The sequence below is a fragment of the Muscardinus avellanarius genome, assembly GCF_963383645.1.
Source record: "Muscardinus avellanarius genome assembly, chromosome: 10".
Taxonomy (NCBI): domain Eukaryota; kingdom Metazoa; phylum Chordata; class Mammalia; order Rodentia; family Gliridae; genus Muscardinus; species Muscardinus avellanarius.
The window spans coordinates 52148114-52220202 of record NC_137796.1 but is presented as its reverse complement, the minus strand read 5'-3'; the positions used below and the strand labels follow the sequence as shown (position 1 = coordinate 52220202).

General features: G+C 46.5%; 1 pseudogene across 1 annotated transcript; it reads left to right on the top strand.

The window, feature by feature from the left end:
- Nucleotides 1–48818: 48818 nt before the first annotated feature.
- On the top strand, nucleotides 48819–65124 carry LOC308268461 (DNA-directed RNA polymerase II subunit GRINL1A-like; annotated as a pseudogene). Its single transcript has 5 exons — nucleotides 48819–48916; nucleotides 50592–50697; nucleotides 51151–51252; nucleotides 55924–56213; nucleotides 64155–65124. The product of its transcript is annotated as a DNA-directed RNA polymerase II subunit GRINL1A-like (transcript).
- Nucleotides 65125–72089: the final 6965 nt, after the last annotated feature.

Here is a 72089-nt window from a genome sequence, read left to right as displayed (position 1 = left end):
TGAATTCTATAAAACCTTTACAGAAGAACTAATCCCAATACTACTCAAACTATTTCGGGAAATAGAAAAAAGCGGGACTCTCCCAAATACATTCTAAAAAGCCAACATCACACTAATACCCAAACCGAATAAAGACAGTTCAAGGAAGGAAAACTACAGGCCTATATCTCTGATGAACTTGGATGCAAAACTATTAAACAAAATACTAGCAACACGCATTCAAAACCACATCAAGAAAATCATTCACCATGACCAGGTAGGGTTCATCCCAGGGATGCAAGGCTGGTTCAATATACGAAAATCAATCCATGTAATTCATCATATAAACAGAATCAAAGACAAAAACCACATGATCATCTCAATAGATGCTGAAAAAGCATTTGATAAAATTCAACATCCATTTATGATAAAAACACTGCAGAGAATTGGAATAGAAGGAACATATCTCAACATTATTAAGGCTATCTACAATAAGCCCACTGCCAACATCATATTAAATGGGGAAAAACTTCAAGAATTCCCCCTAAAAACTGGAACGAGACAAGGATGTCCACTATCACCACTTCTCTTCAATATAGTACTAGAGACTCTAGCCAGAGGAATAAGGCAAGAAAAGGAAATCAAAGGAGTACAAATAGGAAAAGAAGAACTTAAGCTTTCACTATTTGCAGATGACATGATACTATATTTAGAAAACCCAAGAAACTCAACCAAAAGGCTTATAGAACTGATCAACAAATTCAGCAAAGTATCTGGATACAAAATCAATCTTAAAAAATCAGAAGCTTTCCTGTACACCAACCATAAATCCACTGAAAAAGAAATTCAGAAAACACTTCCTCTCAGGATCTCCCACAAAAAAATAAAATACCTAGGAATAAATTTGACCAAGGAGGTAAAAGATCTCTACAAAGAAATTTATAAAACACTGAAAAAAGAAATCGAAGAAGATCTTAGAAGATGGAAAGATCGTCCATGTTCATGGATTGGCAGAATAAATATCATTAAAATGGCCATCCTCCCAAAAGTGATCTACAGATTTAATGCAATGCCCATTAAACTACCAAGATCATTCCTCACAGACATAGAAAAATCAGTCCTTAAATTTATCTGGAATAACAAAAAGCCCAGAATAGCCAAGGTAGTTCTCAGTAACAAAAACCACGCAGGAGGAATCACAATACCTGACTTTAAACTATACTACAAAGCCATTGTAATAAAAACAGCATGGTACTGGCAAAAGAACAGATATATAGACCAATGGAGCAGAATAGAAGACCCAGAAACAAGTCCACACACTTTCAGCCAATTGATTTTTAACAAAGGGGCCAAAAACATACACTGGAAAAAAGATAGCCTCTTCAACAAATGCTGTTGGCAAAACTGGTTAACCATATGCAGAAAATTGGAAATTAATCCCACTTTCTCACCCTGTACAAAAGTCAACTCACGATGGATCAAAGACTTTGAAATTAAACCAGAGACCTTGAAGCTCCTTGAAGAAGGCATAGGTCCAACACTACAACACATAGGCACAGACAAACATTTCCTCAACAAGACCCCAAAGGCACAACAAATTAAAAGGAGAATCAATACATGGGATTGCATGAAACTGAAGAGCTTCTGTTCAGCAAAGGAAACTATCAAGAACCTCAATCGAGAGCCAACAGAATGGGAGAAGATTTTTGTCACCTACACCACTGATAGAGGACTAATATCTAGAATATACAGAGAACTCAAGAAACTCAACACTAAGAAAACAATGCATCCAATAACAAAATGGGCAAATGAACTAAATAGACACTTCACAACAGAAGAAATTCAAATGGCCAATAAATGCATGAAAAAATCCTCAACATCACTGGCAATCAGAGAGATGCAAATCAAAACTACCCTGAGATTTCACCTAACTCCAACTAGAATGGCAATCATTCAAAACACAAACAACAACAGATGCTGGCGAGGATGTGGAGAAGCGGGAACTCTAAGACATTGTTGGTGGGTTGCAAATTAGTGCAACCACTTTGGAAAACAGTATGGAGAATCCTCAGAAGAATGGGAACAAACCTACCATTTGATCCAGCAATACCACTGTTGGGTATCTACCCAAAAGAAAAGAAACCAAACTACCAAACTAATGCATGTGTATCTATGTTCATAGCTGCACAATTCACCATAGCCAAACTATGGAACCAGCCAAGATGTCCATCAACAGATGAATGGATTACAAAACTGTGGGATATGTACACAATGGAATTTTACTCAGCCATCAAAAAAAACTCAATTATGTCATTTCCAGGGAAATGGATGGAACTGGAGGACATTATGCTAAGTGAGATTAGTCAGTCACAAAAAATAAGAAATCAGATGCTTTCCCTAATATGTGAGAGTTAGGGAGAAAAGAGGAGCAAACATGACAACCTAAAGGAGGAGAAAGGAGGGGGGAAGAGAAAAATCTCTAAAGCACACAATGTACTTAAACATATCAAAGTCAATTACTAAGCCAAGCAAGGAAGGGAGGGACGGGGAGGGAAATGGGGTGGGATTTGGGTAGGGGTTAAATCAGCGATGAGTACGTTTGTACACACAAGTTTTTTTACCCCAATTAATTGTATGAATATAATGCACCAATAAAAAATTAAAAAAAAACAAAATAAAGAATAAAAATATAGCTCAGAGGTAGAATGACCATGAGTTCCATCCCCAGTACAGCAAAAAAAAAAAAAAAAAAAAGTTCAAAACTCTATCTAAAATCTTGGAGGGCATAGAAAAAAGTCTCAGGAATAAAAGGGGTGGAGAGGGCGTAGCTAAGTGGTACAGCATGCTTAGCATGCAGAAGGCCCTGGGTTCCATCTCTAGCACAAATAAAATAAAATAAAATAAAATAAAATAAAATAAAATAAAATAAAATAAATATAAGTAGTATTAACCCAAGCATATGGACTTTAATGCTTATATTTCAAAATATACTAATTGCATCCTATCGTGAAATGTGAGAACATGGTGCACTTTACTTGACTAGATCCCCAAGTCCACGAGCCCTCAGAGAAGCCAGATTAGGTGCAGCACCACAGCACTGTGGTAAATTTTTCTAAAGATAAGTCTTGTGATTTTTCTGGCCACTTTGAACAGTTCCAGGATCCAGGACCTGGTGCTGAGCCAGGGATAACCTCAGTGCCTGGCCATCTGAGACTCACCTTGGTCTCTCTGAAGACTGGCTAGGGCTGCGGGGAGCAGGTATGCAGGGCACAGCTGGCTTGGGATCGATGTCAGCTGCCAGCCAGCCACGAAGGATGATATTTTTCTGCACAAACAAAACACAGGTCACTGGCATGGGGGTGGGAATCACCTGGTCCTGTCACCTTCACGATCACCACGTGGGAGGGAAACCTGCACTTGCCACCAGGGATCCAGCCCACCAGGAGCCCCACTATGCCTTCCCATTCCCAAGCCCCATATGCCAGACAGTGCATCCACCAGGGGGTGCCACTACACCTGTCCACTATGGGGCCATGTGGACCTTCCCAGAGCAGCTGCCCTGGCCATGTCAATCACCTGTCTAACTTCTAGACAGTGCAACCATAGGCTGTCAATCAGTTGTGTATATCTGCACACAGTGGAAAATGTTCTGAATGTTAATGCTTTGGATAAAAACTCAATAACATGCTGATTTGAATTAGTAAAATTATCATTGCCAGATGGGGTGGCGGACGCTTGCAATCACCGCGCTTGGGAGGCTGAGACAGGAGGATTGCACAAGTTCGAAGCCAGCCTCAACTACTTAGTGAGGCTCTCAGCAACTTAGTGAGACCCTGTTTCCAAATAAAATATAAAATAGGTCTGGGAGGATAGCCTGGAGGTAGAAAAGCCCCTGGGGTCCACCTCCTGTACAAAACACACACAAAAAGAAATAAAATAATAATACGCAAGCCTGATCATGCCAATGTCTTTAGAACCCAGTGCCTTCAACTGACCGCCCCTCCCCCACCAGCTCCACTCAGGCCTCCCCTTTTCTGTTCCCTCTGCCTGCCTTGTTTCCCTGCAAATTTTCCCATGACCACTTGTCGCTGTGTGCTCATACTCCCCGTCTCATCCTTTGAACACCCCTGCTGCCTTTCTTGCTTCCTCAAAGATCCTGGTCCCTAATCCTCTGATACCTCCCTACTGCTCTCCTACAACTTGATTCTACCAACTTTGTCTGGGGTATAGTGGTGCGGATCCCACCCAGGGCATGGCACATGTTAGGCATGACTGATGCCATGCAGAGAATGGACCTTGTGTGAGAGCAGGGGTGAAGGCAGAGAAGCTAGCGAGGAGCTGTTTAGGGATCAGGCCAGGTAGCCAGATGCTGGAGGTCGGGTGGGCACCGCCTATAGGTACATATGGTGGGTGGAATCGGTGCACTTGCTGATGGGTGGACGGGGTGGGTGGAAAAGGGAAAAGTCAAGATGATTCCCTATGGGGGATCCAGCAGTGGAGCTGGTCTGCGCCCGGCAGGAGCACACTTCCCAACACAGAGCAAAAGCTGCTAACAGAGTGATTCCTGTCTATCTGCAGCCAACCCAGGAGAGAGATTCTTTACAACAGGAAAACTCAGGTCTTCTCAAACTGAAAACCACGCCCTCTCGTGCCCCGCCTCGTCTCAGTCTCAGCCTCAGGACTATCCCCTAACCCACCCCAACTTCTTACCCTTAACTCCAGGCACCACCCGGTGAGAGCAAGACCGGTGGGATCTACTTATCAACAGGCTCCGGCGGCCTTTCTGAAGCCTCTGGAGCATCCTTGCTCCTGGAGGTGGCCTGGTCTCAGGCAGGGACCAAAGCCTATCACCCAATCGCACTCTTGCGCTTTCTCTAGCTTAAATCCAGATGCCTTTTCTCTCAGAAGACTTTCCAACAACAACAACTGCCACTGGCTCTGTTTTGGCCTCGACCAATTAGAGTCAAAGTTGCTTTCACAAACGTTGCTCTTGGCAACTAGCAGGTGTTTTTGAATCTCCACCAATAGGAAAGCAACTGCATTGTCTAGCTCTTATTGGAGAGTTCCAGTGTCAATCTCTGACACAGCAGCCAATCCAGAGCCAAGGAAGGTGGAATGTGGGCAGGATGAAAAACTGGACCTGCATAGCTGGTAGGAATCAGGAAGGAATGTGCTTCCCTGATCCTTAGGCTCGGGTGGAGGGGGCTCCCTGCTGGCTTATCTCAGGTCCTGAACTGGACAGAGGAGCCATGGCACTGAACAATCTGGGATATCAGAGGCTAGACAAGTTCTGAAAATGAGGAACACAGCTGCCAGGGCCATAATCCCCAGGTTTTTAGACTTTAGCACACAATTCCATCTTTGAAAGACCATTAAGCAGACAGGCTCCTGCTAGAGTCCCTGGCTTTCCAGTGGACCTTGGGGCTGTGTGCAGGAAGGCTGGCTTAAGAGGTAAATTGCATTTCCCTCACTAGGTCGAGACCACCTATGGAAAGGCATCCTCCTGACTGTGTGGGTCCAGTACACGTACCTTTTGGGCACATTGTGGCCAATGAGAAATGGCATGGGTAGCAGCTGGCACAGGAAATGCAAGGTCAGTGGCCTGCCTTCTGTCATATGCCCTTTCCTTTCTGTGGTTTAAAAATAAATTTAAGCCTGGCATGGTGGCACACACTTGTTCTCCCATCATTCAGGAGGCTGAGACCAGAGGGTCATGGTTCTCAGACAGCCTCAGCTACTTAGTGAGTCCCTTTGCAACTTAGTGAGATCCTGTTTCAAATTAAAGAATAAAAATAGGACAGGGTGTGCCGCTGTCCCTTCTCAGCATATATGAACATGAGAAACACTTGTATTAATCAGCAAGGCCTCACAGAGGCAAGCCCCGAGGAAGAAACGTCATCTCTGGCAAAAATACTCCCTGCTCTTAGATTTCTATACTAATAAGCTCCAATGATGTAAAACAGGATCCCAAGAATTAGGACTGTGGAAGAAGTTGAGTCCATGCAAGATAAATTTTCTAGTAAAATGTCTGAGCCTTCAGACTTTCTCTGTATTGTTCCAGCAGTAATAAAGGGCAGTCAGAATTCAGGGGCTGCATAATTTCTTTCGGCCTTCCTGCAGGCAGGTCCTTTGATCTAAAGATTAGCTCCCAGCACCTCTCTGCCAGCAGGGGAAGCTGCAAACCTACCTTTTGCCCCATTTCCCAAAGAGATGTAAAACTGTCTCTGGAATCTGGGCCATTTGTTTCCTCATTAAGAGATGCTAATAAGCTTTTTTCTAGCAAAGGCATACCATTTGTGACTCAGCAGCAGGACAGTAAAAAACCCAAAAGTCTGCTTCAATATTATGCATTAAAGAACAATTATAGAAATCCAATCACCTGTGTTATAATGTTTTTGCCCTGTCTACTAACTGTAATATAAGTATTGCCTTATAGGGGATGGCGGGACAGAAAGGACCGGACAAATCCTCACCGCAGCCCTATGGATCTTGATAGAGGAGGGCCTGGACTAAGCCCTGGGGACAAAAGACTCTGGAAGAACCAAAGGAGATCCTAGAAGACTAAATTTCTCCAAAACGGACTTTTGGTGTGACCCCCGCCTGTCTGGATTCCGGACCTTGTCCCCTAGGGTTTACCTGTGAGGCAAAGAAAACTGTGACAAAAGCCAAGGGGGCTGACTTTAACCGCCCAGTCCCAGACGAATCTTAAACTGTGATGCCATGGATCTCCTTTTATCCTGTTTATCTTGTTTATACTTAACGCCTCACTATTGTCCTTTGGTGCTTACACTGGGTATAAATACTGGTGATGAAAACTAAAACTTTGTCAATTGCACAAGAGGCAGTTGTCCATGTCAGTCATTTCAGATTTTTCCTGGAGAGGAATCTCCACTTTTAGCGCCGTGAACAGGAACTTTAAGGAGTTTATTACATAAAAAGGGAAAAATTCGCTGCAGATAAGTGGCTGCAGAACTACAACCGAAACCTTTGCCCACCTTTCTGAGACTCTCGTTCCCAAGCGGACTCAGTGCTGGATTTATTGTGCCCAGTACTGAGCTAGTCGTCACAAGGGGGTGTAGCTCGGAGACTGAATGCCCCTGGGTCCCATCCCCAGACTCACACACACACAAAATAAATATCATAAAAATAAATTTTAAAATCTACCTATTGCCTAAGTTAACAGTGCTCATTTCCTCCATTTTAAGGGAAAATTAAACTCATTTTTGAGGATGTCCTGACACTGGTAGATTTTTACCTGTCCAGCAGATCCTGCATTCTTTATATCACTGCAGCTGACTTGGTAGCAGCAAATGGCTACAGAAAGAGACTTGTTCGAATTAGGAATGTAAGTACTAATTCAGGCATGGTGGAATATACCTGTAATTCCAGTACTTGGAAAGCTGAGAGAGAAGAGGAGGATTATAAGCTCAAGACCATCCTCCGCCTTGGACCCAGCCAAGGAGTGAGTCAAGAGCCAAGGCCAGCACGGCCGGGATTGGAGCCTGCCGTAAGGCAAGGCGGGTGCTGGGGCCTCAGAGGCCAGGATTGGAGCCTGCCGAGGGGTGAGGCTGGTGCTGGGGCCAATGAGCCCGGGATCAGTGTATGCCATGAGGCAAGGCTGAGGCTGCGGCCTCCGAGGCCGGGATCGAAGTCTGCCGAGGGATGAGACTGGTGCTGGGACAAGCGAGGCTGGGATTGGAGCCTGTCATGAGGCAAAGCTGGTGCTGGGGCCTTTGAGGCCGGGATCAGAGCCTGCCAAGGGGTTAGGCCTGTGCCGGGTCCATTGAGGCCGGGATCAGAGCCTGCCGTGAGGCAAGGCCGGTGCTGGGGCCTCCAAGGCTGGGATTGGAGCCTGCTGAGGGGTTAGGCCAGAACTGAGGCCAGCGAGGCTGGGATTGGTGCCTGTCATGAGGCAAGGCTGGTGCTGGGGCCTTTGAGGCCGGGATCAGAGCCTGCCAAGGGGTTAGGCCTGTGCCAGGGCCAGTGAGGCTGGGATCACAGCCTGCTGAGGGGTTAGGCCTGAACTGGGGCCAACGAGGCTGGCATTGGGGCCTGCTGCGAGGCAAGGCTGGTACTTGAGCCAGCGAGGCCAGGATCAGAGTCTTCCAGGGGGCCAGGCTGGCACCAGGGCCTTCAGGAGCAGGATCTGAACTTGCAATGTGGCATACTTAGAGAATCATCACAGAAAATAGAAAATCAGATGCTTTCCCTAATATGCAAAAACTAGGAAGAAATGAGTAAGGGAGGAGATCTAGTTGAAGAAAGGGCCCCATGGGAGAGCAATTAATGTGACCAATCAGAGGGGATGGGATGTGGGAAGATGGAATCTCCTTAAAATGCATGATATATGTAAACAAATGAATCAAAGTTAATCACCAAATCGAGCATGGGATCGAGGGAGGGGCAGAGAATGGGACAGGGAGGGGATACGGGTTAATTGGATGATGTTGCTGGTATACCCTCACAAGTCTTGTACTCCATTGTGATGTTTGACTACAATGCACCAATAAAAAGATATACATAAAAAACAAAAAATAAACAAAAAAGTTTAAAAGAACTGGGGTGTAGCTCAGAGGTAGAATATCTCTGGTTTCAATCTCCAGTACTACACAAAGAACAAAAGTTACAAATGTTAAGTTCTGAATTAAACTGAAATCAAACAGTGTTTCCTCCATCACTTGTAATAATTTATATATAATGCCATTAGATGCCGCCATTACTTCCTTTTCCTCGGTATCTGTGTGAAGATATTTCCAACACAAGAAATTGGCTAAGCTTAAAGAAGCAGAGCCCCGAGGGGAAGTGTTGTCTCTGGCCAAAGTACTCCCCCACTCTTAGATATTCTTTCATAACTATTATTCTTTTGGTAATGATTCTTTTAATTTTCCACATGAATTGCTCTGGTAATGTAAGATTAGGACTGTGAGAGAAACTGAGTCAGTGGAAAATAAATTTTCAAGTAATTTGTCTAAGCCTCTAAATGCCCTCGGCTTTGCTCAAATAGTAATAAAATCTAGTCAGAATTCAGATGCAGTGGGAGCATTCCAGTCACAGCAATTAAAAACGCAGATTTCCCCTCTATCTCTGACCTTCATTCTAATCATTAACCTACAGTAAAAGCCTTAAGAGTCAGCTGAAACCATTAGCCCTAAAAACCTGTAAGGGAGGCAACTGGTGCCTCTGTTTACCCCCTCTCCTTGTGATCCAGCCTAGATACAGAGAAGATAAAATTTGTGTGTGGACTTCCGGGAAGATGGCGACCGAGAAAAGCGGGGCTTAAGAGCCCCGCTAACAACAAATCTCCATTACCACAAAATCAGTGCCTTTCATAGCCAGAAAACACCATCGCCAGAGAAACCAAAAAATCACCAGGCTGCAGAGAGAAAGCGGACTGAGAACAGAGCCACAGAGGAGATACACCGGCCTTGCGCCTGAGGATGCGGCAGCAGCGCCATACTGCCGGCGGCATCGGCGAATTCACCGGAGGGCTACAGCAAGCTGAGGTGAGCCACTGCGGAACAGCTAGGCGGGATTTCTCGGCGCAGAGAGCATCTAAAGCTCCCAGTGGCCGAGCTCAGCACACGCTGCAGGGATTCAGAGTGGAAATCAAAACCAAGAAGAAAAACGCCAGCCCCACAGCCGAAGGCGTAGCAGCGGCGCCATATTGCCACCGCGGCAGCAGCAGCGAATTCAGCGAGGCCAGTACAGCTACATCTGCGTACTCAAGAACAGTGAGTCAAACTGCGGGCCACAGAGGAGAAATCCCAGTACTGTACTCCCTGGGACTTGACCCAGTGGGGGAGGGGTGGTGGCAGAGATATCACACCTTAGGAGAACGTGCAACCTGGCACCCCCCACAGTCTAAAGCAGCCTCTATCGACTCTCTGGGTTGGAAACTCTGTGATAAAACCCAGTAAAGGAGTAGTGGGGTCTGAGATACTACTGACTCGAGATCCAGAACACCTTAAGTGAAGTCATAGTGACCCAAGGGAAGAACCCAGAGAAGGCACAAACTTCCAAAATCATGGGAAAGAGGAATAATACTGGAGCAATGAATGCCCACAACCCCACAACACCAGAACCCGATAAAACAGAAAATCAGAGATTTCTAGAAGACCAAATCAGGAAAATAACTGTAGAAATAATAGAGGTGCTTCGAAAAGAACTCAGAGAGAGCCAAAAAGAGATAAAGGATGCAATTAATGAAGTAAAGGCCTCAATTCAAAGCATGAACAACCGATTAGACCACATGGAGAACAGAATCTCGCTCTTAGAAGATGATCATTCCAAAAATGAACGCATAGTTTCTAATCTAGAAAAAAATATTCGACAGCAGGAATCTGACATTGAAGAAATATGGGCCCATTTTAAGAGAGCTAACCTAAGAATAATTGGAATAGAGGAGGGAAAAGAAAGTGATACCAAAGGGATCAACAATCTCTTCAAGGAAGTAATAGTAGAAAATTTTCCAAACATAGAGAAAGAGGTTGATACACAGGTCCAGGAAACTTATAGAACTCCCTTTAGACAGGATCAGAGAAGAGGATCCCCACGCCACATAATTGTCAAAATGACCAATGTGGAAGCCAAGCAGAGAATCTTAAAGGCAACAAAAACAAAGGGCCAAGTGACATTCAGAGGGAAGCCAATTAGAATCACTCCAGACTTCCCAAACCAGGTTATGAGAGCCGGAAGGGCTTGGAATAACATATTCCAAACTCTGAAAGAAAACAACTTCCAGCCAAAAATTTCCTACCCAGCAAAACTTTCTATCAAATTAGATGGAGAAAGAAGAAGCTTCCGTGACAAACAGAAACTGAAGGAATTTATATCTTCAAAACCAGCGCTAGAGAAAATACTCAAAGAGATTAACTACAAAGAAGAAATAGGTAACACACACCAGAACCAGAGAAACAAGATTTTCCATCCAACAGACAACTTAGATTGGTTATCTGTGGAGAGTCATTATTTATGTTAGACTTTTACCTATCTCTAAATTGTATTGTTTGCCTTTATTGTTGTTAATTTTTAGGATTTCTAGTTGGAATATTAATATACCTTCAGATATAGCATTTGGAAATATTTTATCCCATTCTATTAGTAACTGTTAACTCTGTTTACATTGTCTTTGGATATACAATTTTTTTTTATTTTTTAGGGAGTTTGTATACTCCTCTGTTGCCTGTGCCATTGAAATCATATCCAAGAAATCACTGCCAATTTCAATGTTGTGAGGTTTTATGACCCAGATTTTCTCCTAAAAGTTTATAGTCTTAAGATTTATATTTAGGTCTTTTATCTAGTTTGAGTTAATATTTGTATATGGGATTAGGTAAGGGTCCAATTTTATTCTTTCCATGTAATTATTATTTTTCAACAATATTTAGTTAAAAGATTATTATTTCCACCACCAAATCTTCGTGGAAACCTTGTCAAAAATAACTTGACAATATAGGGAAGAATTTAGCTCTAGGCTTGTATTTAACTCCAATGGTTTATATATCTGCCTTTAGAACAGTACTACACTGTTTCAATTATTGTAGCTTTATATGGTTTGAAATCAGAAAATATATATCTTCTAGCTTTGTTCTTTTTCAAGATTGTTGTGGGTATCTAGAGTCCATATTCCATATTAGGATAGATTTTTTTTGTCTGAAACATAAATATATAAATATATGATAGTTTCACCTAAAAAATAGAAAAAAATATTCTCTGGTAAGAAAGAAAGTAAAAAGAAATATTGAAATGTTATCTTTAAGTCATCAAAAGCTTGGTATCAGACAAATGAAACTTATGTGAGATTTTCATTTTTAATTTTGGATAAATTGCTATAATACTAGATGTCAACCACTAAGCCAAGCATGGGAGGGAGGGATGGGGAGAGAATGGGGTGGGGATCGGGTGGGGGCTGACTGGGCGATGTGTGTATGTATGTCTACAAAAGTTTATATCCCACTATGATGTATGAATACAGTGCACCAGTAAAAAAATAAATTTAAAAAAAAAGAAAGACTGTGTCCTAATGTTCAACTTAACTCTGCTTTACTGATTTGGGATGGGTCGGTTGGACAAGACTTTTCCACTCTGTTTTGCCCTGATTATTGATCAATATGCCCTCAGGTGTTTGCTAATAAGAAAGTCCTGAGTGTACAGACAGATCTTATCACACTCCTGATTTATTCCTGGTTCATAAGATCTTTTATGCAGGTCAGAGGCTAAATGACTCATTTGTTTCATTTGATTCTCAGATGTCTTTTCTGTGGGGTTGCATGCTTTTTAGAATATACTTATCCTTAAGAAATTGAAGGGTATGCTCAAAAATAATTGGAAAATCATTACAAATTAAGTGTTAAACTTCTTAACACATACTTATTTTCTCCTAAACTCTCAGATTGTACCTCAGAATTGAAATCCTCATTTCCTTACATGAAACACAACTATCACTGCTTATTTGGACTCAATTCATTCATTACATGTTAAATTTACTGAAAATGAATTTGCCAAATTTCTTTATCATAAAGATTTCCTCACAAAAAATGGATTTTTACCTCCCATTGCTTTAGTGAACCCTCTCTACTGCATTTAAGTCCTTTTCCTATGTGATAAATACAGAGCAGAATGAAAAACAAATTTCTAAATCTTTAATAATATTATATATTGTGATAGTGTTTATGTATGAATAGGACTATATAGCTTAGGTCCATTTCCGACTCCATATGTGTGCATTGCTAAAGATTAAACCCAGAGGCATTGCTAACTCTGAGCTACTCTCAGCTTTTTTATTATCTTAGAAGAGCACTTCATTAAGCTGTTGACAGATTCACAAAGTTGCTGAGGATTACAAGCCTGTGCCACCATCCCGACCAGTTCTGATATATTAGAACTTACACTAAAGATGTAGATTAAATTTTTGTTAATATTTACTGACTTCGTATTGAAATAAGTTAGCAAGTTAGTGTTTGTACCCTAACACCTAAAGTCCTGCTTCGGAAGGTCTGAACCTCTTAGTAGACAGTGGTGTTAATTCTAGGACCATATCCTCACGGTTGACACTCAAGTCAATTAGACACCACAAGGCAGAATTAACTTTTGAATCTTGGCATTAATGACTGAGAACATGACACCACTTTTGAGCCTCTGGGATAGGTCACCCTTTAACATGAACCCAACTCGGTTGCTGTCACTGATATATTGTCTGTAATTTCAGATATCAGATCACAAAACTCAAAAAGTTCTTAAATTGTATGTGTGTGTGTGTGTGTGTGTGTGTGTGTGTGTGTGTGTGTGTTTACTGGGAACTGAGCCCAATGGCCCCCTGGCACTGAGGAATACACCTGGCTCTCCTTTTATCTTGTTCTGAAGCCAACTGTCTCACTACGTTGTGGAGGCTGACCTTGAACTTGCAATCCTTCTGCCTCAGTCTCCCAAGTACTGAAATTACAGGTGGGCGCCGCCACCCCCAACTTGTTCTTTCTTACTTTTTCAAGTAAGGAGGTTGTAAACATGGAAACACAAACAGTATTCAGGAAAAACTTTGTCCCAACTTTAGCTAGGACTTCTTATATCCTAAAAATATTTGAAGTTTAATAGCAAGTTAAAATTTTTCATAAATTAAATATTAAATTAGGATGTATTCATTCTAAAAGGCTGCTCTGAAAGGTAATTCTATTTGGTTCTTGCTATATGATTAAGGCAAAAAATGTGAACCAGAAATTTGCATTTAAGATTTTACATACCTGCTGCTGGTACTTTTTGTTCCAATAAGGGCTGTCCGGTGGGCGCACTGGCGTCAACTCTGGAATTAATGCTGCAGACAAACCCATATATTAGTTACAGAAACTACTTAGAACAATTTAAAAAACTGATCATCTTTATGAAATTAAAGAGAAAAACATTAAAAATCTTATTTTTATTTTCATCTGTAAGGATTTTAATTAAGCTAATCTTTACATATTAAGTTACTTCCTCAGGAAATAACTTAATTATCCAAACATTTAACACATTCCTTGGAAGAACACTCCATGTCACAGGTTCAAGGCACAACATCTCATGAGCTCAAAGATTCAACCACAAACTCACCAAGTCCACATCAATAAGAAATCTTCAGAAACAAGCTATAAAAGTACCCTGGAAACATACACTCAAGCTGTACAGGATGCTCTACCTCAGTTGGTAACTTTTTGTGTGTGTGTGTGGTACTGGGGTTCCTGGAAGCCCTTCTACTTCCGGGCTACACTCCCAGACCTATTTTTACATTTTTTTTATTTAGAAACAGGGTCTCCTAAGCCAGCACGCGCGGCTGGCTTCGAACCTGCGAGATCCTCCTGTCTCTGCCTCCCAAGCGCGGGGATTACAAGCGTGCGCCACCACGCCCGGCTCAGTCGGTAACTTTTAAACCATCCACTTCGCCTATGTGCATCATTAATGTTTTCCAAAATTACTGTGACTTTTTACACCTTCAACTGTGAGTGCACCAGGCTCATATATTTGAAATGATTCGCTCCATCATTCTGACAAATTTCTTCTCTTAGACTCAGTCTGCTCTGTCAAGTCTTCTTTGATTATCACTATCTTCCCCTAAACTAGGGCATCTATGCTTGGGGCTACCTTAGTGCTGCATGAATTTTCTGATGTATCTTTACCACTTTACGTTATTTCTAGAAATGCCTTTTACTTGTAGACTGGAACATTCTGTTATGTCATCATGGTACAAATGGTATTTATTTCTTTGAACCAATATTTATTGAATTCCTGCCAAGTGCTGGCTTCTGGGGTTTAAAAAATATACAGAAAAGGTATCAGAGTGGCTTTGCTAAAGGCAATGACAAAGAAGCCTTCAAGTTGAGGTCAGAGCCTGGAGTGTTGGTGCACACTTGTAATCCAGGGACAGGAGGATTGCAGTTTCATGCCTAGCCTCTGCTACTTAGTCAGACCCTCTGCAACTTAGTGAGACCGTTTCAAAAGCAAGAATAAAAATAAGACTGATGGTGTAACTGGGGATACAATGCCCTGGGTTCAATCTCCGGTATCACAAAGAAAAGGAAGACAGAGGGCAGGAAGGCAAGGGCACAAGGGCAGGAAAGGCAGCAGCAGTTAGGAAGACAGGACTAACGCGGGTATGCACTTGTCTAATAAGGACCGGTAAGGACAACAGCACCAGCAGTTTAATAACGCCAGTAAGAGGCAGACAGAAGGATGTGCTAAAGATGGAGCGGCAGGCAGGCTCAGATGACGGGGGCCTCGTCAGTACCCTTAAGATGCCGAGACCTTTCTGTTTTCAAGAGTGGTTCGTGGTCAGATTTGCACCAGAGATGGGTCACTGGATAGGCTGTGTGGAGGAGGAATGTGAAGGGCATACGAGCAAGTGGAGGGAGATGAAAAAGAAGTCAACAGTGCAAAATAAAGATAATGCAGGACAGAGGGAATGTGTTTAGAAATATTTACAGTAGAAAATGTTCAGTGCCCAGTACAGAATAAATCCTGATTACATGAACAAATGGACAAACCAGGGTACCTGGAGAACTATCCTTCACTCCGTCCTTGTTGACAAAAACTATTGAGAGATGTGAGATGAACCCCACAGACTGTTGAAGGTTGCTCGCATTTACTTGATGGTTTTTCTGTTCATCTTTAAAGTTCTTCTGTTTGGATGCTGAGAAAACTCAGGCTTTTGTTTTAAATGTCTTGCTTCTCAGTCTACCAAACTGATTCAGAAATAAGACAGGGCTAAGGTGTTGCTCAGTGGTACAGCATGTACTTAGCATGAGCAAGACCCGAGTTCCATCCCCACCAAAACAAATGAAGTTATTAATTCTTAAAACAGTATCACTGACTCTAGTACCATCTAGTACAGCAAGATGTCATTGCCTTTATATGGGAGATAAAGACCAAAGTAAAACCATATGGATATCATCTCCTAAGTGGAAGAATTGAAAATACACAAAACGAATAATTTTAGTTTCATATGGAAGCAAAAAATAACTGAGAAGAATGGTTGAATATTTCATATTGCTTAGTGGCATAAATCCCTTTCTTAATAACATAGCTATGAAATAATATTCACTTTCTAAAAGTAAGCCATTCCAGTGTAATGACCAAAGGGAGCATCCGTTTCATCATGAGACCAATATGCTTAATGTGGCTGTAGAAGAGCACAGCACGTGCTGATGTCACACCATTCGCTCATTAATGCAGAGATACGTAGGATTTCAGGGATCAACATTAAATAAATGTATACTTATTTCAGATAAAGTGGCTTCAGATCGTAAATTTCCTACAAAATAACTCTGAATTCAAACCTAGTAAAAAAAAAATAAGTATAATCAAAGTTTAATTTTATTTTATCTTTTTTTTTCAGTACTGGAAATGGAATCCAGGGGCATTCTACCTCCGAGCTACACCTATAGCCCTATTTTTTTTATAATTTTATTTTGGAACAAGGTTTCACTGAGTTGCAAAGAGCCACACTAAATAGTGGCTGAGGCTGTTCTCGAACCGTGATCCTCCAGTCTCAGCCTCCCAAATGCAGGGATTACAAGTGTGTGCCACCACGCCCGGACAAGCTTGATTTTTTTTTTAAACTATTCTTTTGTGATCAAAATGTTTACCCTCACTTTTTTACCTAGTATGGCATGACAAAAGTAATGAACAGAAGTCTTACATGGGCCGGCACAAAATCGGCGCTTAGGTCGCTTAGGTCTCAGATCCTGAGCTGAGGTAATTAATTCCATGCACCTATGTATAAAAAAGTGATAAATAAAATTACTTTAATACTGATGTAGGAAAAAATTATCATGTATATTAATATCAGATACGATCAGAGCTACTATCAGAACTATATTCTATACTCTTGGAATTTGGAAGATCTACAAACTTTTATTTTCTTTTTTTGGTACTATGGATAGAACCCAAGGGCACTCTACCACTGAGCTATAGCCTCACTCATTTTGACTTTTTATTTTGAGACAGGGTCTCCCTAAGATGCCCAGACTGACCATGAACTTGGCGATCCTCCTCGTTTAGCCTCCCAGGTAGCTGGAAATACAGGTGTGAGCCACCATGCCTGAACAAACTTTGTATAAAGGTTGTATTTAAGACAGGTTGTTATGAAGATTAAATGAGATAATATAAAACCATGCTGAGAGGAATAGAAAAAGCAATGGAATAATTTGTTCTTTCATGCTGCAATGATATTGAAACCTCAAACAAGAAGGAATGTATGTCTTCTCAGAGGTTCTAATACACCAGTGTTGCCGTGATCAGAAAACTTTAAGTTCAGACTTTGATGATTAACCATTCCTTTTTTTGCATCTAGCAACTCGGAGAAAATCAGCTTTTTGATTTTGTGTAACTCCATTTATTTATAAATATTTACCTCACTCAATAACATAACAGAAGCATCTCTGAGGGCTTGGACAGTGATAGAGATGACAGCTGCTGCTCTGCTCTTCCGTCTCTATCTGCTCAGACTCAGAATCTGCAGAGCTTTGCTAGAACATTGCCTAACTGCCACATTTACCTCCCATGGAGAAGGCAAAACCCTTCTCCATGGGGTTAACTAACATAACACTCTTAACATCAATGAACTTACTTTTTATCTGTGCATTGTAATCACACATCTTGATGAAGCTTAGCACAATAGAGGCTAATCTATACACTGTACCCCAGTGCTTACCCCACTTATTCTCCCTCTTCAGCTTCCTGTGCTCAACACAGGGATTGGCTTTGATAAGTGTGTGTATGGACATCATGTCCACTGACGTGTTCCCTCTAAGTCCCCCATCCAGGTCTGCCTAAGTTAGGTTCCCTCCTTCATTCCACTCAAGTTTTTCCTCCCTTGTCTGGATCTACTTTAAATTCAGAGAAGTCTGCTACAGAGCTTCCTTGGAAGGCCACTTTGAAGATATTCTGAAAACACAGGCAGACACGCAAATAGCTTGGGAGAGTTCCATTTCTCTGAAAATCAGATCACTTGAGGGGCCATTTAAAAGTTGGCACCTGCCCTGGGGACAGATGATAAGGAACCTCCTACAACTTAAGGAAAGATTCTACAGAAATATAAAGGAGGGTTCAGTTCTGGTGGCAAAGATCAAAGGAAAGTTTGACCTCTTCCTGCAACATCATTTGAACCTGTCCAAGAGTTGAGGAGGATCCCGACTGTATTGGCCAGCAGAAAAGACGAAGGGATCCACGGGGAATTCAACATGATGTCTGGGCTCCGTGTGGGCTCCACCTATGGCTGACAGGAGAAGGGTTGCTCACTAGAGTGTGGCTACATCTAGGAAGCTCAGCTGGCAAGGCACAGTGCTCTGCTTTGGAAACTTTGGCAGAGCATAAAAGCCTATACACAAGTGAGGTAAACGAGATGGAGCTCTTCAAGCTAAGTTTGTGTGACCTTGAAGACTCAGGGATCTGGATCAGTAAGGACAACCTGGTAATAGAGCTTAATTCATCTAAACTGGACCATCGGACCAGTTTTAAAAGCAACGACGAGCCAGGCTTGGTGGTGCACGCTTGTATCCCTGCGCTTGGGAGGCTGAGACAGGAGGATCGCACAGGTTCAAAGCCAGCCTCAGCTACTTAGTGAGGCTCTTGGCAACTTAGTGAGACCCTGTTTCCAAATAAAATATAAAATAGGTCTGAGAGTATAGCCTGGAAGTAGAATGCCTCTGGGTTCCACCCCCAGTACCACCAAAAATAAATAAATAAATAAAAGCAACAACGCTGCAGCAACACGTTCAAAAGACTGATTCGAATGGCCTTTTCTTTCCCTCCAGCTTCCTTGTGGAAGAGGACTGTATTCTGTGTGCTTAAAGAAGCCCCAGGTTCAGGGGACATTCAAGGAGGAGGATGTAGAAGACAGCTCCCAGGGGAAAGTAACAAGATTTTCTGCTATGCTGGGCTTTTCCAGATACAAATAGCTAATTAGAAAAAAATCAAAGGTGACTGTATTTGACTCCCATGCCTAGGAGTTGAAATTTCAGTGTCATGGACCATGTGGGAAACTCTCAGGATAGAACCCTAAAGTCCTGGGATATTGGTTTGGGGTATTGCTGGGCAGAACAGTTCCCTAGCATGCACGAGTCCTAGGGTCAAATCTAAGCACTTCCAAAGGGAAAAAGAAGTCCTGACATAAAGACTCCTGCACACACTGTAGCTTCCGAAGGTCACTTTTTGCCTGGGTTCTGGCTGATGAAGTGGACTAACCCACCGGCATCCCAAAATTATGGGCACTAAACTGAACTCTGACCAGATGTATAAGATGCAACAGTTATAATGATTGTGAAACTGCATGTAATGTTAACTAGCATTTCAGCTAAACACTTACATATCACAGCCACTCTCTCTGGCATAACACAATGCCGTCTTTTGGTTAAAGTCTTTGGTAAAAACATCGACACCTTGCAGGATCAAAAACTTGACTCGGTGTCTGGAGCCATATTTTATCGCCAGCATGATGGAAGATCTGAAACAATAGAGAGGTTACTTATAAAGTTATTTAGTAAGGTAATTTAGTTAGGTAATTGAAGGGTTATTTAAATAGGTAATTGGATCTATACTACCAATTTCATATCTATCTGTCCCTGCAGAGCTGAACTTACACGCAAACTAGCAGACATAAGCATCTTATGAGCTCAAAAGCTCATCGTTGAGAACTGTCTGCAAGGCTAAAAGGGAAAAAACAAGCCAGAAGCCTCCTGTCCTGCTGGGGTTGAACATAGTCGAATTGAACAGTTCTCAGATTGACAGTAACTATGCTGATGTCATTTCTCTGAAATAAGTAAATGTAAAATAGGTTTACATGGACAATTCTCTATTTCTTCCCTAGTGTGATATCATATATTATAATTCATAGTCTGCTAAATATCAAATAGACAGACTATTGTCCCAGTTAAAACACTAATATCGGGAATAATGGTAATAATGCTAGTCATAGGAGTTCCATGTGATGATGCTGAAAGCCCATACTAGACAGCAGTTAAATGTTATACAGATCAAATCTTACCACCACCATCAAGTGCATTTTATCTTCCTTGCCATATTTGGGTGACAAGCAATGTTCCTATAACTAGCGTGGCAGAGCTAGAAATTAAAGCCAGTCTTGTGTGAATCTAAAGCTGACCCTTCTCTCTTTGTCATCCACCAGGACTTACCTTGATGAAAGCAAAAGTTTATAACCTTAAAATACCTTTTTCCTCTGTCTATGCTAAGTAAAAATAAGAGTATCAAACTGCATTAGAAATGAAAATGGAAAAAATTCTCAATAGCATCTACTAACAGCAATCAATATTCATTCAGGGATGACCTAACATCAGTATTCTTTGTGGAAAGCCATTAAAAGCAAAGAGTCATTCCATAGACAAAATGAGTCTCAAATTCTATATGTGCTTAATGTATACTTTCAAGGAAAAGCATAAAAGAAATAAAGCTTTAAAAACACTATAAGAGTAGGAAGTTAAATATTGAATCAAAAAGTAAACCAAAATTCTGTACTTAATAAAACAGTGAAATCCTTTTAGCCAATACAGAAGCAAATGACCACCAAAACCAAATTGTAAGTAACAAAGATGAACTAAGGGAATCCTACTATATGCTGTTGTTTCTGTTGCCCAGTCCTAATCATTGCTAGTATGGCATTTCTGATTTGAGGGATTGTTGCCACCCTAGACTACCACCAAGATTAATGACAAAGAGAGGAGAGAGAGAGAGAGAGAGAGAGAGAGAGAGAGAGAGAGAGAGAATTATACCTTCCGATGTCATCGATTGCATGGATGTTAGCTCCTCTATCGAGAAGAAAATCGATCATGGATTGTTTGTTTTCTCGAAAAGCTAGCAATAATGGTGTCAATCCCAGCTGTGAGAAAACATAAAAGAGTAATTGCAAAATACATTTGTCCCAACAGAAATAAAAGTCTCATCTGAGACCCTGTGAAGGCGAACACCTGGTAAACACAGCAGCCCCTTTCTTCCCCCACTGCCCTCACCTGCTGCTCCTTCCCTTTGCGATGCCCAGCCCTGCCTAGAGCCCCACAGGAACTCCAGTCTCCTCCAAAACTGACTTCACACTCACACTGCTTCCAAGGACTTTGGCCCCTATCACATTGATTATGGTGGTTTGGAGTTAAGTGATTGCTCCCCATCCTAGAAACCAAGACCTGCGCGAGGGCAGGTGCTGGATCTTGAACCTCCATAGCCCCAAGCCCTATGACACAGTAGGAGCAGCTCTAGGTATATTTTCTTGAAAACATAAAATAAATCATACTCTCTAGAGTAGGAATTTTTAATGGATATCCCAAACAATATTTACTTTCCTAGACTTGAAAGATTCCATGACCATCTTTTTCAGAAAGAAACAGGACTGGGAGTTATATGGCCTGTGCTGTAGAATCTCTTTCACTTTGCTTAATTTTCCTATTGGACAACACTTTTTTTGTGGCAAACACTAACATGTCAGGAATTTGAGTTTCACAGACACAGTTTTAAGAGCTTTTTGATGAAATGGAATCTTCCTTCAGGGTAGGGACGAAACTACCTTGATTCTCTTCTCTGTGGCGTCAGGATCAAGATACTGACTTCAGGGCACTTCAGCTCCAAGTGGTAACACTAAGGAAGTGGCTCTGTCTATAAAGACAGAGGCTTCAAGTGCACTTTGGTGGCCAACTAAGGACCCATGCGGTTTCTGCTATGGCCTGATGGAATGGTTTCATCTTAGCTGTTACAGATCTCACATAGTGATGATTATGGGAGCCTACTGCACAGCCCACCTAACAGCAGTGTGGGTTCAAAGGAGACTCCTTGTCACTCTTTCAGAGAAGCTTGAAATCCAGGTTATTTTTCTAAACTGGAAATTGAACAGAGGGAGTTGGGCATTCTACTCTGAGCTCGATACACAGTCCTATTGTATTTTTAACTTTCAAACAGGTTCTGACTAAGTTGCTGGGGCTGGCTGCAAAATTCTTATCTTTCGGTCTCAGCCTCCCACTGAGATTATAAAATATCCTGATTAGATAATATAATATCCTGAGATTATAGATGGGAGCCACCACACCTAGGGAAATCCAGACTTCTGCATGAGTCTGCTGAATTTGAACTGTTGACTCAACTTATCGATACAAACTAAATGCTGGTATAGTCTTTATTTTGAATCCAATTAATTCCTTTGCAAGGCCTTACACAGATGCTAGAGGTTGGGAACACGGAAAGTCTGCCCTACACATATCACATGTCAGGTTCTTTGATAATAAAGATGGTGGGTCTCACCTTGTTTCCTGCTTCAATATTGGCATTGTGCGACAGCAGTTCTGTTGCTATCACGGTGTCTTCATTAAGAACGGCATAATGAAGGGCAGTGTTGCCACCGTGGTCTGCGAAATTTGTGTCAGCTCCATTTCTTACTAAAATCTGCACACATTCCGTGTGCTGGCGTTGTGCGGCCTATGATATGGTACAAGAAACAGAAGGTCAATTCAAGGAATTCAAGAGAAACATTCCAAAGATTTCTATGTAAATGGAGTGAGCGCATTTTTCTAAGCCTGCAAGTCCAGTGTACCTTCATCACGGCTGTGCAGTGCTCTGTGTCATACATGTTGACTGCACATTGTCGTTCCAAGAGGAAAGTCACCACGTGGGGATGACCATACGCGCTGGCAAAATGAAGAGCCGTCCTATGGAAGTGAAAGCACTTTTCAGGAAATTGGAGAATACTATCTCAAAACTTTACTTATGGAGATTATTGTCAATATTAAGTATCACATGATTTCTCTGCCTTCAAAGCAATATTTTATTTTCTTGAAGAAAGTACACTCTTTCATCAGGGTGTGGTGACACACACTTGTGATCTCAGTACTTGGGGGCTGAGACAAAAGGATCACAGGTTCACAGCCAGCTTCAGCCCTCCACAACTTTGTGAGACCCTGTTTCAAAATAAAGAATACAAAATGGGCGGGGGTTGTAGCTCAGGGGTAGAATGCCCCTGGGTTCAATCCCCAGTAATGAAGAAAGAAAGAAAGAAAGAAAGAAAGAAAGAAAGAAAGAAAGAAAGAAAGAAAGAAAGAAAGAAAGAAAGAAAGAGAAAGAAAGAGAGAAAGAGTCATTTCTTAGTTATTATTACTCACCAGATTAATAAAAGTGTAGCCTATTTCATGGACTGGGGTGGGGCTGTGCTGGGGAGGAAACCCAGGGCCTGGCACATGCTAGGCACACAATGTCCCTGGAGGGACATCCCAGCCCAAAATGCCAATATGAATGGAAAGAGCACGGCACTTGGAGTTAGCTGATTTACTCGCTATTGCTTAGCATTTCTATGTCTCTATTTCCTCGTCCATAAAATGAGCATTACATATGATATTTATCTCACGGGACACCCCAATGGTGATTAAAAGAATCTATGCAAGGTACTTAGATGTCTGCAGCACAAACAGCAGCATGGTAATTGTTAGATAATAGAATTGTTACTAGTACTTAACAAAACAGCTCAATTAAGAGAAATCATACAATAACACCAGTTGTAATGATGTTTTAACTCTTCTGCATTTCACTGCATCTAAGGTGCTCCTCTTTTCACACTGAAAAATCTCTGATTTTGGACACCACTTGTAATTCATAATGGGCAACTCTATATACTGGCATCACTTAAAACTTAAGACACAAAAGGACACAAAGGGTCATCATCCATTTCATGATGCCTCGCATTAAATTAAACTGATATTTTCAACAGGTGTATGCCAGATCTCATCATATGATGGGCATCGAAATCAATTTTAGTTCTTAAAATTACTTTGGACAATAAAAATCTAAATCAAAAAACCTTTGCCAAAGGAAACTCAAGATTTAAATGAAGAAGTATGGCTTGTTTAATTCAATATTTCAAGTTCTAGAATCACATATTTTGGAATTATTTCAATAGTATCATTTCTAGAAAGGAGAAATTTCCCACACTTAATTTCAATATCCAATGCTGCTATAAACTTTCATAAGGGGAGTCAAGTTACAAATTGCCTGGCGTGGTGGCGTAAGCTTGTAATCCCAGCATCTGGGAGGCTGAGATAGAAGGATCGTGGTTTACGGACAGCCTCAACTGTTTAGTGAGGTCCTTTGCAACTCAGTGCGACCCTGTTTCAAAATAAAGAATAAAAAAATAGGGCTGGCAGTGTCACTCAGAGGTAGAATGTCCCTGGTTCTTTACCCAGTACAGCAAAAGAAAAAAAAAAAAGCTATAATTTCCTAACTTCAGAAATGCTTTTTTTGAACGTGTAGAGGAAAGCTCCATTGAAATGAAGTCCTACTTCTTCAACTTCAAACCTGTTAACTTGCTAGACTGAACAGGGGAACAGGATTATTTCGATGAACAGGTCCTGAGAGATATTAGACTGTGTCTGCTGCATAATAAATATTCAGGTCACAGTTGGTGAATAAGTGGGCTAAAACAGTGGATCATTGAAGAGTTAGATATTTTTAAAGAAAACTTTTATAAAGTAAAGCAATACTTCTACAAAAGCTATTTGTACTTTTCTTTTCATAAAGTTGCAACTAAAATAAATGCTTAAGGTATAATTATGTACATAAGTAGCAAATTTACATGTAGTTTAAGTGAGACAGGACACCCATTCAGAGCCTTACAAAGACTGTCAGGAGTTTAGACCTCAGATGGGAGAGAGTAAGAGTTTTTCCACCTCTCCCCCTAGTTTTCTAGGACCAAGGGAGAAGACACTTCCTAAAGATAAGGGAGCTGTTGCTTAGGCAACCCAGAGTCGGGATCCAGGAGCTCTTTCTACTGTAAACAAGAGAGAGACACTTAAAAGACCTGGGAGAGCTGGGGACCATATGTAACTTAAGTGCCTGGCTAGGCACTTACTTTCACACTTATAAGAATCAAGTGAGCCCTTTGTTTGAGGCTCAGTTCTCTGAGTTTGTCAACTAAGTCATTGGCCCATAAATAAACCTGTCTCTAATTTTGGCCTCTGGAAATCCTGTCTTGGAAATCAGGGAAACTGAAGAAGGGGAGACTGAGTCTCCTGCAAAAAAACATACATTTTTAGTAAAATATATACACTATAAAACCTATGAGCACAGATCAAAAGGTTCTTTTTTCAGAGGAGGCCAAATGTTAGCAGAAATTACCTGGGGGCGCAAGCAAACACACACACACACATGGCCAGAGAACATTTTATATATGCAAGATCAATATTTCAGCTCTTTGCAAGGGATATTAACAATCAAACTTTCCTGGAACTTTCCTACATGTTTACAGTAGAAATTGCAGATAAGAAATTAAGAAAGTTAGAAGCACTAGAGAACTCTGACCCAAAAGTATTCCACACTAAGCCAACAAGGCCAGACTCACCCCAAGCCAGAGTCCCTGTGCAGGGAGCGGCCTCCCTCCCTCCCTCCCTGCGCAGCCTGGCAGGTGGCCCATGTCCCAGGGCTCCTGCCTGTGCCCCTCAGCCCTGTCACCTTCTCCTCTGGCCGTCCGCCTCATTCACACAGCATTGCTGGCTGTCCAGGAGGCGCTGCAGTCTGTCCAGCTGGCCCTTGCTGGCAGCCTTCTGGAGCTTGGTTCTTGCTCTGTAGCCCACCTGGTACTTGGGTTTACGCCTCCCAAAGCACGGGAAGCTGAAGCAGCAGCAGCAGCCCTGATCCTGCATGGCAGAGGCTGCCGGCCTCACCCGCCTCTCCACCCTCCAGCCTCCCCCCTGCCCCTTCCTCCAGGCCATTCTCCCTCCTTCCTCCTTTCTCCTTTACCACTCCTCCTCTCTCCTTCTTCTCTCCTCTCCTCTTCTCTCCCTCTCCCCCCTACCCTCACTCTCACTCTCACTCTCACTTTCACTCTCACTCTATCAGATTTTCGATAGGGAACACAGTAGCTGAGACCCAGCAAGAGTCAAGAGCCGCTGCTGCAGTGTCTCCCTGGGAAGCTCCAGGTCCACTCTGTCAGCCTCAGAACTGTGGTCGCCTGGCAACCGCCACGCACCAGGGGGCGTGGCCTCCGCGAGCTCAGGAACCAAACCCCAGGACTGGCAGAGCCTCAAGTTCAAAAGTCAACCCGCGGGCAGCGCGCGGGGTGCAATGCACGCGATGGTCCTCAGAGCATGGGTGCAACGGTCAGAGGAGAGGAGAATACAACGGTCAGCGGGGAGGAGGGTGCAACGGTCAGCGGGGAGGAGGGTGCAACGGTCAGAAGAGAGGAGAATGCAACGGTCAGCGGGTAGGAGGGTGCAACGGTCAGAGGAAAGGAGGGTACACCTTCCTCCCCGCTGACCGTTGCACCCTCCTCTCTGCTGACCATTGCACCCTTCTCTCTGACCGTTGCACCCTCCTCCCTGCTCACCGTTGCACCCTCCTCCCCACTGACCATTGCACCCTCCTCTCCTCTGTTATACCCGCTGACCGTTGCACCCTCCTCTCCTCTGACCCTTGCACCCTCCTCCCTGCTGACCGTAGCACCCTCCTCCCCGCTGACCATTAAACAATCCTCTCCTCTGACCATTGCACCCTCCTCCCCACTGGCCGCTGCACCCTCCTTTCCTCTGACCGTTGCAACCTCCTCTCCTCTGACCCTTGCACCCTCCTCCCTGCTGACCGTAGCACCCTCCTCCCCGCTGACCATTAAACAATCCTCTCCTCTGACCATTGCACCCTCCTCCCCACTGACCATTGCACCCTCCTCTCCACTGATCATTGCACAATCCTCTCCTCTGACCATTGCACCCTCCTCCCCACTGGCCGCTGCACCCTCCTTTCCTCTGACCGTTGCAACCTCCTCTCCTCTGACCCTTGCACCCTCCTCCCTGCTGAACGTAGCACCCTCCTCCCCACTGACCATTGCACCCTCCTCTCCTCTGTTACACCCGCTGACCGTTGCACCCTCCTCTCCTCTGACCCTTGCACCCTCCTCCCTGCTGACCGTAGCACCCTCCTCCCCGCTGACCATTAAACAATCCTCTCCTCTGACCATTGCACCCTCCTCCCCACTGACCATTGCACCCTCCTCTCCACTGATCATTGCACAATCCTCTCCTCTGACCATTGCACCCTCCTCCCCACTGGCCGCTGCACCCTCCTCCCCACTGACCATTGCACCCTTCTCCCCGCTGACCGTTAAACAATCCTCTCCTCTGACCATTGCACCCTCCTCCCCACCGACCATTTCACCCTCCTCCCCACTGGCCGCTGCACCCTCCTCCCCACGGACCGTTACACCCTTCTCCCCGCTGATTTTTGCACCCTCCTCCCCACTGACTGTTGCACCCTCCTCTCCGCTGACCGTTGCACCCTCCTCCCCACTGACTGTTGCACCCTCCTCTCCGCTGACCGTTGCACCCTCCTCCCTGCTGACCATTGCACCCTCCTCTCCTCTGACCATTACACCCACTGACCATTGCACCCTCCTCTCCTCTGACCCATGCACACTCCTCCCCGCTGACCATAGCACCCTCCTCCCCGCTGACTGTTGCACTCTCCTCTCCACTGACCATTGCACTCTCCTCCCTACTGACCGTAGCACCCTCCTCCCCCTGACCATTGCACAATCCACTCCTCTGACCATTGCACCCTCCTCCCCACTGACCGTTGCACCCTCCTCTCTGCTAACTGTCGCACCCTCCACCCAGTGGACCATTGCACACTCCTTTCCACTGACCATTGCACTCTCCTCCCTGCTGACCATTGCACCCTCCTCCCCGCTGACCATTGCACCCTCCTCTCCTCTGACCATTACACCCACTGACCATTGCACCCTCCTCTCCTCTGACCCATGCACCCTCCTCCCCGCTGACCATAGCACCCTCCTCCCCACTGACCCTTGCACCCTCCTCTCTGACCATTGCACCCTCCTCCCCACTGACCGTAGCACCCTCCTCCCCGCTGACCATTGCACAATCTTCTCCTCTGACCATTGCACCCTCCTCTCTGCTGACCATTACACCCTACTTTCTACTGACCGTTGCTCCCTCCTCCCCGCTGATCATTGCTCCCTCCTCCCCACTGACCGTTGCACCCTCCTCTCTGCTGACCATTACACCCTACTTTCTACTGACCGTTGCTCCCTCCTCCCCTCTGACCGTTACACCCTTCTCTCCTCTAACTGTTGAGCCCTCCTTCCCGCTCCTGTCTCAAAAATAATATGCCAGGTACGTTGGCATATGCCTGTAATTCTGGTACTTGGGAGGCTGAGACAGGAGTTCAAAACCAGCCTCAGCAATAGAGTGAGACGCTGTTTCCAAATAAAAATTAAAATAGGCTGAGGCCAGGGAGGCGGAGGCAACTCACCCTGGCCTGACAGTGCTACACCTGCTCTGTTTGCATACAGCGAGGCTCACAGGCCAGCTTGGGGCCAGTATGGAATTCACAAAATGTGGCTGCGTCCCTCTCCAAGGGTAGCACTCCCTCAAACTTTATTTTTCTTTAGGACCCTGGGTTTTCACATCTAACATCTTCTGAAATCATGGGAAAGAGGAATAACAATGGAGCAATGAATGCCCACAACCCCACAACATCAGAACCTGATAATACAGGAATTCAGAGATCTCTAGAAGATCAAATCAGGAATATAACTGTAGAAATAATACAGGACCTTCAAAAAGAATTTAGAAAGAGTTTAAAAGAAATAAAGAATGCAATCATTGAAGTAAAGGCCTCAATTCAAAGTATAAACAATCGACTAGACCACATGGAGAATAGAATATCGCTCCTAGAACATGATCACTCCAAAAACAAACACATAGTCTATAATTTAGAAAAAAAAATCCGACAGCAGGAATCTGATATTGAAGAAATATGGGCCCATTTTAAGAGAGCTAACCTAAGAATAATTGGAATAGAGGAGGCAAAAGAAGGTAAAAAAAAAAAAAAAGGGACCAATAATCTCTTCAAGGAAGTAATAGGAGAAAATTTTCCAAACATAGAGCAAGAGGTCGATACACAGGTCCAGGAAACTTATAGAACTCCTTCAGACAGGATCAGAGAAGAGGATCCCCACGCCACATAATTGTCAAAATGACCAATGTGGAAGCCAAGCAGAGAATCTTAAAGGCAACAAAAACAAAGGGCCAAGTGACATTCAGAGGCAAACCAATTAGAATCACTCCAGACTTCCCAAACCAAGTCATGAGAGCCAGAAGGGCTTGGAGTAACATATTCCAAACTCTGAAAGAAAACAACTTCCAGCCAAAAACTTTCTACCCAGAAAAACTATCTATCAAATTAGATGGGGAAATAAGAAGCTTCCGTGACACACAGAAACTGAAGGAATTTATGTCTTCAAAACCAACTCTAGAGAAAATACTCAAAAGAGGTTAACTACAAAAAAGAAATAGGTAATACATATATATTCACAGGAATTATTTTTTGTGGTACTGGAGATAGAACCCTGGCAGCTACCTTTGGGCTATACCCCAGCCCTCTTTTATTTTTATTTGGAAATGGTCTTGCTAAGTTGCTGAGACCTTCACTAAGTTAATGAGGCTCACTTCAAACCTGTGATCCTCCTGTCTCACCCTCCTAAGTACTGGGATTAGAGGCATGTGCCACCAGGCCTGGCTCAAAAGGAATTATTTACCCATAAATAATAACCATTTCTTTTTAGAAAAAAATGAAATTCTGATATATGCTATAACATAGGTGAAACTTGAGAACATTTTTTGTGTGTGTGTATGGTACTGGGGATGGAACCCAGGGGCCTTCTATCTCGGGGCTACACTCCCAGACTTATTTTATATTTTATTTGGAAACAGGGTCTCTTAAGCCAGCTGAGGCTGGCTTTGAACCTGCGCGATCCTCCTTTCTCAGCCTCCCAAGCGCGGGGATTATAGCGTGCACCACCGTCAATTTTTAACAAAAGAAAAAGCTGCTCTGGTATTAACTGAGATCCCATTAAAGCAATAGACCATTTGGGAAGCACAGACATTAATAGTATTGTGTCTCCTCATCCAGGAACACGTTGTACCCTCTGTTTATTTACATATTCTTTAACTCCTCTCAGTCATGTTACATAGTTCTTAGTGTATAACACATTGTGCACCTGTTTTGTAAAGTATCCCCAACAATTTCATCTTTTATATTCTGTCATAAGTAATATTTGTAACTTCAGCCAGGTGTGGTGGTGCATGCTTGCAATCTCAGAACTTGGGAGGCGGAGACAGGAAGGACCACAGGTTAGTGGCCAGCCTCAGCTACTTAGTGAGGCCCTCTGCAACTTAGTGAGACCCTGTTTCATAATAAAGAATAAATAGTAGGTCTGGGGAGTAGCTCAGAAGTTGAATGTCCCTGGGTTCAATCCCCAAAACTGAAAAAAAAAGTTGAGAAGTAAGCCTGGCAACTTAGTGAGATTGAGGGTTCATGATCAGTCTCAGCTACTTTGTGAGGTCCTCTGCAACTTAGTGAGACCCTGTTTCAAAAATAAGTAAAAAATAGAGTTGAGGGTGTATCTCAGAGGTAGAATGCTCTTAGATCCCATCCCCAGTGCCGCAAAGTAAGTAGATAAATAAATATATGTATTTAGATATATATTTGTAAACAATTTTTTTCTTTCTTCTTTCTTTCTTTTTCTTTTTTTGGGGGGAGGTGTGTGTGGTACTGGGAATTGGACCCAGTAGTATTCTACCTTTGGGCTACACCCCCAGCCCTTTTAATTTTTTTAATTTTTTTTAACTTTGATCTCTCATTTTTTTATTTTTTATTATTATTTATTTATTTATTTTAATCTTTAAAATTGTTTTATTGGTGCATTATATTCAAACATCATATTGGGATAAAAAAAACTTGTGTGTACAAACATGTACACATTTCTGATTTAATCCCTACCCAATTCCCACCCCATTCCCTCCCCGTCCCTCCTTCCCTTGTTTGGCTTAGTGATTGACTTCGATATGTTTAAGTACATTGTGTGTTTTAGAGATTTTCCTCTTCCCCCCTCCTTTCTCCTCCTTTAGGTTCCCTTGTTTGCTCCTCTATAGGATTTCCTTTTTCATCTAGAGTTCCTCCTATGACCCATTTCTCCCTAACTCTCACATATTAGGGACAGCATCTGATTTCTTATTTTTGTGACTGACTAATCTCACTTAGCATAATGTCCTCCAGTTCCATCCATTTCCCTGAAAATGATGTAATTGAGGGGTTTTTTTGATGACTGAGTAAAATTCCATTGTGTACATATCCCACAGTTTTGTAATCCATTCATCTGTTGATGGACATCTTGCCTGGTTCCATAGTTTGGCTATGGTGGATTGTGCGGCTCTGAACATAGATACACATGCATTAGTTTGGTAGTTTGGTTTCTTTTCTTTTGGGTAGATACCCAGAAGTGGTATTGCTGGATCAAATGGTAGATTTGTTCCCATTCTTCTGAGGATTCTCCATACTGTTTTCCAAAGTGGTTGCACTAATTTGCAATCCCACCAACAATGTCTTAGAGTTCCCACTTCTCCACATCCTCGCCAGCATCTGTTGTTGTTTGTGTTTTGAATGATGGCCATTCTAGTTGGAGTTAGGTGAAATCTCAGGGTAGTTTTGATTTGCATCTCTCTGATTGCCAGTGATGTTGAGCATTTTTTCATGCATTTATTGGCCATTTGAATGTATTCTTTTGTGAAGTGTCTATTTAGTTCATTTGCCCATTTTGTTATTGGATGCTTTGTTTTCTTAGTGTTGTGTTTCTTGAGTTCTCTGTTTAATTTTTTTTCAAAATAGAGTACACTGCTAGGAGTCTCACTGTGTTGCTGAGGCTCTCCTTGAACCTGCAATCCTCCTGTTCTGGCCTCTCAAGTACTGGGATTATAGGCTTGTTCACACTCAGTGAACTTCAATTTCTTATTGCTTATTGTTAGTAAATGTACATACAGCTGGTTTGTGTATATGGACCTTGCTAAACTCATTAGTTCTTGTAGCTTTAGGTTTTTCTACATACACAACCATATAATTGGCAAAGGCTTCTATTTCTTTTTAATCTTTTTTTTTTAGGTGGTACTGGTACTGGGGTTCCTGGAAACCCTTCTACCTTGGGGCTACACTCCTAGACCTATTTTATACCTTTTATTTGGAAATAAGGTCTCTTAAGCCAGCCTGGCTGGCTTTGAACCTGCAAGATCCTCCTGTTTCCTCCTCCCAAGCGGGGGATTACAGTACTGCGGATGGAACAAGGGGCATTCTACCTCTGAGGTACACCCCAGCCCTATTTTTTATTCTTTATTTTTGAAACAGGGTCTCACTGAGTTGCAGAGGGCCTCACTAAGTAGCTGAGGCTGGCCGTGAACTACGATGCTATGTCTCAGCTTCCCAAATGCTAGGATTACAAGCATGTACCACCACACCTGGCTTTAGTTTTTCTTTTAAATCTGCATGGTTAATTTTCTTTCTTTCTTTCTTTCTTTCTTTCTTTCTTTCTTTCTTCCTTCCTTCCTTCCTTCCTTCCTTCCTTCCTTCCTTCCTTTCTTTCATGCAGTACTGTGGATGGAACAAGGGACATTCTACCTCTGAGGTACACCCCGGCCCTATTTTTATTCTTTATTTTTGAAACAGGGTCTCACTGAGTTGCAAAGGGCCTCACTAAGTAGCTGAGGCTGTCCTCAAACCACAATCCTCCTGTCTCAGCCTTCCAAATACTGGGTTTATAAGCATGTGCACCACGCCTGGCTTTTATTTTTTATTTTTGAAACAGGGTCTCACTAAGTTGCAAGGAGCCTCACTAAGTAGCTGAGACTATCCGCGAACAGCGATCCTCCAGTCACTGCCTCCTGAATGCTGGGAATACAAGTGTGCACCACCATGCCCAGCCTTGCATAGACAATTTCTAATTCATCATTCTTTGAAAATATTTCTTTCAAATTGGTCATCTACTTGTTAAATATAATTTCAATATAATCTTTGATAATTCTAATATTTGAAAGTCACCATAGGTTTATTTTTATTGTCTTGTTTCTGGGTAGTTATTGCTTATGATGTCTTGTTTTTGTGTGCTTGATTGTCTCAAACCATGTCCTACTTATTTATTTTGGGGGGACCATTCTTTATGGGAATTTTTTTTTGGTACAAGGGATTGAATTCAGGAACATTCTACCTCTAAGCTGCATCTCTGGCTCTTTTTATTTTAAAATAGGGTCTTATAGGCATGTGCCATCATGCATGGCGTGTGTGTGTGTGTGTGTGTGTGTGTGTGTGTGTGTGTGTGTGTTTTACTGGGCATGGTACCCAAGGGTCTTCTACCTCCAGCCTATACCTCCAGCCCTATTTTATATTTTATTTGGAAACATGTCTCGCTAAGTTGCTGAGTCTGACTTTGAACCCGTGATCCTCTTGTCTCCCAAATATTTGGATTCCATGTGTGCACCACCACACCCAGGTCATAGGAATTCTTAAAAGCCTGGGATCAAGATATGTTCTTCCATATAAGTCTTTTGCTTTTATTTGATACATAAGACATTGAGAAGGGACTGCTTGAAATTCAGTTCTCTTGACTTGAGGTTCTGAAGCAGCCAGGGTAGAACATTGGGGCTTCAGATCCAAATGAGATCTGGCTTGTAGTTACAGCATGTCAGGAACTTTGTGTGTGTGTGTGTGTGTGTGTGTGTGTGTGTGTGTGTGTGTGTGTGGTACTTGGGGTTGAACCCAAAGGCATTCTTTCTCTGAGCTACACCCCCACCCTATTTTAGTTTATTTTGAAAAGGGTTTTACTAGGTTGATAACTGTTAGGTAATATAGGGAGAAAAGAAAGAAAACACAGCCTTAGAGACCAGAACAGGCTCTTTTATTGGAGGGAAGCCTGAAAGGGGGAACTGACTGAGAAGAGGTCCGATGAGAGTCAGAAAAAGTCCCCTTCCTTACAGACTAAGTGCTTTTTATGGGGCATTAGGAGGGATCGGAGCTAGGCAGTTGTGGGTTTTCCCTATTGATGGTCTTGACATGGGGCCAGGACAGGTAGATTTATGAGGCTGGGGCAGGGGAGGGGTTAGGGTTACTTTCCTGCCACTGCTGGAGCTCTTTTGTTCTCACCTCCTCTGGCCAGGCCTCACAGCCAGACCTCACAGTGCCACTGCGAGAATCTCACTACTTGCTGAGGCTGTCCTTGAACCTGCAGTCCTCCTGCTTCACCCTCTTAAGAACTAGAATTACAAGTCAGCATCAGGAACTTTCCTCTGCGTTTTGCTTATTTCTGAAACAACTTTCCTTGCATTCCCTGTTGTGTGAAAGAATTGGGTGAACATTATATTTTGTTCTTATCAATATTTTCAAATCCACCATTGCAGTTCTTATCGGGCAATGAGCTAAATTTTTAAGGACTTACACAAATTAGTTCAGTGAAGAATGATTGTGGGTTGGGTTGGTATTGTATAAGACAGGGCATGGTAGGGCCTGAAACTATTAAATGGTGAAATCTGGCCAGAACATGGAATGTGAAGTGGGTCATGGTGGAAGGCAAGCAGTCAGCAGGGTTCAGATCAAAAAGCCCAAGAAGAGCTGGGCATGGAGGCGCACGCCTATAATCCCAGTACTTGGGAGGCTAGGACAGGTGGATCACAGGTTCACGGCCAGCCTTGGCTACTTAGTGAGGCCCTCCACAACTGAATGAAAACCTGTTTCAAAATAAATAATAAAAGTTAAAAAATAGAGCTGGGGGTGTGTCTTGGAGATAGAATGCCCCTGAGTTCAATCCCCAGTACTGCAAAAAAAAAAAAAAAAAAAAAAAAAATTCAAGAAGTATGTTCTCTCATGTAGCACAGGTCCTTGGGAATACTTCCCTAACAGTCTGCAATGATGAAGCTTAGAAGATTGACTGTTACCACTAGTCTCAGAAAGGAAGGAGAAAACAGGTGGTAAATAAGTCTCCATCACTAGAGCAGAGATGGCCGGACGTGGTGGCGCACGCATGTGATCCCAGCATTCAGGAGGCAGAGACCAGAGAATCATGGTTTGCAGAGAGCCACGGCTACTTAGCAAGGCCTTTGCAACTCAGTGAGATCCTGATTCAAATACCAAAAAGACTTAAAATTGGGCTGGTGGTGTAGCTTGGAGGTACAATGCCCTAGGTTCCATCCCCAGTACTGTAAACAAACAAACAAACAAACAACTAGAACAGAGATGTATAGTTCCCAAGAAGACTAGAAAATTCTTCTGGAACCAATCATGGTAGTGCATGCTTGTAATCCCAGTACTTGGGAGGCTGAGACAGGAGGATTGCAGGTTTGCGGCCAGCCTCGGCTACTTACTGAGGCCCTCTGCAACTTTCAGTGAAACCCTGTTTCAAAATAAAGAATAAAAAATAGGGCTGAGGCCCTCCATAACTAAGTAAGACCCTGTTTCAAAATAAAGAATGGCTGGGAGTGTAGCTCAGAGGCAGAATGCCCCTGGGTCCCATCCCCAGTACCTCAAAAAAGAAGAAAAAAGTTCTCCTGGGCCCTACCCACGTCATAATTTCTTCAGCCCACACAAATTAATTCATGGCCCTGAAAAGTGGGTGTTTTCTAGGTCTCATCCAAGGCTTTACAGTGCCCAGAGCAGTAATGCTAGGTTAGTTACAGAAGCCTATAGAAGACAAGGGAAAATAGAAGGCCATCTCCTCAGGGACAAATGGTTCTTTTCCGGGAATGTGGACACACTCTTAGATCTGACATCCTCGGGGAACAACACGTCATTCTTTGGCTGAGCCTCTACAACTTGCAAAAGTTGCTCTGGAAATTCCACAGCACTGTGTCTGTCACGCCACAAAGGTAGCTGTCATCGCCCCCATTGCTGGATGAGAAAGCGGAGGCTTAGACAGGACAGGACGCATGGCTCAGCAAGGTCACCACCAAAACTCCGCCCACAGGGATCTAATTACAGCCCTTTCCTTTTGACGGCTATTAAAACTTTCAGATAATTTGTGATGTTTCTTTAAAATAGCCCTTTAGAAACTGCGAGACACATGAAGAAAGCGACACAGGGCTCAGGAAGGAAAGGCATCTCCAGCCATGCAGACAGCTCAGCTCGCGAGGCTGGAGGCGCCATCAGGGCCTGGAGGAAAGGGAGTGCGGCCCAGAGCACAGCCCACACTACCCCTGGGCTGAGACCAGGGCAGCTCTGACTGCTGCCAGCGATGAGGACAGAGAGTAAGGCTAGCTCTATCTACTGCCTAGGATTCTTCCCCAGAATCAGCATTCCTAAAACAAGATTTCAAATTCAGTGGCACCACTGGGCTTAAATGGAGAGAGACAGAATCTGACATTTAAAACTAACTACATACTAAGTCATCAAAGAGGAACAGGCCTTCAATTGAAAACAATTCTAGGGCCCTCACTGCTAAAGAACCTGTCCAAATTCATTCATTGGGATTTCAAAATCCCCATGTGTGGGGTAGGGGGAGAAAGATTACAGAAGGGTTTACTTCTTGGGTTCCAAACACCCTCTCAGAGTCCCTGAAGTGTCTTCACCCATGCATGACCACTCACTGCCATGTTACTCTATTTTTGTTCTCATCTCTGCCTGAAACCTCAGGCATATCATTTGTTACTTGGCCACTGTCCCGGCCGTGGTAAAGGCTTTGTAAGAGCTGGACACTGGTCTCTCTCTACCCTCCCTCGCTCTCCTGCTCAGGCCCTGTCATAGCTCAGTGCTTCAGGCCCTAAGATGTCTTCACCACTCACTGAAGGAAGAGAGAGGGAAGAAAGAAAGCACTTGCTGAGCATCTGCCACGAGTTCTCATACTTGAATGCACTTCACCTTCCTAGCCTCTGGGCGATTACAGGCTGAACAGCCTCCATCCCACCACCTGAAATCCTGAACGTCCCAAACACTCCAAGATAATAAACAAATTCAGATGCGGGAACATTTTGGATTTTGAATAAGATATGAGATAGGTCTTGCAAGACCCTTGACCGGCGACCCACCAGCGCGTCCTCCTAGGTCCTTTGCCGACCCCAGTACAGAAATTAACCAGAACCAAAAGTTCTGTCTCTGACCTCAGACACACTTCATCCTGACTGATCAGAAGCAGAGGCCCCTCCCCCACCCAGCTGCCAAGGCCAGAAGGCATCAGCAGAGAGAGGACACCTGAAGGAGGGTGCAAGATTTCCTTCCAAGTCCAATCTCAAGGAGCATCCCAAGCCTCTCTTTCTGCAACTGCTGTCCAAGAAGGTTAAAAAAAAAATCAGAAAACCACTCCAGGCCTGGGGTAGAAAGAGCCAGTCAAATGACTGCTAGGTGAGTGGCGGACGCCCTGTAATGCACGACACTCGAGACGATCTTCTTCAAGCTCTTTATTGCCCCAAGCTGTTACATCTTCTTCTCCCCCCAAGCCCTTCGCGCCCCGCTTATAAGCACCCATCAGCCAATCATGACGGCGATCACGCGGACATCGCCTGATTCTCTAACCACCCATTGGCCGGATGCCGATGGCATGACCTGTTCCCGTGCACACCATGCTCTAGTCGTTGGACTGCGCATGACTTGTTTACAACTTTGGTGCCTCTCCGTACTTCCGTTCAGCGCCATCTTAGAAAAGTCCGCCAGCAAACAAGGGTGGGGCTCGCCACAGCTCCCCCTTTTTGTTTTAAAAGCGCAACAGGCAAGAGTAGAGGTCTGATCTCTGATGCTGGAAGCTAGGACATTGTACTGTCTCCCATCCAGGTGTGTTTCCCTTGATGAGAGCCAGACCCGTCCGATACCCTTTTTCTCAGAGGCGGGATTTGGGGTATCTACCCGCGTGCAATCAGACATGCTCTTCTTGAGATCGCTATCTGCAGGCCGCGTATCTCAAGTGCAATGCTTTGCTTGTCATCCTGAGCGCATTATGCCTTTTCCATTACTGCCAGCCAGACGGTGGGCGACTGATCCGCCTCAACGGCCACAAAGGCCTGGGCTAGAAGTATCTGATCTTTGGCTCTTTGTGTAAATAGCCGTCGCAGACAACAGAGACATAGAATGCACAGGAAGACTAAACAAAATCCCAGAGCCCCCAACCCAGTCCATTCCTTAAGATGGAATGCCGCTCTTTGTATCCAGGAGGCCAACGTCTGGGCGACTTCAGGATCGATTCGGGTGGTGTTGACCTTGACGATCTCCGCATGTAGCTGTTCAGTAAGCATATCAAACTCCTTACTCCAATTTTCTGTAAGATGAGAAGACAACTCTCGAGATAGATTAGCAGTAGTAGCATTCCAGCACAAAGAATAAGCGCAAGTAGCATTAGCACACCTAAGTCTACCTTCTTGAATAGAGCCATTGCTTACCAAAAAAAAATAAATAAATAAATAAATAAATAAATGGAGGAATAACACAAACGGGAGTGGCAGCAAAAGACATATTAGCTTTTGAAGAATTTATAAAAACAGATGTTTCAAAGGCCTTGGAGGTATTCCAAACCAAATATCCCCTTCCTACCTTACCTCCCCCTAACATAGACATGGGTGTCAAATCCATACAGCCACCATTAACTCCGCATAGTAGCCATATATCAAAGGGATTACTAAAGATAGATTGAGTTGGATTTTGATAAGTGAAATTATAACCTCTAAAGGTGGAATTAACAAAGGTACCAATGCGGGGAGAAAAGGTAAAATGGGGGGAGGCCCATTGCAAAAGGCGGGCCTGGCAGCCTGTCCAAGGGGGCGCTAAAGACTGCCTCGACAACGTGGAGCCCATCGTGGCTGAGCCCTTGGGGTATCAGAAGAATTTAAGAACTGTACAGGCCACAAACCCTGTATCCAATATGCAGAAGCATTAGCAATACCATCGCTAGAAACATTAGGTGTCATAAACCATCCTGCAGCCTGAGGGGACAAAAATATACACGGCCTGGAATCATCAGGGGATTGAAGCGTAAAACATAAAGCTCCAGGAAGCTGTATATTATAAGATTACTCCATGCTGGTTGTAGGCCGATTGTCATAATGAGGAGGTATATCCATGTCCCTGATGCCATCTTGTGGAATCCGACGTGTCAGCCTTTCCGGTACCCAGAGTGGATCTGTTCCGTCCTGTGGAAACACACAGACAGAGCCTCGGGCCCATGTTAGCACTGGATCAGGGCCCTTCCACTGACCTGTGAGTACATCCTTCCATTTTGCCATCTCCTGAGGAATCGCAGTGGATCCAAAGTGCCGGTCTGCAGCCGATTTACCATTGACATCCAGATTTAAAAAATTTAGAGTAAAAAGTGCCAATGATAATCGCTGTTTTGGTTTGAGATCCGCCCCTATTCCCTCTTTTTGTTTTATTAAACATTCTTTCAATGTGCGATGTGCACGTTCAACAACGCCTTGGCCCTGAGGATTATAAGGGAGACCATGTTTAAGCAGTATTCCCATCTGCTTGCAGAAAGATGTAAATTTTTGTGAGGTGTAAGCCGGGCCGTTATCGGTTTTAATCTCTTTAGGCGCATTCCATGCTGCCCAAGCCTCAAGGCAATGTGCAATAACATCATAGGCCCTTTCTCCTGCATGAGCGGAAGCATATATAATCCCAGAGGCCGTATCAATGGACACATGCACATACTTAACAGTGCCAAACTCAGGTATGTGAGTCACATCCATCTGCCATAAATGTAATGGAAGTAGGCCTCGCGGGCAAACACCAACAACCGGGGAAGGTATAAACGGTGCACAAGCACCGCAAGTCTTAACAATTTCACGGGCTTGGCTACGAGGGATAGCAAATTTAAGCTGCAAAGTTTTAGCATTTACATGGAATTGGTGATGAAACTCCTTTGCCCGTTGTAGCGGTGTAAGAAAGAAGATCATAGGCAACTTAGTGAGTTTGTCCACAATATCATTACCATGGGTAACCGGTCCAGGCAGACCCGTATGTGCCCTAACATGTTGTATATAAAAGGGATTATTTCTTTTCCAAATTAAGTGTTGAATGTCCGAGGCCAGACAATGGATTGGGGTCTGCGTAGATATTTGTCCCGCGCATTCCAAACTTTTAACTAATTCTACAGCATACGGGGAATCTGACAGCAAATTAAAAGAAAATGTATATGTTTTAAATACCTCTAAAATAATATGTAATTCAACTAGCTGAGGTGATCTATGCTCATATTGTATGACTATGGGGTCTTGGCCTTCAATTACAAAGGCTCCTAACCCTGTTTTGGATCCGTCTGTAAATATATTAGGAGCATGGGGTATCGGCTTATCTTTGGTTACGATGGGGAAGATTATAGGATGCTTTTCCACAAAATGCAATATAGGGTCTGAAGGCAAATGATTATCTATCTCCCCTACAAATGTGTAGCGTAATATGGCCCACTCATCTATGGTCGTCTGTAATGTTAATATTTGATGTTTACTATAAGGAATGATAAGCTTATCGGGGTTTTGGCCAAAGTGTTGAATGCATTGCTGGATAGCCATAGTAGCAACCTTAGCTACCATAGAGGGGTAATGTTCTATAATCCTTTGAGGGGAAATTTTAGGATGAATCCACAACAGAGGTCCTTGCTGCCACAAAACTCCAGTAGGTTGTAACTTAGTAGCTAATATACATGCCCAAATGGGATCCTCTGGTGATACACGTTTAAGGGAGGCCTTAGTCAAAGCCTGTTCAATTAATGTTAAGGCACTCCGAGCTTCAGGTGTCAGTGTTCGCGGGGAAGTCAATGAAGAATCCCCCATCAGGATCGTGTATAAGGGCTTCAACATATGATTGGGAATTCTTAAAGCAGGTCGAACCCAATTGATATCCCCTAGTAATTTTTGAAAATCATTCAATGTATGCAATTGGTCTGTGCGTATAATAACCTTTTGGGGCCTAATAAAACGGGGATAAAGAACATTTCCTAAAAATTGAATGACAGTGCCCTTTTGTATCTTTTCAGATGCTATTATCAGATTCCTACTCTCTAGAGTCTTGACAAGCATGCAAAATGCCTCTTCTAGTTGTTTTTCCTCTCCACAGGCTATCAAAATATCATCCATATAATGGCAGCACCGTACGCACGGAAATTCCTCTCTAACAGGTTGCAAAGCAACATCCACATACAATTGACATAGAGTAGGGCTGTTGGCCATACCCTGAGGAAGCACTTTCCACTCATATCTCTGATCAATTTGTTCGTGATTCACAGAGGGCACTGTAAAGGCAAAGCGTGGGGTATCCTGAACATGAAGAGGTATAGAGAAGAAGCAATCTTTTATATCTACTACTATAACAGGCCAAAATTGTGGGATAGCCGAAAGAAGAGGAAGACCATGTTGAACAGGTCCCATACTTTGCATTTGATCATTAATAGCTCGAAGATCATGCAATAATCTCCATTTTCCTGATTTCTTTTTTATTACAAATATGGGCGTGTTCCAGGGGGACGTGGAGGGCTGGATATGGCCTAATGCTAACTGTTCTTTGACTAACTCCTGAGCCGCCTCTACTTTTTGCCGGGGGAGGGGCCACTGGGAAACCCATATTGGATCCCCCGTTTTCCAAGTAATGGGAATTGTCTTCCCAGTGGCTACTTCCCAAAACCCAGGCCCCGGGCATCATTTTGTCCTTCATTAGGAACGGGGCTCTTGCGCCCTTGAAGATGTTTGCCCAGCCCGTATGACGGGTGAAAGCCCTGTTTTATAAGCATTTGTTGTGCTTAGGGGGAGTAGTCATTTTGTAAATGAAAACCCATATCCGAAAGTAAATCTCGTCCCCACAAGGAGACCGGAATTTCCAACTTATATGGTGTAAAAGTGCCAGAGTGCCTTTCCTGATCCTCCCAGTGGAGAGGCCTTGCACTGACATCAGGAGTTTGGACGTATCCCAGCCCTCTAAGCTGTGTGTCAGCCTTTTTTATAGGCCAAGCAGGCGGCCAATCTTTGGAAGCTATCACACTTGTATCTGCTCCTGTATCAAGTAACCCTAGAATAGATTTTCCTTCCACTTTTAAGGTAATTAAGGGTCGCTTCCCCATATCAAACGCAAGTGATATAATGTTAGTACCAGAGGAACCAAACCCCTTTTCCCCCCGTTGATTTTGCTTAGAGGGGAACAGAGAATGTAAACTGGGTAACACTAGTAACTGGGCTATTCTATCACCGGGAGAGATGGCCACAATTCCCCGGGGGGCAGAAATCATAACTTTTATAATCCCCTCATAATCTTGATCAATAACCCCAGGATGGGTGACGAGGCCTTTTAAGGTGGATGATGATCGTCCCAAAACCAGGCCCACGGTTTCTGGGGGTAATGGACCAGACATATCGGTTGGCATGACTTGAATTCCCATTCGAGGGGTTAATACCAACCGGGTGGTGGCACAGAGGTCCAATCCCGCTGAACCGGGAGTGGCTCTCCTGATTCCTTGGGTTGGTGCAGATTGGGCCATGGGGGTGTCTGGTCCGTCTCCATAGCACTGTACATTTGTTGGCCCCCATACTTGTAAGGGCCCTGAGGGGAAGGGCCCCGTTTCCCGTTTTTTGGCGGTTGACGGCCCTGTTCTGGCAAAGCATGAGAAGATAAAACATTGCCATCGATATCCTTCACAGATCGACACTCTGCGGTGGGATGCCTGCCTTTCCTACAGCGTTTACATAAATCTGGCGGAGCTTGCTGTGGCGGGGCAGCACGTTTAGGGCAATCCCTCTTTAGGTGTCCCGCCGCCCCGCAGGAAAAACAATTGCCCAACCGGGTATTATTGTTGTTCTTTTGCCGACCAGAGGCCTGCAAGATCGCAGCGGCTAACCCTGAATTTGATAAAGGCCCACCAAGTTCTCTGCACAGTTTCATCCACACCTCTAAGCCTCTATTTTTATAGGGGTTTATGGCCTGTCTGCATTCTGAATTGCATTGTTCAAAAATAAGTTGTTTAACAAGAGGCATGGCTGCATCGACATCTCCAAATATTCGTCCAGCAGCCTCTATTATTCTGGCCACAAAATCAGCAAAAGGCTCGTTAGGCCCCTGAATTATTTTGGTAAGATTGCCCGATACCTCCCCTTTATTAGGAAGCCCTTTCCAGGCTCTAATGGCTAAATTATTTATTTGTTCGTATATCTGTTGAGGAAAACATGTTTGGTTATTTGCGAACTGTCCCTGCCCCAAGAGCATGTCTACATTCCAGGCAGGCTGCCCAGCGGCTTGATTGGCTGCCGCCTGTTCAGTTGCAAACTCGATCAAGAAAGCCTTCCAATCCAAGTACTGTCCTGGAGTCAGGGCCGCTCGGGCCAAATTTTGCCAATCTCCAGGAGTCATGGCATATCTGTGAATACTTTCCAGGGTAGCCACAGTATACGCAGCATTTGTGCCGTATGTTCGCACTGACTCAGCAATATGTTTTACTAGTTTGTAATCTAAAGGCTCATGGTAACGAGGCCCTCCGCCCTGCGGCTGAAATACGGGAAAAGCTTGTCTAGCCATCAACACCTCCGGCTCCCTCCATACCTTTTCATGAAAGGAACGACCCCCGGTCGGTCTTAAACGCTCGGGGGCCGAAGGATTATAGGGAGGAGGAAGGGACCCCTGGGAGGAATATGTATCCACGGTCATTTTGCTGACTTCCTTTTCTATGGCAACAAGTTCCTCATCCGATTCTCCCTCCCCATCCGAGCCCTGTTCGCTAGTGGGGTGAGAGGAAATAGATCGTTCCTCTTTTAGCTGATCTAGGGCAGCTTGCCCCTCCTGTACTAATGGTTTATAGCATTTTTGTTCTAGGCACGCTCGTATGAGGCGCCACAAAGGGTAGGTTCCTCCTGATACCAGATTGTCCTTCTCTGCCCGTTCTATGTCCTTACCTAGTTTATCCCAGCTCGACAGGGTTAAATTTCCCGAAACTGCAAACCAGGGAGCTGCCTCATCTACTTGGCTTAGAAAGTTTTGAATGGTCTTGTCTCTTAGTTTTAATCCCTTTCCATTTAATAGGGCTTTTAAAGCCTTCTGTATCGGGTGTGAAGGGTTATTCCCCATAGCGACACTCAGGACCAGCCTGAGAATCTAGTACAACCTCCTTTTGGAGCTCCCCTTTGTCCGTACGGAGTTGGGGAAATAATATTTTTACCTTTATAATCCTCTGTTCTCCAGAGCCTCCCAAATCCCGGGAGTACTTACCAGCCGGCTGCCTTGGGAGAGCGGAAGTTCTGATCGTCTGCAAAACGAAAGCTGCTTCGATTCCCCGTACGGGCCACCAAATGGCGGACGCCCTGTAATGCACGACACTCGAGACGATCTTCTTCAAGCTCTTTATTGCCCCAAGCTGTTACATCTTCTTCTCCCCCCAAGCCCTTCGCGCCCCGCTTATAAGCACCCATCAGCCAATCATGACGGCGATCACGCGGACATCGCCTGATTCTCTAACCACCCATTGGCCGGATGCCGATGGCATGACCTGTTCCCGTGCACACCATGCTCTAGTCGTTGGACTGCGCATGACTTGTTTACAACTTTGGTGCCTCTCCGTACTTCCGTTCAGCGCCATCTTAGAAAAGTCCGCCAGCAAACAAGGGTGGGGCTCGCCACAGGTGAGCAGCAGATACAATGGTCCCAGTCACAAAATGTGCACCTGCTGAGTCGGCTAGACCCACCTGCCCTGGGGAGACAGTAAAGAAAGAAGAGAGTCTGTCCCCAGGGCCTGAGCCCCAGGGCTAAAGCCAAACTGCTGCTGATAAGGACAAGAGCACCAGGAAGGTGAGCAAGACAGACAGCATGTGCTCTGGGCAGGACAGATGTAGAAAGCAGAGACACAGACTGCCAGTACCCCACGTCCCCACCCTGCTCAAGATTATCCCAGGCCCTTCCCAGCCACAGGACTGTCCACCTCTCCCGCCCCCAGGGCTCAAGAGCTTCAGCCCCCAAGCCACTTGGCTTACCTTCAACTTGGCTCCAGCAACACTCAACATCCACCTGGCAGAGTCCCGGGCTGTCTAGGTGCTGTGAGCACTGAGCTGGCACGTGCAGGTGGACCCCGGGACCTGTGGCTCCCCAGGTGGGGGCGGCAGGCAGGAACCCCCAGACGGCTGCTCTGGCTCAGGATGGGAAGCCCCAGCCTCAGCCCCTGGCGCTCCAGGGGCTCAGAGTCTGGCCCCTGGCCCCACAGGCAGCAGTCCAGCGGGGTCCAGGGCTTTGCCAGGGAGAACCTGGCCAGAGAGGGTGCCCTGCGGACTGGCGCATGCTCCAGGGCGATGTGAACCAGCGGGAGGACATTGTCCCTGAGGAGGGACTGAGTGGGGCGGGCAGCCATGAGGGCCACCAGTGATGGCCAGGGCACGCAGTGAGGGCCCTGCGGGGAGGAGGCTCTCCAGGCCGGGCAGTGTGCGTCATAGGGGCCAGGGATCAGGGAAAGCTGCAGCTCTGAGAAGCCAAGTTCCCAAAGAGCCCTGCAGGTCCATGCAGCGTGCCAGGGGCAGGAAACACCCAGGGGCAGGAAACAGCAGGCGGCTGCTGAGCTTGCAGGGGGGTCCGGCGCCCTGGACCTAAACAACCTGATGGAAGGCCAGAGCTGAGGTGGGGCAGGGGGCGTGGCCGCCAGACCCCCGCCCCCAGTGGCCACTCTGGAGGCACAGCAGTGTCCCCAGCTCCAGCTCTGCCACTCCTGAGGAGACCTGTGTCACCTGAGCAGCTTCCCCGGGACACAGCGGGCAGGGACGCGCAGGGCGGGGGAGGGGGTTCCCGGGGAGGCGGTGGACACCGGGGGCAGTGACTGGGGAGGGTGGGCTGGGTCAGGGGGCGCTTGGGGAGGCGGCGGACACCAGGGGATAGCGACAGGGGGAGTCGCCCGGGGGGCATCGACCAGGACCTCGGGCATTGTCAGGGGACGCCCCGGGTGGGTGCAGACACCTGAGGCAGCGAAGGTAACAGTGGGCAGGGTCTAGGGGCGCCTGGTGTGGAGGCGGACACCGGGGGCAGCGACCCGGACAGCGACCAGGGTCAGGGGGCCCCCGGGTTGGGGGCGGACACAGTGGGAAGCGGCAGGGACGGCGGGCAGGGTCGGTGGTCACCCAAGGTGGGGACGGACACCGGGGGCAGCGACCGGGATGTTGGGCAGTGTCAGGGGGCGCCCGAGGTGTAGGCAGACACTGGGGGCAGCGGCGGGAGGGGGCGGGCGGGGTCAGGGGGCGCCCGGGGTGGGGGTCGGAGACCCGGGCAGCGGCAGGGGGGGGGTGGGCAGGGTCAGGGGGCGCCGAAGGTGGGGGCGGACACCTGGGCCAGCGGCCAAGCCCAGGGCAGAGGGCGTGGCCGCCGGAATCCCGCCCCTGGTGGCTGCTCAGACCCTCCAGAGCAGGAGACACCGCAGCGCCCCCAGCTCCAGCTCAGCCTCCCCTGGGTAGGCGGGCACTTCACCCCAGCAGCTCCCCACAAGCTTCCCTGGGACAAGGCGGGCAGGGGCTGGCAGGGCGGGGAGTGGCACCCGGGGTGGGGGCGGACAACGGGGGCAGCGGTGGAGGGGCGGGCAGGGTCAGGGGGCGCTGGGGTGGGGGCAGAAACCGGGGGGGGGGCAGCAACCGGGAGGTGGGGGGCGGTGGCTCCCCGGGCCATCCTGGCCTGATCCATAAATTTCTGATCAGGCCAGTTATCAATGGGGCCCGGGAGCGAGAGGGACTTGTCCACTACTGGGCTGTGCTCCCGCTGGCGCCCCCTCCTCCCCTTCCGCCCCCTGCAACCCCCACCCCAGCGAGCATCCCCGGGAGGAGAAGTCAGACCTGCAGCTGGCATCTGGAGACCCATTGGAGGCTGGAAAGGCTGGAGAGGCTGCTGGAGAGGGCTGGAGCGCTGGAGCCGCCTGGATGCCTAGAGCAGGACTGGAGCAGGACTGGAGTGGTGACCGCCCACGCATGACAAAGCAGCCCTGCCCTACGACCCCGCCCACCCGAGTGGGCGGTGCCGGCTCTGACTCCTCCCACCTGTGGGCCCTTGGGCCTGGGTCCTGGGGGGGCAGCCCTCCAGGCCAGGGGCAGAAGCGCTGGGCAGTCCCATGGCAGGCGCTTACCCTGCGCCATTCTGGCTCCCGCTGCGACCATGTGCCCGGTCCCTGCTGGAAGCAGGTTTCCAAGTTGGGGAGAAGCTGTTGTGCTTAATATTTAGGTTTTTGTTTATATTAAAATAAGTTGAAGTTTTTATATAACAAGCTGTGATCAAGTGTTAAATACATTAGGTGTGCTGTGGTGTGCTGCGTAATAATAGATAAATTAATACTGTCAATCAACAATAAAACATTTGTGTGGTACATAATTGTAGGTTAAAAATAAAATACTTAATATAGTTTAAATTTTAATAATACAATTTGTTATAATAAATATTAGGATTCAAAGTAGTAATAAAATAAATATTTTAGTGTGTTCTCCCAATAGAGTTTAATTGTAGTTTTAAATAAGTTTTAAGCGGCTGGGCGTGGTGGTGCACGCTTGTAATCCCCGCACTTGGGAGGCTGAGACAGGAGGATCACACGGGGTTGAAGCCAACCTCAGCTACTTAGTGAGGCTCTCAGCAACTTAGTGAGACCCTGTTTCCAAATAAAACATAAAAAAGGTCTGGGAGTATAGCCTGGAGATAGAAAGCCTCTGGGTTCCACCCTCAGTACCACCAAAAATAAATAAATAAATAAATAAATAAATAAATAAATAAAAAGTTTTAAACTAACTTTCTCTTTAAGTTGTAAACCCAGGCACAAAGGCGGGAAATAGCTCACAAGAAAATTCCCAAGATAACTAAGAACAGACGCCCATGTCCAGGTCGCATACCTCAGATAAGAGACCCTCTACCTTTACCCCTGTTATCTTAAAAATGTCTGTATAAGTTACTTTAAAGTATAGAATTGTAAAATGTAAAAGCCTCATCAATGATGTAAAAAGATGACTTGCAAAATGTTGTAAAACAGTATGTAAGTTCCCCCCAAATGGAGATCTGGGCCCTTGCTGCCTATGTGGAAACACATGCGCTTGGGTCCAGGTTCCAACCTGCAATAAAGTGTGGCTTTGCAGACACAATTGGCTTTGGACAATTATTCTCGGGTGGGTAGGTCACAACAAAGCGAAGTTGGGGGGAAGCAGCCCGAAACCTCAGGGCCCACACCCAGAGCCGAGCGTGGCGGGGGTCCCGGGCTGGGCGCGGAGGCCCCGCGAGGAGAGTCCTGGGCCCCAACCCCGCGCAGCGCTGCTGCCGAGCAACCCCGGAAGCCACTGTGTTCAGACCCCTCGGCGTCTACTCCTGGGGGGCAACGAGTTGTAAAGTGTGGGTGCACCCGCCCAACACAGAAAGCGGTCCCAAGTTTGCAGGACTGCTAAATTTTAAGCCAAAAATATTAATTCTGTTTAGATTTCCTTTTTATTTTGTATTTTGCAGAAACCTGGGCAAAAGCACACGTGTTTCTGCTCATCGTCTTTAATAGATTACACACTCATGCGTGTTTGAGTTTCCAGTAGTTAATACTGGATTTTTACTTGCCCGAGTTTCATTAATGTGTCATTAGTTAAAACAAATCCCCAAATTCTTTAATCTTGAAAAGTATATGTATGCAAAACGTCTGGAATACAAAATAAAGCATGTAAGTGGAAAACAATGGTGTTTTCAGCCAGTTGGACTCTTAACCGCTGATCCGAGAAGTGATTTGGGCATTTTTGAAGGAAGGGCCGAAATGAAAGTCCCAGGGATTCAGGGAAAGCCTGTGTCCCGGGACCTTGGCCGGCGTCAGAGGCCTGCTTGCCACCCAGGGGAGGCGCCTGGATGCCCAAGGGGGGCTGCCCAGCGCCCCCATCTCAAGCTTGACTTGTGTGCCATAGGGGCGAGCAGGGACTCCTGAGCTGGTTGCCCTGGCAGATGGGAGCCCAGCGCCCATGGCCAGCGGCTCTGTGCAGCTCTGGCCTGGTAGAGGGCAGCGGCGCCCAATCCCTGCCCAGGCCCGCACACCTGCAGCCACTTGCCGGCCTGCCAGGCTCCTGGCAGGAAGGGGCGCTGCCAACCAAGCCATGGCGAGTGCAGACCCCACCCCATCCACACCCAGCACCCCAGCAGGCCTCCCTGCCCTCCTGTTTGAGCCTTGGCAGACCCAGCAACTGCCCTCAAGGTGGTAGACAAATAAAATGTAAAATGTGCAGGGGCTTCTTTTAAAAAAGAAACTCCTCCCGTGGGGAAGGATCAGGGAAATGGTTTGGATTTGGTACAGATATTCTCAATCTAATTATCGTGTCGATCCCCTGGGTTTGAACAAAAAAAATGTAAAATATATAGGACATGTGTAATACTCTGGAAGTACATCTGTTTGGAATTCAGGGGGTTGAATCCACGGCAATATTTTAGAAATAAATCTGATGTGTACTAACTGCCCTTGTTACATTTCTGGTTATGTTAATGTTATTTACAGGGTAACCTGATTTTGTAGAGAAACAATACATTGGACGGTCCAAATGTTAAGCTATATTTAAGTAAAATATAGCCTTCTACCTGCGTGTGGGTTATAAAAGCCTTATAGCTTTGGAAGGAGAGGGAGATTAGGATCAATGTTGCCAGCAACACAAAGCGTTACCATTTAAAAAGGACCAGTATTCGAGATAAACCACAGATCAAAAATCACTATGGTTGAGTGAAAAAATCTGAAAAAAACTAAAATGAAGCCGGGTGTGGTGGCGCACGCTTGTAATCCCAGTGCTTGGGAGGCTGAGACAGGAGGATCACACAGGTTTGAAGCTAGCCTCAGCTACTTAGTGAGGCTCTCAGCAACTTAGTGAGACCCTGTTTCAAAATAAAGAATAAAATAGGTATGGAAGTATAGCCCGGATGTAGAAAACCCTCTGGGTTCCACCCCCAGTACCACACACACACAAAAAAACTAAAATGAAAACCTTTTAAAAGTATTTTTTTATTAAGCCAATATAGACATAGGATAAGAGCAAATTATATCTATTTCTAAAAACTATTTTCTTTCCCTTTTTTTCCAGGTTGACCTTCAGTCTCCTCTTTGTAAAATCTCAGGAGGACTCCTATAATCCTAATATAGGGCATCTGCAAAGATGTGTACTGCAAAAACAAGCTTTTTTAAATAAATGGACAAGTTTTAGGACTTAAATGTCCACTGACACCTACAAATATAATACAATAATGTCTATGACCTCCCAGAGCACAGTGTGAGAAAGCAAGATAACCGGCCCCATACCAAAAAGGACCTTGACATGTACTTGATATCACTTAGAATGAAGCCAAAAAAAAAAAAAAAAACAATCCACAGGCATTGGTCACTTTTTAATGTTTGGGCTTTCCCTTTAGGGGAAAAAAGCTCACCTTTCCCAAGTATATGACTAATTCCCCAGCCCAAGCTCTCAATATTAAGGCCCCAGTAATCAGGCAGGAGGAATGACTAAATTGGTGTTTGTTCCTGACATCTTTCAAAGAAACATAGCTTGGCATCAAATAAGGCAATTAAATAACTAATAAACGAGCTCAGAATGCCTAAATCCCTTTTGTGACCCATTTTATTTTGCCTTAAGAACCAAGCCATTTCTTCTACACACAGAACTGACTTTGCCTTCATTGCCCAGACATCTCCTGAGGTGGAGAGGGCGGCTTGGTGGACTGTCCTGTGGCTTTGTGTCACATGGTCCTCTTCCCAAGGCCCAGGGATCTCCCCTGTCCCATGCGGTAATGAAACTTCGTGGTGCCATCGGGTGGTTACGGACCCTGAGAAACTGTCACTCCCTGCTGAGGCTCAGGCCCCAGGTCCCATGGCCCTAAGGCGCCTTCCCCAGGACTGCAAGGGACCGACCGGTGACAGGCCATCGCTCAGGCTCTGTCCCTCCTGACTCCAGAGTCTTCCAAGAGGGGAAGGGTTTCATCTGCAAATTGTTCCTGGAGGTCAGTGTGCACAGGCGAGACTCAGCAGGGGCGTTTGTTATCCAGGGACATCTGGTAGTGCCTTGAGACACTTGGTGCCACAGCAGGGGAGGGAATCTTACCAGCCCTTAGAGGGGAGAGTCCCCAGTTGGTGACAAACTCCCCCAAGCCCCTGACAGCCCTCAACAGGTTGAGCAGCCCAGGGTGGCAGTGCAGAGATCTGAGCCCTGGGCGGGCCCTCCCCAGAGCCTCCTCCCCCTGCTGCTTCCCAGCCCTTCCACCTCAGGGCCTCCTCTAGCCCTCACCCCCCCTCTGAGGTGTCCTCTGTCCAGGCTCAGTCTCCCTCCCTTCCTCCCTCCTGGCCTGCTCGCCTGGCAGGAGGCGGCCACTAGAGGGCGCGCGGGCTCTTCCTTGAGCACCTGTGGCCCCGCTGTCCTCTGAGGCCAGTGCAGTTCATTTACTGCCCACCCCCAGGCCTCGGACACTTCAGACTTGCCAGTGAAGCTCACGGGAGGGCACCAGGAACCAGAGATGGAGCTCATGTGGAGGGCGGGCCCGTCCCAGGAGCTTCACCTGGCAAGTCTGAGTTCATTATGATACAAGCACAGCGCGCCAATAAAAGCAAGTGAAGGAAGCAAGAATCGTGTGATCACAGCTAAGGATCAGTCTGTTTCTGAGGTTCATTCAAAGTCAATGTCTGGAAAAGACAGGATGATCTCTAGATACACCCTGGCTGTTCTCTGTTTCTCTCTACTTCCATCATCTCCCTTCTCTAGCTAATTATTAAAGCTATATCAATGTACTTTTATTGATGTGTTATAGTGCCACATCATAATGTAAATCGCGTTAACAATGACATACATGCCCCCGCCATTTCCCTCCCTCCCAGTACAGAATACCAAGATCGACATTGGTATATTCACATGTATACACATGGTTGATGGCAGTATTTCCGTTACTGGACCTCAGTCTTCCTCCTCCCCTACCCTTAGATCTCCTCTCTGGCTCCGGGGGTTTCTCCTCCATTTTATCCCAATTACTTGTATCCCGATCGCTCCCTATCCTGCACATATTAGAGAAAACATGTGACCCTTCACTTTCTGTGATTGGCTGATCTCACTTCACATAATGCTCTCCAGGTTCTTCCATCTTCTTGCAAATGACATAATTTTCTTCTTCTTGCTGAGAATCCCATTGTGTGTACTTCCCGTAATTTTGTAATTCCCTCATCTGTTGATGGATACCTAGGTTGGTTCCATAGTTTGGTTATTGTGAGTTGTGCTGCTCTGAGCATGGGTATGCATATATTACTGTGGTTCTCTGTTTTCAACCTCTTTGAAAAGATACCCAGGAGTGGTAAAGCCAGATCACATGGTGGATTCATCCCCAGTTTTCTAGGGAATCTCCACACTGATCTCCATAATGGGTGAACTAGTTTGCTCTCCCACCAACAGTGTAGAAGAGTTCCTATTTCTCCACATCCTTGCCAACATTTATTGTTATTTGACTTCTTGATGATTGCCATTCTGATTGGCGTTTGATGGAGTCTCGGTGTACTTTTAATTTGCATCTCCCTAACCACTAATGATGTTGGACATTTTTTTTTTCAGTAGTGGGGATGGAACTCAGGGTTATTTTACCTTCAAACTACATCCCGGTCCTATTTTTTTTTAGTCTTTATATTTTTTGAAACACGGTCTCGCTGAGTTGCAAATGGGCTCGCTAAGTAGCTGAGGCTGTTCACGAACCACAATCCTCCGGCCTCTGCCTGCGAAATGCTGGGATTGCAAGCGTGTGCCACCACACCTGGCAATGTTGGACATTTTTTTTCATGCGTCTATTGGCTATTTGTATCTCTTCTTTTGTCAAGCGTCTATTCAATTCAGTTGCCCATTTCTTGATTGTTATTTGCTTTTCTAGTGGAGAGTTGTTTAAGTTCTTTGTATATTCTAGATATTAGTCCTCTGTCACAGGGATAGATGGTAAAGTCCATTCTCTAGACTTTCTCTTTAGACTCTTTGGTGAGCAGAAACTTTTAGTTTGATACTATCCCACTTATTAATTTTTGTTTAAATTACATGAGCTCTAGGGGTCTTGTTCAGGATGTTTCTACCTGTGCTTATATGTTGGTGTATTGAACCTATGCCCTCCTCTTTATAGTCTATGTTCTAACTTCAAGAACTTTGATCCATCTCAAGTTGATTCTGGTGCAGGGTGAGAGCTCTATCCATCTATATGCTGCCTGCAAGTCAAGATATTTTGCCTATCCAAGAGCAAGGAAGATCTTTCCATCTTCCAAGATCTTCTTCAATTTCTTTAGTGTTTTATAATTTTCACTCCATTTGCAGAAAAATGGAAATAAATCCTTACTCTAGCTAATTTTCTTTTGCTGCTTTGCATTTCTTTCTCGCTCTTCTTCTTTTCTCCTCCATTTTCCTAATCCTTCTACTTGATGTTTACCTTTGCAAGTCACACTAGTAGACTTGAAACAGCCTTAAAAATTCATTCTTTTTTTTACAAGCATGGTGGCGCACGCTTGTAATCCCAGTACTTGAAAAGCTGAGACAGGAAGATCACAGGTTTGAGGACAGCCTCAGCTACTTAGAAAGGGCCTTTGCAACTCAGTGAGATCTTGTTTCAAAGTAAAGAATAAAAAATAAGGCTGGAGATGTAGCTTGGAGGTAGAATGCCCCTGGGTTCCATCCCAGTACCAGAAAAAAAAAAATTTGTACTTTGATGGCTGAAATTGGCTTTAGGCTCAACATTTATATGAAAAATAAAATGAGGGCCTGGGTATAGCTCAGTGGCAGAATGTGTGCTTATCATGCACAAGGCCCTGGGTTCAATCCCAGCACCATAAAAGAAGGAAAAGGAGGAGGAAGAGGAGGAGGAGGAGGAGGAGGAGGAAGAGGAGGAGGAGGAGGAGGAAGAGAGCATTGAGCTGGTTCATGTCTCTGCAGGTAAACAAATAATCTACATTCCAATACTTCCTTCTTCAAGAATATCCCACAGTTTGTTTGTTTTTGCAATGGCTCAGTCACTTGTAATAGACTGTTTCAATCCTATAACCTGATTACACAAATACAGTGGGGCAAAGCCTTATTTCCCTTGACAGAAGCTCAGACTTGACCAATCCCAGCGCGGATTCTAAGAAATAAAGCCAGGTGTTGATAAATAAAAGTTTATTAAATATCAGAGTAGAGACAGTAACAATAGCTCAGCAAGGAAATATCCATAAATTATAAAAGGACAAGTCACTTAAATCACAACAAAATTACACTACTAATTAACCACAGCACTCTCCATCAAAATCCTCCTGTTGGAATTGTAAAATATTACTCTAAATAACTCCTGCATGAGAGTTTTTAGAAATTAATAAGAGAGCTGGGTATCATGGTGCACACCTGTAATCTCAGTACTTGGGAGGCTAAGACAGGAGGACACAAGGTTGGAGGCCAGCCTCAGCCACTAATGGGACCCTCAGTCAAAATAAAAGGGTACCTCAGGAGTGGAATGTCCCTGGGTTCAATCCCCAGTACCAAAATAAATAAATAGGTAGATAAATAAATATTGTCCTTTTATAGAAGACTTTTATAGGAGAGAGAGAAGAGAGAAGAGAGGGAGGGAGGGAAGGAGGGAGGTAGGGAGAGAGAGAGAGAAAGTTAAGAACAGCAACAAAATAGTTCATCAAAGGGTCCGTCTTAGCAATGAATAACATTAACCCTATTTTTTTTTTTTTTTTGCAGTACTGGGGATGGAACCCAGGGGCATTTTACCTCCAAGCTATACCCCAGCCCTATTTTTTAGTCTTTTTATTTTTCATTGTGTGTGTATGTGTGTGTGGTACTGAGGGTGGAACCCAGGAGCTTTTCTACCTCCGGGCTATAGTCCCAGACCGATTTTATAGGGTCTCAGGGTATCACTAAGTTGCTGAGAGCCTAATTAGCTGAGCCTGCTCTGAACCTGTGCGATCCTCCTGTCTCAGTCTCCCAAGCCCTGGAATTACAAGCGCCCACCACCATGCCCAGCTCATTATCCCTATTTTCTTGTTATAATAACTTCATCTGGTAGTTATACAGTCTCCTCAAAGAGCTTTCAGGGCATAATTTATCATCTCCCCATTTCCTTTCTCCCACTCTCTTCTCCTCCATATCCAGGTCACCACGCGGGGGAGTCCTTAGGAACAGCTGTTTCCTGCAGGGCCGGGCAGGGGCCAGAGGCTCCATGGCTCAGCTCAGCACCCACCTCTGCTCTCCGAAGTGTTCAGGGACTGTGGGCTTCTCAGGGAAGAAATCACAGCCCGGCGACTACTGGCCACCTTTTCCAATGTGACAGGATCGGTTCTAAGCATTTTTACATCTACTTCATGTAAATCACACAACACCCCTGCTAGGTAATTAACCCTCGGTGTAGAAGACAAACGGTGATATTAAATAACTCTACCATTATATGGTCAGAAGGCAGCAGAGCATGTGGATAGTGGGGAAGCAGGAAGCTGGAGCAGGAGACCGAGCAGGGCTGCCCCTTATCAGGACCCGCGAGCGCCAATGAGGGAGGCGCCGCAGACACCCTACTTTTTATTCTTTATTTTGAAACAGGCGCTCTTCTCCCTCCCCAGATCTCATGCCCATGGAACAGTTCCAGGGGACTCAGTGGGCCCAGCCTGCCCTCCATCCCCTGAACCCCTTTCCAGGGCAGCCCCAGCTGTCAAGCAGCCCTGTCTGGGAAAGGGAAGGCCCACACCTGCCTCTGAGCATCCTTGGGCTCCTTGGGAGCTGGTGGCAGATGGGTACTGGGTGGGAGTGGGAGAAAGACAAGGCCCTCACCAGGAGCCTCGCTCTGATCTCTTCTAACCCATCCTCCCTCTCTCCCTCACTGGCCATCAACTTGGTAGGTAGCATGGCCCCCTCCAGGGTGCAGGGCTGGAAGCTGGCCTGGGTGGTGGGAGCCTCGGAGGATTAGTAGATACTGAGCCCCAGCCCCGTGTTGTCCCACCTGCAGTTCTGGAGTGCCCCATCTCCTGGGAGAGCAGCCTGGTGAATACTCTGGGTCCCCCTGCGCCCTTTCCCCTGCCAGCCACAGGCTCCCCACCCCAAGCCGGGCTCTAGCCACAGTGGAGCAAAGTTGGAATCCACACTAGAGGGCGGTGGCGCACGCCGGTAACCACAGTGACTTGGGAGGCTGAAGCAGGAGGATCGCAGGCTGCCCATCTGTCCTTACTCATCGCTCAGTTGATCTCCTGGGCAGTCAGGTGTCAGGGAGAGGGGTTGTAAGTCACACCCACAGCTCCAGGAGCCAGCTTTAAGGTGCCCATCGTCTGGGAGGTGGAGCAGGATTGTGTACAAATTGAGTTGTGAAGGAAAGGAGGAGTGCCATAGCCCTTGGCATTACTGGCGGCTTCCTGCCGGGTCCCAAGTGAGGGTCCAGGATGTAGAAGGTGCCCACCGGGCCTCTTACCTGGCCCTGCTCCCCACAGCATCAAGTCCTTCACACCAAGTCCCACCCCACCCAGCCGCCATTGCTATAGGTGCTCAGCAGTAAGTGCCCCCCTCCCAGGCACCTGCCCCTCCGCTAGGAGAGGGAGGGAGGACGGAAGGGGGGGTGGGGAGAGAGAGAGAGAGAGAGAGAGAGAGAGAGAGAGAGAGAGAGAGAGAGAGAGAGAGAGAGAGAGAAGCTCACTGGAATGAATGGCGGCTATAGGAGAGCAGGAATATGTATACCACCAAAAGTTTTATATGTATCTCTGTGGATAATTAGAAACCGAATAGTTAAAAGCTGGAGAAGTGGCCACAAGGTTCAGAGAAAAAAAGCTGAAAAAATACAGGAATCTCAGTTGCAGACAGGTGTAATATGTAGCTGGACTGTGGAATCAGTGTTAATGTTAAAGAATAGAGAGCCCAACATGCAACCTTCCTCTCAACTTATTATGGACAAATAAAAAAGAGAATTAGAAAAGAAATTTCTGTCACTTGGCAAAAGGGACAAATATTTATTTGGGGTGGGGGCTTCCTACTAGAGACAGACTTTGTGAGAATGTTTTGAGTGTATAGCAGAGAATTAACATTTTGGTCTCATGACCAAATGGTATCATTAAGAGTTGTCAAGCAACCCAGAAAGCTTTTGTTTGATGTGTGTTATATCTAGCCACATTTATTAACTTATCCAAAACTACTGAGAAGATATTAGGATACAGAATACATGATCACAGGGTCCATTCACACCTCATGGCCTCTGGGAAACTCCAGCGTACCCATGTGAGAAAGTGAGAGGGAAATGACAAATAACACCTTAATACAAAGATAGTTTTGCCCTTAACAATCGCTCTACCACCTCCTATATCTTAGAGATCAAGCTTTAAAAATGCAGATTTGGGGGAACTACTTAAATGATTGTTATACAGGTTGAATATCCATTATCCTAACTGCATAGGGCCAGCCAGAAATGTTTTAAACAGATTTTTTTCAGGTTTTGAATATTTGTATATACATAATGAGATTATCTTTGGGGTAGGATCCAAGTCTGGTGTGCCTATTCATGTGTGTGTTGGGGGCAGATACTGGGGATTGAAATCAGGGGCATTCTACCTCAGATATACCCACAGCCCTATTTTAGTCTGTATTTTGAAACAGGATCTCACCAAGTTGTGGATGGCCTCACTAAGTTGCTGAGGCTGGCCTCAAATCTGTAGTCCCCCTGTCTCAGCCTCCCAAGTACTGGGATAACAAGAGTGCAATATCACACCCAGCTTCAATGTATAAGCATTTTGACTGAAACCCATCACATGTGATCAGGTGTGGAATTTTCTACTAGTGGTACCATGTTGTTTCTCAAAAAGTTGCAGATTTGGAGACCCCTGGAGAAACCAGGCCCAGTAAGACGCTGGGTTCTGGGCGGGGGTCGCGGGCGGGGCACGCCTAATGGGGCCCGGGTCGCGGGACTCTGGGCCCCTGCCGAACTGCGCGTAGCATGCCAGACCCCTGGAGAAACCAGACCCAGTAAGACGCTGGGTTCTGGGCGGGGGTTGCGGGCTGGGCACGCCAGATGGGGCCCGGGTCGCGGGACTCTGGGCCCCTGCCGAACTGCGCGTAGCACGCCAGACCCCTGGAGAAACCAGACCCAGTAAGACGCTGGGTTCTGGGCTGGGGTCGTGGGCTGGGCACGCCAGATGGGGCCCGGGTCGCGGGACTCTGGGCCCCAGGCAGAACTGCGAGTAGCACGCCAGATCCCTGGAGAAACCAGGCCCAGTAAGACGCTGGGTTCTGGGCAGGGGTCGCACGCGGCGCACAAAAGCCGGGGCCTGGGTCGCGGGACCCTGGGCCCCGGGCCGAACTGCGCGTAGCACGCCAGACCCCTGGAGAAACCAGGCCCAGTAAGACGCTGGGTTCTGGGCGGGGGTCGCGGGCGGGGCACGCCTAATGGGGCCCGGGTCGCGGGACTCTGGGCCCCTGCCGAACTGCGCGTAGCATGCCAGACCCCTGGAGAAACCAGACCCAGTAAGACGCTGGGTTCTGGGCGGGGGTCGCGGGCTGGGCACGCCAGATGGGGCCCGGGTCGCGGGACTCTGGGCCCCTGCCGAACTGCGCGTAGCACGCCAGACCCCTGGAGAAACCAGACCCAGTAAGACGCTGGGTTCTGGGCAGGGGTCGCGGGCTGGGCACGCCAGATGGGGCCCGGGTCACGGGACTCTGGGCCCCAGGCAGAACTGCGAGTAGCACGCCAGACCCCTGGAGAAACAAGGCCAAGTAAGACGCTGGGTTCTGGGCGGGGGTCGAGCACAGGGCACGCCAGCTGGGGCCCGGATCGCGGGACTCTGGGTCCCGGCCGAACTGCGAGTAGCACGCCAGACCCCTGGAGAAACCGGGCCCAGAACAGAAAAAGATAAAGAAAAATATCGGAGAGGTGGTAAGAAAGCCGTTATGGATGCCAGGACACTGGAGATGCAGACAAAACTTATCTAAATGCACTGGAACTTATGGAAAAATTCGCCGTGAAAGAGGACTGATATTTCTCTATATTGTTAAGAATCTCAGACATCACATATAAGGAGAGAGTTTAGCGGAGACCAAGGAGAAATGCGGTGTTGAAAGAGTTCTTCGCGATGGTGGTAGAGACTTGTATTCAGGAGAAGCAGAAACCGGATCTTACCAACTTTATTTTTTTGGAGAAATTACACCAAATGTCGAATGCTACCATCACGCATGCTTAGGAACACTGGACAACATTCAGAGTGGAAAAAGAGCCTGGGAAGGATTTGAAACGGTGGAGGCAGTGGCAATGCCAGTGGCCAATATTCGGGGGAGGCAGAGATCTGATACATTACAACTGGAACCTTTGAAATACTAACCACAGAGACTGTGATCGGAACCTGCTGAGGGGTTAGGCGGGCGCCGGGGCCAGTGGCCGACATCGGAGCTTGCTGTGAGGCAGGGCCACTACTGAGGCCTCCGTGGCCGGCATTGGAACCTGCAGAGGGGTTAGACTGATGCTGGGGCCAGCGAGGTCGGCATTGGAGCCTGCCATGATACAAGGCTTGTGCTAGGGCCTCCGAGGTCGGGTCCGGAACTTGCTGAGGGGTTAGGCCGGTGCTGGGGTCAGCGAGGCCGGCATCGGAGCCTGCCGTGAGGCAAGGCCAGTGTTGGGGCCCCCGAGGATGGGACCGGAGCCTGCTGAGGGGTTAGGCCGGTGCTGGGGCCAGCGAGGCTGGCATCAGAGCCTGCCATGAGGCAAGGCCGGTACTTGGGCCTCCGAGGCCAGGATAAGAGCCTGCCGAGGGGTTAGGCCAGTGCTGGGGCCTCCAGGGCAGAATAAGAGCCTGCTGAGGGGTTAGGCCGGTGCTGGGGCCAGCGAGGCCGGCATCGGAGCCTGCCTTGAGGCAAGGCCGGTACTGGGGCCTCCGAGGCCAGGACAAGAGCCTGCAGAGGGGTTAGGGCGGTGCTGGGGCCAGCGAGGCTGCCATCGGAGCCTGCCTTGAGGCATGACCAGTGCTGGGGACTCCGAGGCCGGGATCGGAGCCTGCCGAGGGGTTAGGCCGCTGCTGGGGCCAGCGAGGCCGGCATCGGAGCCTGCCTTGAGGCAAGGCCGGTACTGGGGCCTCTGAGGCCGGGATCGGAGCCTGCCGAGGGGTTAGGCCGCTGCTGGGGCCAGTGAGGCCGGCATCGGAGCCTGCCGTGAGGCAAGGCCGGTACTGGGGCCTCTGAGGCCAGGATAAGAGCCTGCTGAGGGGTTAGGCCGGTGCTGGGGCCAGCGAGGCCGGCATCGGAGCCTGCCTTGAGGCAAGGCCGGTACTGGGGCCTCGAGGCCAGGATAAGAGCCTGCCGAGGGGTTAGGCCGGTGCTGGGGCCAGCGAGGCCGGCATCGGAGCCTGCCGTGAGGCAAGGCCGGTACTGGGGCCTCCGAGGCCAGGATAAGAGCTTGCCGAGGGGTTAGGCCGGTGCTGGGGCCAACGAGGCCGGCAGCGGAGCCTGCCGTGAGGCATGACCAGTGCTGGGGCCTCCGAGGCCGGGATCGGAGCATGCCGAGGTGTTAGGCCGGTGCTGGGGCCAGCGAGGCCGGCATCGGAGCCTGCCGTGAGGCAAGGCCGGTACTGGGGCCTCCGAGGCCAGGATAAGAGCCTGCCAAGGGGCTAGGCCGGTGCTGGGGCCAGCGAGGCCGGCATCGGAGCCTGCCTTGAGGCATGACCAGTGCTGGGGCCTCCGAGGCCGGGATCGGAGCCTGCCGAGGGGTTAGGCCGCTGCTGGGGCCAGTGAGGCCGGCATCGGAGCCTGCCGTGAGGCAAGGCCGGTACTGTGGCCTCCGAGGCCAGGATAAGAGCTTGCCGAGGGGTTAGGCCGGTGCTGGGGCCAACGAGGCCGGCAGCGGAGCCTGCCGTGAGGCATGACCAGTGCTGGGGCCTCCGAGGCCGGGATCGGAGCATGCCGAGGGGTTAGGCCGGTGCTGGGGCCAGCGAGGCCGGCATCGGAGCCTGCCTTGAGGCAAGGCCGGTACTGGGGTCTCCGAGGCCAGGATAAGAGCCTGCCAAGGGGCTAGGCCGGTGCTGGGGCCAGCGAGGCCGGCATCGGAGCCTGCCTTGAGGCATGACCAGTGCTGGGGCCTCCGAGGCCGGGATCGGAGCATGCCGAGGGGTTAGGCCGGTGCTGGGGCCAGCGAGGCCGGCATCGGAGCCTGCCGTGAGGCAAGGCCGGTACTGGGGCCTCCGAGGCCAGGATAAGAGCTTGCTGAGGGGTTAGGCCGGTGCTGGGGCCAACGAGGCCGGCAGCGGAGCCTGCCGTGAGGCATGACCAGTGCTGGGGCCTCCGAGGCCGGGATCGGAGCATGCCGAGGGGTTAGGCCGGTGCGGGGGCCAGCGAGGCCGGCATCGGAGCCTGCCGTGAGGCAAGGCCGGTACTGGGGCCTCCGAGGCCAGGATAAGAGCCTGCCAAGGGGCTAGGCCGGTGCTGGGGCCAGCGAGGCCGGCATCGGAGCCTGCCTTGAGGCATGACCAGTGCTGGGGCCTCCGAGGCTGGGATCGGAGCCTGCCGAGGGGTTAGGCCGCTGCTGGGGCCAGCGAGGCCGGCATCGGAGCCTGCTGTGAGGCAAGGCCGGTACTGGGGCCTCCGAGGCCAGGATAAGAGCCTGCCGAGGGGTTAGGCCAGTGCTGGGGCCAGTGAGGCCGGCATCGGAGCCTGCCTTGAGGCAATGCCGGTACTGGGGCCTCTAGGCCAGGATAAGAGCCTGCCGAGGGGTTAGGCCGGTGCTGGGGACAGCGAGGCCGGCAGCGGAGCCTGCCGTGAGGCAAGGCCAGTACTGGGGCCTCCGAGGCCAGGATAAGAGCCTGCCAAGGGGTTAGGCCGGTGCTGGGGCCAGCGAGGCCGCCATCGGAGCCTGCCTTGAGGCATGACCAGTGCTGGGGCCTCCGAGGCTGGGATCGGAGCCTGCCGAGGGGTTAGGCCGGTGCTGGGGCCAGCGAGGCCGGCATCGGAGCCTGCCGTGAGGCAAGGCCGGTACTGGGGCCTCTGAGGCCGGGATCGGAGCCTGCCGAGGGGTTAGGCCGCTGCTGGGGCCAGTGAGGCCGGCATCGGAGCCTGCCGTGAGGCAAGGCCGGTACTGTGGCCTCCGAGGCCAGGATAAGAGCTTGCCGAGGGGTTAGGCCGGTGCTGGGGCCAACGAGGCCGGCAGCGGAGCCTGCCGTGAGGCATGACCAGTGCTGGGGCCTCCGAGGCCGGGATCGGAGCATGCCGAGGGGTTAGGCCGGTGCTGGGGCCAGCGAGGCCGGCATTGGAGCCTGCCGTGAGGCAAGGCCGGTACTGGGGCCTCCGAGGCCAGGATAAGAGCCTGCCAAGGGGCTAGGCCGGTGCTGGGGCCAGCGAGGCCGGCATCGGAGCCTGCCTTGAGGCATGACCAGTGCTGGGGCCTCCGAGGCTGGGATCGGAGCCTGCCGAGGGGTTAGGCCGCTGCTGGGGCCAGCGAGGCCGGCATCGGAGCCTGCCGTGAGGCAAGGCCGGTACTGGGGCCTTTGAGGCCGGGATCGGAGCCTGCCGAGGGGTTAGGCCGCTGCTGGGGCCAGTGAGGCCAGCATCGGAGCCTGCCTTGAGGCAAGGCCGGTACTGGGGCCTCTGAGGCCAGGATAAAAGCCTGCTGAGGGGTTAGGCCGGTGCTGGGGCCAGCGAGGCCGGCATCGGAGCCTGCCTTGAGGCAAGGCCGGTACTGGGGACTCGAGGCCAGGATAAGAGCCTGCCGAGGGGTTAGGCCGGTGCTGGGGCCAGCGAGGCCGGCATCGGAGCCTGCCGTGAGGCAAGGCCGGTACTGGGGCCTCCGAGGCCAGGACAAGAGCCTGCCAAGGGGCTAGGCCGGTGCTGGGGCCAGCGAGGCCGGCATCGGAGCCTGCCTTGAGGTATGACCAGTGCTGGGGCCTCCGAGGCCGGGATCGGAGCCTGCCGAGGGTTTAGGCCGCTGCTGGGGCCAGCGAGGCCGGCATCGGAGCCTGCCGTAAGGCAAGGCCGGTACTGGGGCCTCTGAGGCCAGGATAAGAGCCTGTCAAGGGGTTAGGCCGGTGCTGGGGCCAGTGAGGCCGGCATCGGAGCCTGCCGTGAGGCATTACCAGTGTTGGGGCCTCCGAGGCCGGGATTGGAATCCTGCCAAGGGGTTAGACCGGTGCAGGGGCCAATGGCCAGCATCGGAGCCTGGCGTGAGGCAAGTTCACTCCTGCGGCCTCCAAGGTCGGGACCAAAGCCAGCTTAGGGGTTTGACCGGTTCAGGGGCCAGCGAGACCAGAACTGGGTCCTCCCATGAGGCAAGGCAGCTGCGTGAGCCAGCGAGGTCTGGATCAGTCCACTGAGTAGCCAGGCCACTACTGGGACCATCAAGAGTGGGATTGGTACTTGCAACGCAGCATGCACAGAGAAATATCGCAGAAAATATAAATCAGACGCTTCTCTTAATCAGCAATAACTAGGAGGAAAAGGGCAACAGGAAGAGGTTGAGCTATAGAAAGGGCCCTATAGTGAAGCAACTAATGTGATCAATCAGAGGGTATGTAATACTGGAGGACGGAGCCTCTTTAAAATGCAGGAGGTACATAAACAAATGTATCAAAGTAAATCACCAAAGAAATGTGGGATGGAGGGAGGGGGAGGGAATGGGACGGGGGCTGGAGGAGGGCTAATTGGATGATGTGTGCTTGTATATCCTCTCAAGTCTTGTACTCCAATGTGATTGATATATGACTACAATGCACCAATTTAAAAAATAAATTAATTTAAAAAAATAAAAAAAAAAAAGTTGCAGATTTGGGAGTATTTTGGATTTTGGATTTTCAGATTAGTAATGGTCCTTGGCTCAACATGAGTTTTTTAATGCTTTTGCTGAAATTCTAAGATGAAACAGATGATTCATATATTTGTTTTTTCTTCATTGCCTAGATTTTTTAACTTTTTCATTATTTTGGTTATTTGAATAATTGTTTTCATTCATTCTAGTTTGGGTCCAGTTAGAAATCAGATTTTTTCTTTCTTCCTTTTTTTTTTTTTTTTTTTTTTGCAGTACTGGGGATGGAACCCAGAGACATTCCACTTCCATGCTACACCCCCAGTCCTATTTTTCATTCTTTATTTTGAAACAGGGTCTCACTAAACTTTGGAAGACCTTACTAAGTATCTGAGGCTGGCCACAATGCTGTGATCCTCCTGTGTCAGCCTCCTAAGTACTAGGATTACAAATGTGCATGACCACACCCAGCTAAAAATCAGAATTTTACTTAAAATTTGGCTTTTATCTCTTAGAGAATAATGGGGGGGGGGGCACTTGAGGTAGAACTCAGGGGCCTTCTACCTCCAGGCTATGCCCTCACTATGTTGCTGAGGCTGTCCTTGAACCTGTGATCCTCTTGTCTCAGCCTCCCAAGTACTGAGATTACACCATGCCCAGCTTTATATTTTGCTTTTTAAATAATGTATCTCAAGTTTAAAAACATGACTGTAATATGTATTTTTTCCATTTGACAGAAAATTCATTTGCAAATTGCCAGACAAAGGTAAAAAGATCTTTGACACTGTTACAAAACTGAAGGCTTCCACTGCAGAAAATGAAAAAGAGAAAAAAGTAAACTGTTTTATCCTACTAGTTTCGATTGTAAGCTAAAACAAAAAACAGGAGTTAGTGTGGATATAGAAAAGGCTCCTAATTCTGACCAGATACTTGATACTTCATCACTAGTTCCTAGATGTTCCTTTGTAGATAACATCAAGCCATCTAAAACAACCTCAGAAAAACAGGAACCCATACATTGCACACATACAGGTGATGCAGAGGCTCCGGAGGCTGAGAACACAGTGAGTGGGGCCCAGATTCACACAGCAGGGCCAGGGCTCCTTTCTCAACCAGAGCTAGAGAGCATCTTCCTCAGCATTGTGTTTCAAGTCAAGCAGAAGAGATTTCCAGCACTGTTGACAACTTGTTCATTGACAAGCTACAAAGGATCATGATTGTAGACCAAGATAATCATCACTCAGAAGAAAAGAAAGGTGCTGACAACTTGACAGGCCTTTGTACTGGGACTCCTAAGAAGCCTCATTACATGGAAGTGTTGGAAATGCCAGCCCAAAACCCAGTGCCCCTGCCACATAAATCGAAAACCACCCAGCTGTCTCACCTACCTGTTGTCAGAGAGGAGGGTCTCCTGTTTCCTCAACAGAGTGCAGGTGCAGGAACAAGCAGCATCTCGATGACATCATGGCCATGTGGCTCCTCCCACTTCACCATCTGCTGGCACAGCTGCTTTCCATAGAAGACTCTTTGGCACTTCAGAAACAGCAGAAAGAGAATTATGAGGAGATGGAAGCAAAGCTCGTGGCACAAAAACTTGCTGAAAGACTGAATGTTAAAATGCAGAGTTATAATCCAGAAGGGTAGCCTTTAGGAAAATACTGAGAAGTAAGGGATGAAGATGCCGACCAGTCCTCTGATGAATTCTGAAGATGGGCGTTGGGAGGATCTCCTAAATCTTGGACTGCTGAAATGCCATTTTCCACATCAGACTTTCTAACAAGTATTAAGATCAGGGTCGACTTCCGGGAAGATGGCGACCGAGAAAAGCAGGGCTTAAGAGTCCCGCTAACAACCAATCTCCATTACCACAAAAAGAGCGCCTTTCATAGCCAGAAAACACCATCACCAGAAAAACAAAAAAAACACCAGGCTCCAGAGAGAAAGCGGACTGAGAACAGAGCTCAGGGCCACAGAGGAGACACACGCGCCCGAGGACGCGGCAGCAGCGCCATACTGCCGGCGGCAGCGGCGAACTCAGCGGATGGCTACAGCAAGCCAGGTGAGCCGCTGCGGAACAGCCAGGCGGGATCTTTCGGCGCAGACAGCATTTAAAGCTCCCAGTGGCTGAGCTCAGCACACGCTGCAGGGATTCAGAGTGGAAATCAAAACCAGAGAAGAAAAAATACGCCAGCCTCATGGCCGAGGGCGTGGCAGAGGCGCCATATTGCCACCGGCGGCGGCAGCAGCAGTGAATTCACCGAGTCCAGTACAGCTACATCTACGTACTCAAGAACAGTGAGTCAAATTGCAGGCCACAGAGGAGAAATCCCAGTATTGTGCCTCCTGGGACTTGACCCAGTGAGGGAGTGGTGGTGGCAGAGATATCACACCATAGGAGAGCGTGCAACCTGGCACCCCCCATAGTTTAAAGCAGCCTCCATCGACTCCCTGGGTCGGAGACTCTGTGATACAACCCAGTAAAGGAGTAGTAGGGTCTGAGATAATACAGACTCGAGATCCAGAGCACCTTAAGTGAAGCCATAGTGACCCAAGGGAAGAACCCAGAGAAGGCACAAACCTCCGAAATCATGGGAAAGAGGAATAACACTGGAGCAATGAATGCCCACAACCCCACAACATCAGAACCCGATAAAACAGAAAACCAGAGATTTCTAGAAGAACAAATCAGAAAAATAACTCTAGAAATAATAGAGGTGCTTCGAAAAGAACTCAGAGAGAGCCAAAAAGAGATAAAGGATGCAATTAATGAAGTAAAGGCCTCAATTCAAAGCACAAACAACCGATTAGACCACATGGAGAACAGAATCTCGCTCTTAGAAGATGAGCAATCCAAAAATGAATGCATAGTTTCTAATCTAGAAAAAGATATCCAACAGCAGGAATCTGACATTGAAGAAATATGGGCCCATCTTAAGAGAGCTAACCTAAGAATAATTGGAATAGAGGAGGGAAAAGAAAGTGATACCAAAGGGATCAACAATCTCTTCAAGGAAGTAATAGCAGAAAAGTTTCCAAATATAGAGCAAGAGGTTGATACACAGATCCAGGAAACTTATAGAACTCCCTTTAGACAGGATCCGAGAAGAGGATCCCCACGCCATATAATTGTCAAAATGACCAATGTGGAAGCCAAGCAGAGAATCTTAAAGGCAACAAAAACAAAGGGCCAAGTGACATTCAGAGGCAAACCAATTAGAATCACTCCAGACTTCCCAAACCAAGTCATGAGAGCCAGAAGGGCTTGGAGTAACATATTCCAAACTCTGAAAGAAAACAACTTCCAGCCAAAAATTTCCTATCCAGCAAAACTTTCTATCAAATTAGATGGAGAAATAAGAAGCTTCCATGACAAACAGAAACTGAAGGAATTTATGTCTTCAAAACCAGCGCTAGAGAAAATACTCAAAGAGATTAACTACAAAGAAGAAATAGGTAACACACACCAGAACCAGAGAAACAAGAGTTTCCATCCAACAGACAACTACGATTGGTTATCTGTGGAGATTCATTATTTATGTTAGTCTTTTACCTATCTCTAAATTGTATTGTTTGCCTTTATTGTTGTTAATTTTTAGGATTTCTAGTTGGAATATTAATATACCTTCAGATATAGCATTTGGAAATATTTTATCCAATTCTATTAGTAACTTTTAACTCTGTTTACATTGTCTTTGGATATACAATATTTTCTTTTATTTTTTAGGGAGTTTGTATATTCTTCTGTTGCCTGTGCCATTGAAATCATATCCAAGAAATCACTGCCAATTTCAATGTTGTGAGGTCTTATGACCCAGATTTTCTCCTAAAAGTTTATAGTCTTAAGATTTATATTTAGGTCTTTTATCTAGTTTGAGTTAATACTTGTATGTGGGATTAGGTAAGGGTCCAATTTTATTCTTTTCCATGTAATTATTATTTTTCAACAATATTTAGTTAAAAGATTACTATTTCCACCACCAAATCTTCGTGGAAACCTTGTCAAAAATAACTTGACAATATAGGGAAGAAGTTAGCTCTAGGCTTGTATTTAACTCCAATGGTCTATATATCTGCCTTTAGAACAGTACTACACTGTTTCAATTATTGTAGCTTTATATGGTTTGAAATCAGAAAATATACATCTTCTAGCTTTGTTTTTGCTTCGAGATTGTTTTGGGTATCTAGAGTCCATATTCCATATCAGGATAGATTTTTTTCTGAAAAATAAATATATGATAGTTTCACCTAAAAAAAAGAAAAAAAATATTCTCTGGTAAGAAAGAAAGCAAAAAGAAATATTGAAATGTTATCTTTAAGACATCAAAAGCTTGGTATCAGACAAATGAAACTGTTATGTGAGATTATCATTTTTAATTTTGGATAAATTGCTATAATACTAGATGTCAACCACTAAGCCAAGCATGGGAGGGAGGGATGGGGAGAGAATGGGGTGGGGATCGGGTGGGGGCTGACTGGGCGATGTGTGCATGTATGTCTACAAAAGTTTGTATCCCACTATGATGTATGAATACAGTGCACCAATAAAATAAAATTTAAAAAAAATAAGCTAATCTAAAAAAAAAAAAAGATCAGGGTCAGACATTGTTGAGGGAAAACATTTTATAAAGTTATACAAAGGTAGATACTACAAAGCCCAATTTGTCTTTCAGGAAATTAACTTTTTGTGCTTGAAGAATCTAATATTTGGATGCTGTGCTTAACCACATTGTATTAAAGTTTTGCAGTATGTTGTGTACTGGTCTGATATTTTAGTATGTAGTAGAGTGCATATTTTTTCTCTAAGCCAAATGAAATTAGATGGCTTTTCTTTTTCACTATTCTTACCTCTACCAAGTATCATTTACTACATGTCTTTCACTGAAATACTTAGTTGTCCCAGGCACCTAAAGTGAGTTAGGAAGACATATCTCCCTCTCTTTGAGCAGTGAGGGAGGAACAGTCTAGAGAACCATATGCATGCTTGCGTGGGGTTACCACGGTCCTGGATGTCAGTACCTTGGAAGACACTCAGAAAAATAGTTCATAAATATCGTTTTTCCTTCTGTCTTCCCTTAAGAAGACTGCTATCATTCTTCTAGTTAGGAGTAAGCAGATGCTGAAGGGTGAAGGGCCTTTTGAAATTACTAGATTTGTCTGGAGCAACTTATGGTGTAGGAAAAGTCCTAGCAGACTTAGACTGAGCTAGATGAAAGGAGTACCCTCCTGTGCTACCCCTGACTTGAGTTCTTTGCCCCCAGGTGATAGGTCCACATATAGAATATTTGTGTGCTAAAATAAAGCTAGTTTTTCCTTTTAAGTTATAATTGTCAGTTTATTGCTTTTTTTCCTCAAAAGAGGCATTTACAGGCTTCAGAAATCTCTATCTCATATATGTGTGTGCATATATATATATATGTATATATATATATATATATTCTTATCATTTTATTTATTTATTTATTTATTTAGGTGGTACTGGGATCCCTGGAAGCCCTTCTACCTCCGGGTGACACTCTCAGACCTATCTTATATTTTTGAAACAGGGTCTCTTACGCCAGCGCGGCTGGCTTCGAACCTGCGCAATCCTCCTGTCTCCGCCTCCCAAGCGCAGGGGATTACAAGCATGAGCCACCATGCCCGGCCGTTCTTATAATTTTAAATGATTATATAGTTGTCTCCAGAGAAATTAATATGTTACAAAAATTTGTTATCTACTATGTGAAGCCTTTAAAAATATTGAAAGAATAAAATGTTAATTAGAGCAACTTCAAAATAAATAAATAAATCTAGCTGTGATGGGTTGTATCTAAATTTGGCTCTGGGCCAGGCATGGTGACCCATGCTTTTAATCCAGTCCCCAATATAAAAAAAATGCACATGCCAGGAAACACATCAGGGCAAGTTGGCTGTGCAGTCTCTTGGCATGGTTAGGTTTCAGCCTGGAAGTGCACCTGGTAGTTAAGTGTACAAGGCCTAGATTCACACAGCCTGGCTTTGAATCTTGGCACCACCAGTGATTTCACATGTGTTACTTGACCTCACAACACTTCATTGTGCCTGCTTGCAAAATGAGATGCCAGACCAGCACCTGTTTCATGGAACTCTTGAGAAGTTTTGTTTGTTTGTTTGGTACTGGTGATGGAACCCATCCCCAGCATTGTACCTCCAAGCTACACCCTCAGCCCTATTTTAAGTCTATATTTTGAAACACGGTCTCATTGAGTTGCAAAAGGTCTCACTAAGTAGCTGAGGCTGTCTGTGAAGTGTGATCCCCTGGCCTCCTCCTTGGGATTACAAGCATGCGCCACCATGCCTGGATCTTGAGAAGTATTGTGTAATAACATATACATGTGACATACAGGAGGGTAAAACAGATATCAGTGATTACTGTCTTATGGTTATAACAAGAGAACAAGGCACATAAATTCCCTTCCTGAGCCCCAGAACTTTTAAGACTTATATAAAATGGCCATTTCATAATGTTTAACCTGAAAATTATGTCTTTATGGGGTGGGTCATACTGATGTTCACTGAGTTGCTGAGGCTGGCCTTGAACCTGCGATCCTCCTGTTTCAGTCTCTTAAGTGCTGGGATCAACGTGTGCACCAGTGTTGTTCTTTTGATTGTATTTCATCATCCTCAGTGTAAACACTTAGCTGGATGGCCCTGCAGAAAGAAGTGGCAGATTCGATTTGGTCCCAAGGCTGTGGCACACACACCCTGTCTGGGTGCTGTTCTCTACTTCTGTGGACTCCAATATCCCCAGGGAATTCCTGTATGGAGTTTCAGAACCAGGGATTAATTCATTTGGGGATGTCACCAAAGGACCTTCTAGGACATGAGTGTGGTCTGAGCAAGTGTCAGAAATCTGCTTCCATTCCCATTCTGAAGGTCACCATATGGCTGTCAGTGAATTGCTTCCCTTCTCTGGGCTCTGCTTGATCCTCAGCAAAAATGTGTACCTAGGAACTGAGGGCAGTGCTACATGCCTGTAATCCCAGTATTTGGAAGGCTGAGACAGGAGGACCACAGGTTTGAGAACAACCTTACCAATTTTGGGAGACCCTGTTTCAAAACCAAAATAAAACAAGGGCTGGAGATGTTTCTCAGAGGTAGCTCCCTGAGGTTCTATATCCAGTACCAAAAACAAAATACAGAGGCACTTGAGGGAGTGGACACCCGGGAGCCTTTCAGCTCTGACCTGTTGTCTTAGCACACTTTCTACAGCACTGAGCCTGGCCTTCGGCACCATGGACAGCGACCATGCCATTCCCAGGATCTGCCGACCTGGGGAAGCCCAAGGTCATACAATATAGTCTTGATTCTTCCCCCTGTATGGTTGCCAAGAGGTTACCCAGGGCAGAGACTCTGAGTTTTCTGTGTATGTGAGAACCCCTGGACTCTATATTCCTCTGGGGTTGTCAAACGCTGCTCCCCTTCCTCCTCTCCCTCTCCTGAACTTTTATTGGAGTCCTCCTTCTGCATCCCAGATGAAATGTGCAGTGGCTCCCAGGAAGAAGACACACTTTGATGTGTTGGTAGTAGAGTGGAGGACCCTCTGGACATGCCCAGTGGGGAGGACTTTTAATTCTCTATTCAGCGATCCTATTCCTTTTACTCTTCATATTTAAGAACAGGTAAACATGAATTAGTGCCTTGGTCACTCTCCCTCACTTTTCAGCACCTGAGTGAATCATTCTTTCCCTCCTTTATTTATCACATGCTCCTGGAGAGAGGAGCTTTTTCTGCACTCCCTTTCTCTCATGGCCTGTGCATCGATATTTCCAGAGCCTCACAATTCAGCAGGGCCAACATAAGGAAGGAAGGAATGTGGGGAGAAGATTGCCTTGGCAACATTCCCACCGCTGTAACCCAAGAGCCTGAGCATATGAATTAGAGGAAGGGAGACTTATTTGCTCACAGTTTTGGAGATTTGGGACTTTAGTCCATATGAGGCTGTGGACTGTGGATCTCAGGGCATGGCGGCTGGAAGCAGAGAGAGGAAGAGAGAAAGGATCTCACCTCACAGAAGCCAGATACAAGAGAAAACCAACAAGCAAGGGGATTCATAGAGAGAAGCACATTCCCTGAGGCCACACCTCCAGGGCTGGGACCCACCTTCTCCAGCCACAGCCCACCTGCCTAGGTGACCACCCAGTAAATCCACCACAATGGGTTTATCCACTGATGAGATTATCAACTTTGACCATGACTACATGAGCATCTCAGGGGATATTGTATATCTAATGATGACACAGATGATCAGTCTCTGCATGGGATTCACATTTTAGCCTGCTATTTGAAGTCTATTCTCCATCAGTTTATGCTGATTACATGCCTGTAATCTTAGTAATTGGGAGGCCGAGACAGAAAGCTCACAGGTTCAAGCAACTAGTGAGACTAAACAATCTAGCAAAACCCTGCTTTTAAACAAAAAATTTTAAAAAGAGTTGAAGGCATAGCTTGGAGGTAGAATACATCTGGGTTAACCCATCTTAAAATAAAAAAGCAACACTATATATATGTGTCTTTAAAAATGAACACTAGCTGGGCGTGATGGTGCACTGCTTGTAATCCCAGTACTTGAGTGGCTGAGACAGGATTGCAGGATTTTTTTTACCAGCCTCAGCCATTTAGTGAGGCTCTCCACAACTTAATGAGACCTTGTTTCA